Source organism: Malaclemys terrapin, chromosome 6 (genome assembly GCF_027887155.1).
Source record: "Malaclemys terrapin pileata isolate rMalTer1 chromosome 6, rMalTer1.hap1, whole genome shotgun sequence".
Classification (NCBI taxonomy): Eukaryota; Metazoa; Chordata; order Testudines; family Emydidae; genus Malaclemys; species Malaclemys terrapin.
In genome coordinates this window covers 11,522,685-11,594,236 of record NC_071510.1, presented here as the reverse complement: position 1 = coordinate 11,594,236, position 71,552 = coordinate 11,522,685, and the positions used below count along the sequence as shown (strand labels likewise).

The following is a 71,552-nucleotide window of genomic DNA, read 5'->3' as shown; positions in this document are numbered from 1 at the left end:
ACATGCCATTGGTTGCCTACCCCGGACCCATAACTTTGTCCTCTTCTAGGGCTCTCTCATCCCTTCTCTTTCTTCAGAGCTGGAGACACCAGGATGCAAAGGCCCTGATTCAACAGAGTACTAAAGCACATACTTTACTGAAGTGAGTTGGAATGCCCTTAAAGCGAAGTTTTTCTAAAGCAAGGCCCAAATCCTTACCTTTCTTTCTATTTCTCTCAGTAACGCTCCCTCCACAGCCACAGGCTGACACAAATCCCCACCTCCACTGCTCAATAGTCTCTTCACTTTATTTAACACCCTGGAAATATATAGCGGGCAAGAGTTTGAGAAAAATCAATGGGTTGTGTGGTTGCTGAACAGAATCCAATTGCATTAAAACCAGGGCCCAGAGCCCAGACAGTGAGAAGGCGGCTGTGTTTTTATGGGTGAAAGGAGCTGTTTCAAGATGCCAGCACCTGATTTTTGTGGAATTGGTGATGCCGGCACACAGGCTGGTCAACAGCATAGTGAAGAGAGCTGCTTGCTTGATGAAGCCAGCATAAAAGTTGCTGGATGCAACCCAGCTGCGGGAGATAACTTTTTTGCATAATTCATTCTCTCTGTTTAGAAGAGGCTAGAGATGTGCCAAGTTGTTAACATTTGTCTGGCCCATCAAGGAGTAAGAGTAGGTTAAAGGGACATTGTCAGGAGACAGCCTGGATTTTAAAAATATCCTTTCACGTGTTACTAAACCCAGTTTCGAATTGGAAAATGGAAAGAATTAGAAGAGACCGTAGTCAGTCTTTAATATTTTTGGCAGTTTCCCGTGGACAAGTCACTCACTGAGAGCTGGACTGGGCAGTCCATACGTGGGTAAGCACTCACAAGGGATCATATTGCAGGCAAACAGCACGATCCACATGAGCAATGCTTGGAAGGGTGAGCAAGGTTTGTACTTTCTAACTGGCTTGGTCAAAGAATTTCCCTCAAATGTTTTGACAAAAAATGGGGTTTTGACCTAAAAAGAATTTAATGAGACGTGTCTGCTTTCCATGGAAGATTTTGATATTTCACTAAAAAAACAAAACATTTTGGCTAAAAACCCAAGTATTTCGATTCAAGTGGAGCCTCATGGGAGGTGTAGTTTGGAAGCCTTTTGCTCCCATTCTCCTCCGCAGGCTGGGCTCGCTGTCCGGACTACATCGCTCATGATGCATCACAGCCAGGGACTCCTATGATAACTCCTCGTTCCTCACCAAGAGGAGAAATTGATGCATCATGGGAGCTGTAGTCTGGCCAGGGAGCCTGACCCACGGATGACAATAGGAATATAAGACAGCTGAACTACAACTCCCATGAGGCACTGTGGAACCAGTTAGAAAAAGAAACTGGAAGTATTTAAATTCAAAAATATATTTAGCCAAAAAGTCAATTTCTCTACAAATGTCATCAAAAAGTCATCTGTCAAACTGCTTTCTGAACAGGTCTCCTTTCTAAGCCCAGATTTGTTATTTACTCTCATTTGCACTTCGGGTAGGTCTACACAGCCACTGGGAGCATGCCTCCCACTGCAGAGAGACAGGTGCTCGCTAGCAGAGTAGCCAAGGGTAGCCTGGGCAGTGGCTCAGACTATCTGCCCGGGTATGTAGCCACAGGATCCAGGTGGGTTTGTACTCCCGCTGCTAGCCTGAGCCGCTGCCGCCCCTGGCTACATTATTTTTAGCACACTAGCTCCAGGACAGCTAGCACCCACCTGTCTGCCTGTTCTGGGAAACACCCTCACAGCTGCAGTTTCTCTTTTCAGCACAGTTCTGTTGCATTTCCAGCTGTGCAAGGAAACAATTAAAAAAATCAAATGGCTTATTTGCTAAAATTAGAAAGATACACTACCACACTTGTATTCACATTGCTTTTTGTAAAAAATTAAGTTTGGGGCCTAAACTAGTTGATGTTCTCTTTCTGGGAGAAATCAAGAAATAACGCATAAAGGGAAACTGATTGCGCTGATAAAATAGTGTTACGACATTAGTGGAAGAGGAGGGTAGCATTGCAGAGACGTACATTTGGGAAACAATGGTTCTGCTTCATTCTGCAACTGTTCCAGTTTAAAGGGATTATATGATTTGTGAAGAAAATCTGCCACCTCACTTACTAATAGTGTCTCTTCCTCCCCACACACCACCACTGATAGTGACTGCCAGGAACACCATTTGGAGCATCACATGGGATTATTGCTGGGTGCTCTCCATGGTACAATGATTTAGAATGTCATGTCACATTTCCGTACTCTGATGATCACCCACTGGCACCCTCTATGTTAAACTTCCAATTAATGAGGTGGTGTGAAGACTTTAAAATGCTTTTGATTTACGGTTCTTCATGATGAGAGTTATAGCAACTGACAACCAGCAGTCAAAGCACTGTCATCTTCTACTGATCCTCCCAAAACAAATCGCTTCTGGGCTTCACCAATATTGTTTTGAAGCAGGAGTAATCCAGGCAGATGTCATTCTGTGCTGTACAAGTATCAATGAAACTTGTATTTTGCCCACTAAGTGTCATGCTCACCATGGATCTCTGATCCTAAACACTTCACAGTTACAGAAAAAAAAAAAAAAAAAAGGCAGAAAAAGAACAATTCAGCCCTATAGAGACGTGGGCCTGCATCTATCCAACAGCCATATTCTCACAGGGCCAGACTCTAATACTCACATGCAATACTGTTGCACAGGCCTCGCTCTGCTTGTTGCATCGTTTCACCTTAACTGGCCAGAGTTCCTCCCTTTCAAGGGCACTCCCCCAGGCCTGACAATGCAGGAGTAGTAGGTTGGGGCTAACTGGGACCACAGGAGTTCTTCAACCCCTTCTTGACAGGTGATGGGTTTGTCTGCCCTCTGAAGTCCTCCTCTGCAGAGGGGAAGCCATACTCGCAGCAATGGGTAAACTCTGAAGAGTCAACACCCCTTCCCCAGAAACACTGACATGCTCCACAATCTCCTCCCCGCCAGCGTGAGACCACTAGAGAGCCCTCCTTAAGGAGTTCAGGCCCAGATCTTCAAAAGAATGTAGGTGCCTAACTCCCTTTGACACCCCTCTCGTGGATGCCTTTCGATTTCTAAAAGAGAGCCACACGGCTCCAGGGCGAGGGCACTACCCTTAGCACAGCTCTCACGGCAAATGTAAGAATGAAGGAAAAGGAATAAGACAGCCAAGGAGTGGATCTGACTTCACCACCGGAGAATGTTTGAACTTTTCCACTTCACATCTGAAGGGTTTGCAGCTGTTGGCATCTCTTTGTTAGCTTTCCACCAATGTATTATAGGGCTAGACCTTCAGCATCTTCATTTGCTGAGAAGTTGAGGGCCCAGACGGCTTTTCCCCAAAACTGTCTTGTGAAGTTTACGTCTAGCTCCTGGTTCTCCTGGCTACACGGATTGGGACTTTTGCACAGTACTGTCATGGTAGCCATCTTTGTCTCTTCACAAGCCCACATTGCCAGACAGCCTGAGAAAGGACAGGGATGTACCAGGCCAGACCTTAGCCCCTGTCCCGCACTGTTTGTGGTATTGCAAAGACACCGTAATGGCTTACCTGGGGATTCTCCTGACGGGGAAATCCCCGAGTGGCATAAAGCTGGTGCAGCCAGCCTGACCACAGCCCCGCCCCAGACTTTCCTAGCGTAGGGGGCACGGCAGGGAGAAGGGCAGAGTGCCCACGACTCCCTTGCACTGTGGCGACCCTGGCTGCCCTTGGGAGCATTGCAGCTGGTTCAGCTTAGCATTACTCGCACTGAGGCTCAGGATCCGAGCAACGCCTGGTGGTTCACAGCCCGAGGACTCCCACCTTTGCAGCCCCTCCCTGAAGCTGCACCAAGCACCGAAAGGCTGGTCGCCAAGTCCTGCCCCGTGGCCTCTGATTTTATCTCCAGAAGAGGCACAAGGATCTGTACCAAGCCCCTCCCGCTGCCCCTGGGCCTGGCCGGGGAGGAGAGCTGAGCTGAAGCGCGAGCAGCCTCCGAGGAGGAGCTATGTCCCAGGCTGGGATGCAGAGGAGTGCTTGGGGCCTGCAGCAATGCCAGCGCAGGAGAGGGAAGAGGATAGTTTGGAGAAGCAGGTTCCTACACAACTAGGATAACCCAAGGAGTGGATGAGGAAGAAGCTGTCGTCTTAAAGAGTTCCCAGTAGCCCTAGTTTCCAACAGCTCGGAGCAGCAATAATGGCAGTGGCCCAGGGAAGCAGAGGGAAGGAGTTCGCTGGGTCAGTGGCAGGGGTTTTATCTTCAACATTGTGTGTGATCGGAGCCCAGCATTTCCACCGTCACCGCCAGCTGTGCTAAACACAACAGTCAGCAATCGTTAGGAAAGAGCCCGGAACAGCGGCCCAAGGGGAAGCCGTGATGAACCCAGGCTGTTCATGCAACAGCCCAGCTCCATGGTGCTGAAAGATCGTTTCCGAGTGGGGCTCAAGCATGGGCCACTGGAGGAGATAACTGAGAAGAGGGACGAGGCTGAAAAAGTAACAGTGACTCTTTCCATCCCTCTCTATTGGCCATCAAAGGCTATTGCATTGACCAGCTGAGGGACCAGCAGTGCTGTCTGCAATTGAGAGGAGTAACTGCTTTAGATCTGTCCCAAGGCACGAGGCCAGCAACTGCACTGAACGCTCCAGCCACTTAGTTATGAAGCGTGGGTCAGACTTTTAGAGCTTAAAATCCCCTCAAAAGAAACCTTGGGCCATGGACATCTCCACCTGCCACCCGCTTCATGCTGTCTCCTCTCTAGGATCACCTGCTAAAGAATCTCATATGGGTTTCTATATGCTACATCCCTACTGCACCTACAGCTATGAGACAGGAACATCGGCTAAAATCCCAGTTACCCAAAACCCAGCCCCCTTCTTGTACAAGCACATGGAATGGATTCCCCAGTCTCTTCCGGGAGGTTATAAGATGAAATCCTTAGTGAAGAGGAGAGACACGTTTCTGGCCCAAATCCTCAAAAGGTATTAAGGCCCCACCAGAGAGCCCCGCATTCTTGGTTAGTTGCTCAAAAATTTTTATTTGTTAGACAAAAACGTGTAATTCAGTGCAGCTCTCAGTCTGTTTTGTGAGACGATCCTCATAAGAATTCTTACCGCTTCCCTCCTTCAACCTGGCTTCATTTGGGATCTAGGTCTTGTCTGTGCTGGCGGCTAGCTCGGATTTCCTCCATTGTCCCACAGCAACCCTCCAACCCGGGGGAGGAGAGCGGTGATTTGCACTGGTGAAACCTATCCTGGCTTGAAATCCTTTCGCTTTTAAACCGGCTGGGTTCAATTCCCAGTGCCGCCACAGAGCTGGGCAAGTCATTTCATCTCTCTGTGCCTCAGTTCCTTATATGCAAAATAGGGTAGAACTTCCCGGCTTCATAAAGGTTGTGAAGGAAAAGTTGTTAGGTGTATGTGAGAAGTTCAGCTGCTTAGCTGATGGGGCCATGTGACTAGCTAGAGGATGAAATTTGTTCATTCGCCATCCCTGTGGAAATAGCTAAGGCACGTGATCTGCTCTCAAGCAGCAACTGAATTTTAAAAAACTGTGCACAGCTCTTGCCATGGTGTCAGACAGTGACAGACTGCAGCTGCTGGAGGGGGGAAGGCAGGACATTTGACAGCACATACAGCAAGTATGACAGAATTTGGCCGATGTGTTTTTGCAGATGGTCTTATCTGAACATACTCCAGACACCACCAGACATCAGTTCACAATCTTGCCACTGTGTGTATTTGGTTTTGCTTAGAAAGAACAAATGAGCATCCAGTGAAATGACAGAAACAGCTTGATAAGGAAGACCTGCACGTGGGCTTTGCAGAACTGCAAGACACACACTGGAATTAGGTGATTATAGCAAAGTGGTGTCCCTAAAAAGGGACACCACTTCGTTACAGTCACGGGAGAAGGTCCAGATGCAGTGCAAAGTCATGTCTCAAGATGCATTTTGATGGAGAGCAGTAGCTGAACATAGGACTTTTAGAATTTTGTATTAAACCTGATTTCTACGGCATAAAAGAAAGTCTAAAAGCATAAACCTGGATAATTCCAAAACCTAGTTTCCAAAGAGCCCTTTAGAGTAGCATACTTCCCTAGCACATCACTTACAAACACACACACACACACACACACACAAGTAAAATAGGCAAGGAGCTCATAAATCTTCCACCGCCCACACTGCATAGGTCTACACAGCAAAAATGCCAGCAGCGGCAAGTCTCAGAGGCCGGGTCTACAGACTGGCAGGGCTCAAGCGACTGTGCTCGACACAGCTGGGCGCAAGTTGGAGACTAGGCTCTGAAGTCCACCATCCTCCCTGGGCTCCAGAACCCAATCCAGAGCTATTTTTGGTGCTGTGGCAGGAGTCCTACGAGCGCGAGTCTGTTGACCCAAATCCTGTGACTCACTGACATGGGTGTATCTACACACTGCAAAAAAAAAAAAAAACCCATAGGACGTAACACATTATTCTTATCAAATATTAGGAAGTGTCTAATCACAACACACCTTAAAGGTGACCCAAAATAAGCACACTTCTTTCATCGCTCACCTCAAGGTATCATTGCAACACCAAACCCTTAAGAAAACAAAACTGTGAGCCATATCCTCAGCGGGTGTAAATCAGCATACACCAGTTTACACCAGACAAAGATCAGGCCCCAAACAGAATAGATACATTGATTATAACGCCAGAAAAGGACCACTGTGATTAGCTAATCTGACTTCCCGCATAACACAAGCCAGAGACTTCCCTGAATTAATTCCTATTTGATCTAGAGGATTCTATTTTTTTTTTAATCTAATCTAATGCCAGTGATGAAGAATCCACCCCAAACACTTGGTAAGTTGTTCCCGTGGTTACTCACCCAAGGAACTCAGCACACCAAGGTCTCTGTATCCCAAACCCCCCCAAGTCTGGTTTAAAACTATTTAATGGTTTTAACATGAACTGACTCACAGGGCCCATCTATTCCACTGAATTTAACACAGAGCCTCTATCTACTATTGGAATACAAACAATGAAACGTGGGTTTTCATACATCAAAACAAAGAGGTTTCTCTGCTAAAGCCTCCCACAAGTTACCTTTGGAATGCACAAGATTGCCTCATCCCCACTTGTGTAATTCTCATCCTTACTCATCTCTCGACTTTGCTATTAAAGACGGAGCAGTATATTCAGATATATTGAAATAATAAATTAAATGCAGTTTTGACTTGAGGGCAATAAAAGATGCAAATCATAGAAAAAGCAGAACACATTTCTTTGCAGAACCTGACTATTTAATTAACAACATTTATTTCTCCACAATGAATGAAACATAATCGTCACCGTCACAGGACTAGACTTTTCTGGTCTCCGAGCTCCCACCTCAGGGTTTTTGACTGTGGGGACATCTACACAGTAATGTAAGCCAGGCTTGAGCCTAAGTCCCCTTGCATCCACACGCTAGTTGTGCTAACGCATCTGGGGTCCCAGGACCCTGCAGAGCCAGAGGGTCCAAGCCTGCATTAAGCTGGGACCTAGGGCCCAAAGAAACCCTATTGCTTTCCTGTGTGCCTGTGGCCCCGGCTTGGCTCAGGTCCCGGAAGCTCTCCGGATGTATCCCTGAGTTCCCAGCAGCAAAGGAGAAGCGTTGCCACCTCCCTGGCTCCTCCTCACTGCTGCACAGAGCTTGCCCATAGCAGGGAGCAAAGCTGACAGGCGGGAGGTGGCTCCCAGCCGCTGAGATGTTGGGGGAGGGGGGTGTCATCCCTCCCCCAGCGCTGCTGCTCCCCCTCCCTGCAGGGCAGCCACTTGGTCTCCTCTCCACTGTCTGTTGCTCCCGGGCCCCCCTGGAGCTGCGTGTGCAGGGGTGCCCAGGCTGCGTGTACTGTGAGAACAGTTAGTGGGAACCAGCCCTAAAGCTTCCCCACAGCCTCCGGGGGATCCTTTCTCCCTGCCTTATGGGGTGCAGAGCAAGCCTTGGGGATGCACTTCACCACTCTGCAGACAGCAGCAGCCAGGCTGTGTGGTTGGGGGTTTCTTCCTCTGAAACCTCTGTTTTATGTCAGACTTCAAAAACGGACAAAAATTAACAACCAACCAACCAACCACCCCTTCATTGAACAGCCCCTGCTACAAACCAAGAATTGCAGAGTTTCATTTGACTCGTCTGACAGCCCTGGAGACTGGTGTGCACCTGAGCTGGGGATAATCAGCACATGGGCATTTTCCTGCCACGGCGACTCAGCCTGGAGGTGCAGAGCCCAATTCCCAGGTTAGATGGTAGTTCAGAACAAAGCCTTCTCCACCGGCCGCCATTCTGCTGAGACGGCCACCAGAGGAGCTAACCGTGTCGTCTGTGTGCTCCTTATGGGCACCTGAGTCCCATCGACAGCCCCGCCATAGTGAGGAAACAGGGTGGGCGGGAAAGTTTTCCCACCACGTTCCTAGGGCGAGAGTGTAAACATGGGGGAGAGGGGGCATGCACCAGGCACTTTGGAAAGTGTTTACTTTGACTCAGGTCTGCGCACTGCAGTGTGGATGCCAGAGCCCTAGGTTTGAGCATGGGTCAGAAAATTTTTAACCTAGGGTTAAAATGCAGTGTAGACGCTCAGCCAGGGTTCCCTGACATGGGTCAGCTGACTTGAGCCCCACTAACCCGAGGGTTACATTGCTGTGTAGAAGCAACAAAGAGTCCTGTGGCACCTTATAGGCTAACAGATGTATTGGAGCATAAGCTTTCATCAGATGCATGTGTAGACATAACACTCTATATCTACCTGGGGGGGTGGGTAAAACCATCTGCTCCCTCTGGCAGTCTAACACACCCTCCTAGAAGTCAAACATCAATCACATTTTGGGGGAGGAGATCACTAAATCTCACCTCACACCCCCACGTTCCCTACTGTGGTTGTAGCCAGCGAGTCACTCAGACAGAGAGTCCTGGGAAAGAAATGGCTGTGCACCAGGGGTTTTCAGACATGTGGTGCAAGAATTTCTTGTGAGCACCTAGTTATTTTCATAGCTCCAACCTTGCAGAAGAAAGTGAAAGCCTCACAACTCAATGGCTTCAGTGTTAACTTGGGGTTCATGCTGCTTGTCCTAGCATGCATCCTGAGCGGCTGGGACAAGCTTGGGACAGAGACCCAGAGGCACCGCATTAGGGGTGTTTGCTTTTAGCCTAAAGATTCATCTTGAGGTGCAGAGACAAGAAAAACATTTTCCCTGAGCATTATCCCATTGGGCCTCCAGGGAAGCTTAAAGCAGGGCTCAGAATGACTCCGAGGGACTGAATGCAGGAATATTACTGGCTACGCAGGGCACGCTCATGTGATGGACTACAAAGCGCTGTCTCCGGTGAAGCAGTAAAGATGAGCACAACTGATCGTTCCATTAACGCCAACACACGTTTAAGTTCAAAGTCTCTGTTGTGAAATGCAGGCATCTGCTACCACTCTGCCAGTCAATCCCCTCCTGTCTGGAACTGTGGCCCCTCTCGCCACCAGTATAGGCCTGGGAAGCAATTCAGTGGGGCATCTGAAACATCACATGAGATTTAGTTTATGAAATACCTTATCTAGCAACTAATACTGCTTTAGAGGAAGCTGAAATGAGATTAGAATAGGCACCTGCTTGGGAGCGGAGGTCAACAAGATGCAGTATCACTTAGCTAACATGGTTTTCTGCAAAAGGGAAGTTATTAAAGATCCATTACAGAGGCGGTGCACTCTGGATAAGCAGCTGAGATAAAACGAAAGTAGAGCTATCGCAACATTTAAGGTTTTGTCGGCGTTTCCAGGAGAGAGAGTTCTGGTTTCTATTTTCAAAGGTGTGGAAGCAGAGAAAAGAATAAAGGGAATTTGAATGCAGATATCTTAACTTTTAGGAATAAAGTAGGAGTTAGGCTAACACTAGCTCTAATAACGCAAGATTTCAGGCAGGGTCTGGGCAAGTGGAAAGCGAGTGGAACAAAAAACTGCAAGAGATGCTGTTTTTTGACCTTGTGTTAGATAAGAATGGAATACAGACTGTAGCAGGAACTGCTGAGAAAAGTAAGATATCAGAAGGAATATGTATAAACAAGATGCCGTTGTTGATCATTATTGTCTGTAACAATAGGTATAAGTGCTTGCCCTAATTGTTTATCGAACGGAGACCTGCCTGGGACGGGGGGAACCCTTGCCCATGTGTACCCTCCCCTTGCAAGTGTCAGGAAAATAAACTGTCTCTGACTTGTTGCAACCAACCTGAGAGTGAAGACTGTTTTCTTCCACAAAGGTTTGTAACGGAGCGATAAGAATTATTACTGAGTCTATTCCAGTAACACTAAGATGGCATCCGTGACAGCACTTAGGTACCATGATGCTCAGCATTGCAATGCCTAACTTTTAGGATGCTAGAAAATCCCTGGAACAATACTGGGATCCACAAAACTGGGTTAGGTGCCTACGCTCCCTATGCAATGAACGGGGAGAGAGAGATGCCTTAGGCTAGGTCTGCACTAGAAGCGCTTACAGCTGCAGCTTCGCCACTGCTGTGTGGACAAATTGGAGAAAGTCCAGAGAGCAACAAAATGCTGAAAAGTCTAGAAAACGTGACCTCTGAGGGCAGATTGAAAAAAATTGGGTTTGTTTAGTCTGGAGAAGAGGGCGGGGGCGTAACAGTCTTCAAGTGCATCAAAGGTGGTTATAAAGAGGAGGAGAAGGAGACGTTGTTTTCCTTATCCACTGGGGACAGGACAAGAAGCAATGGGCTTAAATTGCAGCAAGGGAGGTTTAGGTTGGACATTAGGAAAAATACTTCCTGACTATCAGAGTGGTTAAGCACTGGAACAAGTTACCTAGGGAACAGGTTAGACAGACACCTTCAGGGATGGCCCAGGTAAGACTTGGCCCAAGTGTCGTGCCAAGGACTGGCCTAGATGACCTATCGAGGTCCCTTCCAAACCGACACTTCTATGCTTCTACAGGGACAGAAGGCTGTTTCTCTCGCTGTAGCTAAGTCGATGGAAGACTTCTTCTGTCAACCTAGCAGTGTCTACACCAGGGCTTGGGTCAGCTTACCTAGTCCTCTCAGGGGTGAGAATTTTTCAAACCTCTGAGCAACACAGCTAGATCAGCCAGCTTTTTACGTGCAGACCAAGCCTTTAGACTGCGATTCACAAAGGGGAGCTGCCTCAGCTAGCCAATGGGAGAGGCCAATGGCAGGGGGGGGGGGGAGATGCTAAGCCGCACCTCCTCAGAGAGAGGGTCCTGAGTCCAGGATGCAAAGAGACGCCTCTCCCTGTTAGCGATCCATGAGCAGGTCCCGCCCCCTGCAGCCAGGCGGCGTAGGCCCCTAAGGCATTGCTTGCAGGAGTGAGTTAGGCAAGCGCCAACTCGACACAAAAGCGCTGGGTGAGGAGGCGACAGCTCCCTCCTTGTAACTTTGAGGCTGGTGAACATCCCACATCCCAGCTGAGCAATTCCCACCTCTGCCATAGGGGGCGAAAGGGTTTGAACAGGGGTCTCCCGTGCCAGGAAGCAGGGAGTTGCACCTGCCTCTCCCACATCCCTAGTAGCCTGGAGGGTTCTGGCAGCAGCAGGGGCTGAGTCAGAGCTTCGGCTGTCTTTTGAATCAGCTGGGAGGGCAGTTTGCATAGCCGCGTGCTGGGTTACTCCCTGGCACTGAGCGGGTTTGGTTCGAATTTTTCTCCTAGTTTTGACCTACGTAAAAGACGTCGCTCAGGGACAGCAAAAGCCAAGGGCGAGTTAGCTTAGGTCTCTACACATCTGTGTTTCACCTGCAGAAAGTTCCTGGCCTCTGCCGTGCAGCAGGTCAGGTTACACGGCCTTGCTAGCCCTAGGATCAGTAACTCCGCAGCTGGATTTGTATTTTCCTTACAAAGAAAAGGCCAGATTCCCAGATCCAGCTAGGCTGTACTTGGTGCAGGACCACGAGTGGGGGCAAAGGGAGCTTCAGGTCACCTTTGTGCTTCCTTGCACCTGGGATCATGGCCCCGGCTAGTCTTTGCTCTAACCCCAGGAGCATTCCAGCAGCCAGGCGTAGCCAGTGGAGTGCTCTCCTGGCCCATCCGCCCAGCCACACCCCACGCCAGGATGGGCTACAAATGCAATAAAGAGTAAAGTATTCAAAAGTTTGTTGTTTTTACATGGGGGGGGGGGGAAGTGCCATTAGCGCCAGCCCTGCCTGCATGGCCACCAGTCTCAGCCTCTGCCTGTAGTTTATTTACACTCCTATTTTCCATTTTGTTGTTTGCAGGTTTTATTTTCGGAGCCATTTTCAGGCAGATGCTCTGGTGACAGTAAGCCCTGGAAGGACCGGCTGTACGCTGTCTGTAGCAGTGACTTCTTGGATAGATTATTCAGTCTCAAATCAGCCTTGCTAACATCGCTGGGAGCTGCTGCTTTGGCTGACCATTTTCAGTCCCTCCCACTGACACACCGGTCTATTAGCAACGGGCCCCTGGCAGCTCGTTTTAAGGAGAGCGTCGTTCGGCACTTGGGAAGGCAAAGCTTCAGTTCCCTACCACTCACCACACGACCAAGAGTGCTCTTCACAATTAAGGTGTGAGGTAGGGAGTATCCATGATATTTAGCCATGTTCTCATTTGGGCCATACGGATCAGGGGAGCGTGTCCTTTGGTCAGGGCCGGCTCCAGGCACCAGCCCAGCAAGCAGGTGCTTGGGGCGGCCAAGGGGAAGGGGCGGCATGTCGGGCTCTACAGCGACAATTCGGCGGTGGGTCCCTCAGTCCCTCTCCGAGGGAAGGACCTGCCGCCGAATTGCCGCCGAATTGCCGCCGAAGAAGAAAGCAGCGCAGTGGAGCTGCCACCAATCACGATCACAGTTTTTGTTTTTGTTTTCTCACCGCTTGGGGCGGCAAAAACCCTGGAGCCGGCCCTGCCTTTGGTTTCATCTCAGGTTTGGGCTACAAACAAGAAAGTCACTGTAAGGTCTGAGGCCTTTTTCTTTAGTAAGCACCAGCCGCCACATTAGGACAAAATGTGATACCGGGCTGGTAAGAAGGCTCCTGTCCTAACAGTACCCACCATGACCAGCTAAAGGAACAGATCTTAAGATCTTTAAAGTAAACTTTACATGACTGTGTTCTGTCTGGCAAGAAACCACTTAACCGTGATGAGTGTGAAATCTATACTTCTATTGTTTTGCCTTTATGTTCCCCACTTCTCTATTGGGTCTGATCCTTTGATTGTTTGTCTGTTGCATAACTAATTTTGCAAGATTTAAATCAACTAAGGTGGTGGGATATGATTGGCTAACGGATTGTTTCATAATAGGCTCGGATGGGTGAAAAATACGGTTTTGTAGAACTTCAGTTTAAAATGACTGGTTACGGCTCAGCTAAGCAGGACCCAAGTTCCACTCACTCTATAAACTGGGGTCCAGAAGGAAGTTCTTTGGAACCAACTCCAGGACACAGCCCAAGACCAGAGCTGCCAGACCTCACTCTGCCAATGGCACGGTACAGAAGCTGGAGGCGCCCCGGACGACCAGATCCTGACTGGCCACCGGGAAAAGTTCATCTGCCGTATTGGGAGTGGTGAGCGTTGTCTGCGTAGCCTGTGCGTTCTGTGTTGGTAACTGTTCATCAATAACTAGAGGTTACGGATATTGCTGGGTAAGGCCCTTTCACTGGTAAAAGGCCCCACAAACCCGCAGGCGATTACACCCTGAGCCCTAGGAACTTGGTATGGATGGAGATGCCTCAATTAACAAGGTTACGCCTTGAGCCCATGCAAGGGTAAAGGTGGCAGACCCTAGTGTGTGCGGGTAACAGTCACAGTGCTGTGGGTCATTTGCCCCTGGTTACTACCTTCCATTCTAGGTACCTCGTTAACAGAGAGGTAGAGACAAAGTGAGGAACATTCAGAGAAGGGCAACAACATGATCCCCAGAGAAAGCTATTGTCCAGCTTGGCTAAGAAGCACCCAGCACTTGAGGTGGGGGGCAGGTAGACATTATAGCCACCTACAAGTGTTGGAAGGTGTAAACACGAATCCAATGAAGGAGGGAGAGGCGTTACTGACGTAGAGTAGCTATCCTGAATTAGCAGGGATGGACTTTTAGCAAGGCATTTTACCCATCTCAGAGTCAGCATCAGAGCTGAAGGGCAAAAGGGCCCACTGGATCATCTGGTCTGACCTCCTGTATCTCACAGGCCACCGACAACACCTCACACCCGCACACTAAGCCCAACAACTGGAATGAGACCAAAGTATTTCAGCCCTCAGGAGACTAGACAGTTGTATGCCACAGGCAGAACACAGGAGGGACCAAGGTGGCCCAGTGTCCAAAGCCCTGCAGTGGAAGGGAATTGTTTTAGTGAGATACCCCAGATCCATGTTCCAAACTGCCAATCTGGCCTGGGTGAAAATTCCTTCCTGAGCCCACATATGGTGATCAATTAGACCCTGAGCATGTGAGCAAGAACCAGCCAGCCGAGCTCCTGAGAGAGAGAGAGAGAGAGAATGCCCAAGAAAGATCTTGGCATCATTGTGGATAGTTCTCTGAAAACATCCATGCAATGTGCAGCAGCAGTCAAAAAAGTGATCAGAATGTTAGGAATCATTAAGAAAGGGATAGATAATAAGACAGAAAATAGCATATTGCCTCTATATAAATCCATGGTACACCCACATCTTGAATACTGTGTGCAGATCTGGTTGCCCCAGCTCAAAAAAGATATATTGGAATTGGAAAAGGTTCAGAGAAGGGCAACAAAAATGATTAAGGGTATGGAACAGCTGCTGTATGAGGAGAGATTAATAAGACTGGGACTTTTCCACTTGGAAAAGAGAGTACTAAGGGGGGATATGATAGAGGTCTATAAAATCATGACTGGTGTGAAGAAAGTAAATAAGGAAGTGTTATTTACTCCTCCTCATAACACAAGAACCAGGGGCCACCACATAAAATTAATAGGCAGCACATTTAAAAAAAAAAAAAGTATTTTTCTCACAATGCACAGTCAACCTGTGGAACTCCTTGCCAGAGATGTTGTGAAGGCCCAGAGTATAACAGGATTCAAAAACTAGATAAGTTCATGGAGGATAGGTCCATGAATGGTTATTAGCCAGGATGGGCAGGGATGGTGTCCCTAGCTGCTGTTTGCCAGAAGCAGGGAATGAGCCACAGGGGATGGATCACTTGACAATTGCCTGTTCTGTTTATTCCCTCTGAAGCACCTGGCACTGGCTACTGTCGGAAGACAGGATCCTGGGCTAGACGGACCTTTGGTCTGACTTAGTATGGCCGTTCTTATGTTCAGGGCCATCTCAGAGCACTGGCCACTCTGTCCAGTGGACTATCTCCAGCCAGAGCCAACCCTAATGCTTCAAAGGAAGGAGACCAGACACACCCCCCCTGCCAAAAAAAATATCCCACCAGAATACATTTGGCGGGGGAGGGGGGATACGGAATTAATCCCTTCCTGACTGCTGTAGGTGACCAGCTGAAGCCTTCAAGCACCAAATTATTAGGAATATAAGACATGAAATGGGAGGGACCAGTGGGGCAACCAAGCCCAGCCCTCTACTGCCACAAGCAGCCCCATCATACAGTTACTCATAAGTTCATCAAGTGCTCTCTTAAAACTGTTTAGGTTGTTTGCCCCCGTGGCTCCCTGTTCTAGAGCCTCACTCCCATGATGGCTAGAAATCTTCACCTCATTTCCACCCTCAATGTAGGATTTCGCCTGCATCCAGCCTGGCCATCTCCTGAAGGAGCCAAAATGCATCCCCTTCGTGCTCCATGTGTGTCTCCTGAGGAGCAACTACGTCACCGTTGAGTAACATAGAATCACAGACTGAAGGGGACTTTGAGAGGTCTTCTAGTCCAGTCCCCTGCACGAACTTCGTCTCCACTCCAACACTTGCAGCCTGCTGGTGCCAAAATCCTGAACACCAGCCATCAGATTCAGACCCAGGTCTGTACCACTAGCACTATGCCCCAGCTATCAACCCAGCGTGGTCTTTATGTCTCTGCCAGGAAGGCAGAGTCATTTCCAGCTTTGGATCAAGGCCTAGAAAAGGTTTTCTGGTTGGGGGATTTGTTTTTAAGTCACTCCATGGAATGGAGATGAACGCTGGCTGCAGGAGCAGGCCCAATGGCCGCAGGGGGTTACTATTCCCTAGGGCAGAGGAGTTTGACCCATGTGCACATGACTAAAAAGTCAGGGCACTTTTCAGAATCTCACTGCACAGCCAAGTGCACATTTACTGAGAGGATTCTTGATGCCACACACAAATGCACCCTCCAAAAGCATTCATTTGTCTGCCAGCCCGGAAAATGGCCCCATTCCGAGCATTACAGACACAACGAGCACAGCAAGACTGGATTGCCCGTGTTTTGAAAGGGAAGAGCACAGAACTGTCTCACCACTCTGTGGTCTGCATTCCCTTGAACACGGAGCATCATCATGCTAATGAACACGTGGCGTAGGATACAGTTTAATAAGTGACAGCCGTCTGAGCATCTGAAGTCAAGCCGGCTTTAAAATGCAACTAGAAGCTCAATTCAACAACAGCTTCTCTGGGCAGCATTGTATGTATTCCCGGGAAACATTTGCAATGAGATGGATATTGTCTCTCCCCCACCCCCATGAAGGATCTGCAATGGCTCTGTCTGAGTCCCCTGGAAGTGACGGATCTGAAAATTAGGTAGGTTTGGGTACTGGGCTCGGGCCGGATCTCACTGACACCAAGGGCCTGTCACATCACTCCAGCAGCACAAAGGGGCCACTGTCATTTCTCCCCACTCATTGACTAGGGCACAACCCTAGGACTTGGCAGTCCCAGGTTCAAGACTCTGCCAAAGACTCGGTGTGTGACCTTGGGCAAGTCATTTGGCCTCTCTGTGCCTCGGGTCCCATCTGTAAAAGGGCCCTGTGTGTAAGGATACATGCAGTGTGGATGGTGAGATCTGCTGAGGACAGTGCTAGATAAGAACCATCCATTATTATTCACACTGCCAGAGGTAGGTAAAATAGCCCCAGGGTAAGTGAGAATCGGGCCTGTTGAGAGCTTCTGTTTACTAAGACCCGCTGGTTTCTCAGAGAGCAATGAGGGTACAGGTATGAAGGCTCCCCGTGAGCACCAGGCCGGTCAGTGTCCATGGGACTGAAGCATAGGCTGATTGAGAAGACTCTCCAGATGGCTGCGATATTGGACCGACCCATCTAGAGACTAGGTGGTGATTTGCTTTTTTGTGATCATGCTATTCAGGAGTAACTCCATCAACTCCACTGGAGTCCCTCCAGATTCCCACAGCTGCCCCTGACCCAGCCACACACAAGTCAGAAGGGTCAGGTTGTCATAAATATCCCCAGCTGCCACCCAACATCCACACCACTTCGGAGCTGGAAAACATGCCAACCAGATCCAAGTTTGAAACGAAGTTGAGACTGCTCAGACAGACAGACAGGGCTAAGAGCCGGTAAAGGACTAATGGACTGAATTTGTGCAGCCAACAAATCCCAGAAATGGGAGTTCGAATTCTGTAGCCCGAGAGAAGGTGACAGCTGGACAGACATCAGTACAGCTTATGCCCCATTTCCTCCCTCTTGTGGAGAAGACACATGGTAAATCAATCATACTTCTTCTGTGCACCAGTTAGCTGTCACTAACAAATGAACCCCAATCTGCAGGCAGATCTGTGCCCTCACACTCAGGTTCTCTCTGACTGTGCTTGGATCCAGGATTTCTGCTCATGTGTTCACACCAAATGCCTTCCACATACCCAGATAACAATCCAGGTTAGGGTATTCTGAGAAATGCCCTATCACACCCTGCCGCACAAAGTAAAGTAACACAGTCAGCCAACAGTGGCCATGACTCACAAACAAATCCTTTTATTAGGACATGGCTAGAGAAAGCATATGGAGTTGTGGAAGAGATTGCACCCTAAATCACAAATCCCAGCCCTGGTTTAAGTCAAGTTGGATTTTAACAAAGCCACTACTGGCAACATACACAAGAACACAACACAACAGGCACAATCTTGGCCCTGAACTAAGCAATAGTGCAGGGGTAGGCAACCTATGGCACACGTGAGCTGATTTTCAGTGGCGCTCACACTGTCCGGGTCCTGACCACCGGTCCGGGGGGCTCTGCATTTTAATTTAGTGTTAAATGAAGCTTCTTACACATTTTAAAAACCTTATTTACTTTACATACAACAATAGTTTAGTTATATATTATAGACTTATAGAAAGAGACCTTCTAAAATTGTTCAAATGTATGACTGGCACGTTAAACCTTAAATCAGAGTGAATAAATGAAGACTTGGCACATCACTTCTGAAAGGTTGCCAACCCCTGCAATGGTGATTCTGGTCCTCCGGGGAAGCGTCTGAAGTGCATACTCCTGTATAACGATGCCACACTAAGGCCTGGCTACAGACATTCCAATTCATGTCCGCTATCCCTGTTTACATGTTGATTTGCTGCATCAAGTACTGGCTTGACTTCCTACCACGAGGGCAGCTATGAACGCCATACGCCTGGGTTATTTCCTGCTTACAGCATTTCCATGTATAAATGTGTTTGAAGCAATGATCCTCGTGCACCAACTCCACTGGGCTGGACATTGTGTGTGGATGCCAGACTCTCACCTCCCAAAACAAGTCCTCTCCTCTCAGCTCACCCATGGTCAGAGAGCCCGTGGTGGTCAGAGGAAACACTACAGAGACACACTGAAAGCCTATCTTAAAAAAAAAATTGATGGGGACATCACAAGCTCGGGTGCCACATTCTCCATCAGGCAGTGGGCTGTTTGCAGGAGACAAATCTTACCCTCACAGCTGAAAAGAGAGAAGGAAGGAAAAAAGAATGAACTTTTGCCCCACGGGCAGCTGACCTGCCAGGAAACAGCTCTATCTACTGCCGGCGGATCTGTGGTTCCAGGGTCAGACTCTTGAATCATCTCAAGACCCCTATGTAAATCTATGGTAGAGATCATCCTCAAATCAAGGGATCACTGATGACGATGATGATGAATAAATGCTGTGTACATTTCATTTAAAAAAACACACCTAAACAAAGATTTTGCCCCGATTAAAAAAAAAAAGGTCTTTTTTAAAAAGTTGAATAGGCAGATGCTAGAAAATATGTAAAACTGGGAACCACAAAGAGCTGAGATCATGTTCAGTCTTAGGTGGAGGGAGTGTTATGCATCATTTATTTTATCTCTTCTGCAAGCTGTTAAGCATGAAAAGCCCTTGAAAAGGATACTGAGTGCACCAGTTGGTAGCTGTGAATGATAGAAGTATTATTGCAATGATGTTGGTGATTACGTGGTGGCTTTGAAATACAGAGACAGTGTGTTGTAATGACCTAAAGGGACACATTCAGTTTAAAAGTCAAACATCAGAAATGTGTTGGGGGTTGTTTGTTTTTAAACCAGTTACTGTTACAACTAGCACCTCAGATCGCTGTTACTGGAAGATGAAAGGAGGGGAAGTGTGTTTCCAGTTTACTTTGGGCAGATGAGTGCATTTTGTGTACAGTCCATTTCACTCATTCCCTGGAATGGTCAGTTTTCATCATTGTGTGACAGACCCACAACAGCAAACAATGCAGAGGAAAACATTGCAAATAAAAAAAATGAATGTGATTGCAAACACCACAAGCTAGCAGGGAGAGACGAGGCAGGTGTAGTATTTGAAGTTACTCTTCATTCGTTTTATTTTTCCAACTAAGTGGAATTCCAGCGGGGTGTCCCTTTGAACTCTAATCATTTCTATGGTACTACACCACCCTGCTGTGTCTGACCCCAGGAAAGGTCAGGGCACTACAGCCACATATCATGCCATGGAGAAGGTTTATTAAGCATTTTACACTAGGTGATGTGCTCATGTGGCAAGTTCTTCCTTGGAGACAGATTTTGTCATGTAAATGAAAGCACCCCAACATTAAACAACGCCATCAAAACGGTAAACTCCCCACAAATAGGTCTTTCTTCATAGGCCTCATCTGCAAGCTTGTAACAAACACAAGTATAACTATAAACGCGGTTCTTTAAAGGATCCTCCAGTGTTGTGTTTTTCTCCTTTTACCTCTTCTAACCAGCAGTCTGACATGAACAAGGGACAGCTGCAGAGTTTCACACCGCTGGTGAGATTCCTCACTTGCTTTACAAGGCTAGTCAAGGGCGTGCGTGGGGGCATTAGACAACATCCTCTCCCAGACTGAAAGTAGGGGTAGGTAATGTATCCTCCGACATGTCCAGATTTCCAGAAAGGGTGCATACCCAATTGCTCCTCATTGTCTGGGCCCTCAACCCATATGAAAAAATAAAATAATAAAAATCCAGCAACTTATTTAGGCACCTAAATATGATCCGTAGGCTCCCTCTTTTCAAAAATCTTGGCCTAACGAGCTAACATTGGGCCAGATCTGCACCAGCAAACTGAACCAGTCAGTCACTGGTAACTTAGCTGGTGCCCTTCTGTGAACAGCAATGCCATAGTGCATACCCACTAGCATTCCCTTTTGGGTGTGGTGGCTCTGTCCTCGAGCCACACACTAGCCAGCGAGTGCACTGCACTGACCTCTTGTACTGATCTCATGCTTCCTGACACAGCAATGGCGGGGGGGGGGGGGGGGGGCTTAAAAGACCTCCTAGGAGTCCTTCGAACCTGTAGGAGAAGGAGTCAGACTCTTAGCTCCTTGAGAAACAGCCATTTCCATGGCAGAGCCTCAAACCAGAGGCCAGCAGGCATGCTTAGAGCAGGCAGACAGTGAGTGGGTTCTGGGAGCTCCTAAAACACAATCTGAGAGTCTCGGGAGGCGGTGATGGAAGGTGCCAGCCAGAGAATAGGCCCAGTAGTGCATGGAATTCATACTGTGAGGCTCACCTCCTCCTGCACCAGCCCTGGTGTAAGGGGCTCCATGCGCTGCTGCTAGATTAAGTTGACTGGTGGGGATCCAGACCCACAACCAAGGGTGCTGGAACGATTTGTATAGTGGGGGTGCTGAGAGCCATTGAACCAAACTGTAAATCCAGTATATAATGGAAACCACTTCAAGCCAGGGGGGGTGCTACAGCACCCCCCCTCGCCACACCTCTAGTTCCAGCACCTGTGCCCACAACCGCAGACGGCTGGGAGAGAGTTGTTCTGGTGACCCGGGCAGGGTGGCCAACGCTGGTTGGACGTAGTCCTGGAGGTGTCAACAAGTGACCATCTTCAATTCCTGGGGACTCCCACAGCTAGCATTGTAATCCCACCGGGAACCACCACTCCACCTCAGCCCGGTTCAGGTGGGGCTGGGAAGGCAGTGGCAGGTGCTGGAGCTGTACATGGCAACGCCGAGTGTTGCAGGGACGAGTGACTGAGGTGGCCAGAGGATCAGGGATCTGCACGCCTTTGCAGGGGTCCAGCAGGATGGAAATTGCCACATCACGACCGTGCAATCAGCAACGTCTGCCTGTTGTGCCCAGTGTCACGCCCAGGGTGACAGGCCAGGTGTCCAGCACACCACACCGCGAGGCGGCTGTAAGGCAGAGCAGCTGACGCGGTGACTGGGTCAGTGCTGCCAGCAGCAGGTGCGGAAACACAGAGGAAGGCAATTTGGGGCCCACTCAAATCCCCTGTAGCTCCACTCCCTCCATGGCTTTGCCTCAGTTTGAGATGGAGAGAGCAGGTGTTATCTGCTAGGGTCTCCCCACTGCTTCCCTCTGCCCAGGCTGGGGTCTCCCTCCCCAGCTAAGCTCCGATTGCCTCGTGGGACGTGCCCTGATGGAGACACCCCAAACTCTCCAAGCCCCTGTCACAGCCAGAGAGCTCAGGCCCGGCTCCTCAAAAGGTACCGAGGCACCTACCTCCCATTGACTTCACAGGGAGCTGGTGTCTCATGCCCAGGAGGAGCTGGACCAGAGCGACAGTTCTTCAAACCTCAGCTTTCAATTGGGACACGGAGGCTGTCATAACTATAAAGGGAAGGGTAACAGCCCTCCTGTGTACAGTACTATAAAATCCCGCCTGGCCAGAGACTCCCAAAATCCTTTTACCTGTAAAGGGTTAAGAAGCTCAGGTAACCTGGCTGACACCTGACCCAAAGGACCAATAAGGGGACAAGATACTTTCAAATCTTGGTGGGGGGGGAAGGTTTGTGTTTGTGCTCTTTGTTGGGGGTTGTTCACTCTTGGGACTAAGAGGGACCAGACATCAATCCAGGCTCTCCAAATCTTTCTGAACAAGTCTCTCCTATTTCAAACTTGTAGTAAACAGCCAGGCAAGGCGTGTTAGGTTTATCTTTGTTTTCTCACCTTGTAAATGTACCTTTTAATAGGGTGTTTACCTCTGTTTGTTATAACTTTGAACCTAAGGCTAGAGGGGATTCCTCTGGGCTCTTTAAGTTTGATTACCCTGTAAAGTTATTTTCCATCCTGATTTTACAGAGATGATTTTTACCTTTCTTTAATTAAAAGCCTTCTTTTTAAGAACCTGATTGATTTTTTCCTTGTTTTAAGATCCAAGGGGTTTGGATCTTGATCCACCAGGAGTTGGTGAAGAGTCTCTCAAGGCTTCCCAGGGAAGGGAATTAGCACATTGGGAATGGTGGCAGCGGACCAGAGCTAAGCTGGTAATTAAGCTTAGAAGTGTTCATGCAGGCCCCCCACATCTGTACCCTAAAGTTCAGAGTGGGGAAGGAGCCTTGACAGAGGCCCTCCCCCAATCCCTTCTCCCCTGCGCGAGCTCGAGCAAAGAGGGGCTGTCCATCTGACTTCAGAGTCAGGGCCCCAGTGAAAACCCCAATTGTTCGTTCAGATATAGGCCTGATGGGCTTTGCCCTCCCACGTCTCCCAGCTCCTCCCCCCCCACCCCACCCCAGAGCACCAGCCCCAGGATGGCACACTAGTGGATGGTCAGCACGGCATCCCTTCGTCCAGTGCCCCCTTGGCCAGCATGAGCAGCAACATGGGATAGCGACCAAGGGGAGTTAAGTCTCTCAATCCCTTTAAGAATCTGGGCCAAAGCATCTGAAAACAGACTTCTCCTCCCCTCCCCCTTGAGGGCCAATTTGAAACCAAAAAGTCACTCCAGCACCAAGTGTGTTCTGGAGAACACTGCTTCCTTCCTGCCTTCTCCAAGGGCCTGACCCAGAGCCTCCCACTGACCTCCCACTAACATGAAACCCAAACACATGGAGCCAGGGCACAGGCCCACACCGTCGCAGCACCATGTTCATTTGCCAGCAGGAGGGATGTGTTTGACAGGCAAGCTAAGTCCCGACACGAAGTCCAGCCTGCTGTCCCTTCCGAGGGATTCTCTTCCCCGCCTGATTTGCCATCACTGCTCTAGATCACAGTTCAGAAGGTTATTGGTACCTTTGCATTTGTTCCAGTCTCTCCTATTGCAAAGGAGCCAGAGGGCTGGTTGCTGTATGCTCCCTTTTATATTTGGCGGCAAAAGAGCCCTCAAAAATATGGCAGTGGCAAGTAAAAAGTACACTGATTTAAGGACAGGCTACAAGGAGGAGGGACATTCCAAACCATAGCTCAGCTGGAGGTTAAAAACTGTCACAGAAGAGACCTGTAATGGAAACTGTTGGTATACGTTAGGCTGTGTCTATACTAGCACTTGTCCATAAAGTGTTCCATGGTCGTGGTGTGAAAAAAACACCCTCCTGACCAACAGAAGTTACACTGACCTTAGCACTGGTGTGGACAGTGCTGTGTTGGTGGGAGAGTTTCTCCTACCGCCTCTTGCGGAAGCAGGAGTTAAGCCAACAGGAGAGTCAGCTAGAGTGTCTCCACCACAAGCCCTGCAGTGGCACAGCTCTAGTGCGGTCGTGTAGATGTAGCCTCAGAAAGTTCCTCCTGAACCTGTATCAGAGGGGTAGCTGTGTTAGTCTGAATCTGTAAAAAGCAAGAGGGTCCTGTGGCACCTTTAAGACTAACAGAAGTATTGGGAGCATAAGCTTTCGTGGGTAAGAACCTCTGGCATCTGAAGGAGTGAGGTTCTTACGCACGAAAGCTTATGCTCCCAATACTTCTGTTAGTCTTAAAGGTGCCACAGGACCCTCTGTTGCTTTCTCCTGAACCTGGACTCACTCCTGTAGGAATGCGGCACTCTGAGCCCAACCCAGCAGAGTTTTTAACCTGGGTGCTTAGCTTTAAACAGGCGAGTTCCCATTGAGCTTAATAGGCACAGTCAGGTGAGCGCACTTTTGCAAGTCACACCCATGCCTGAAGACATATTAAAGAGCCTAAGCTCTGGCACTGGTTTATGAAAACCATGATCAGTATTATTTATTCATCACCAAAAGGTTCGATTCCCTGTTTTAATTGTACCACTCAGCGCAGCCTCAACGATGGAACGGCGCCTTCATGAGAGGCTGCCTCAGTTTGAAAGTTCAAGTTTCCACCGTGTTTCTGTGAATGGATTCATACCATCCTAGATAAGTAGGCTTGACAGGATCAGATTAATAAGAGTCAATAAATGTTGATTTCACCTAACACACAAACAGACAAAAGTATTTCCATTGAAAAGTGACTGAAATTTACAGACAGGCAGAAAAAGAAACGCTGCTTGGAAACGTATTACAGCCTGATTTAAGGATCTTTACTTTGTGTCCATTGACAGTTTGCGTTTAACCGTTATAAAGCTTTAACTTTCCGAATCTCAACATCTCCTGCCTTGAAAAACTGTCTGACCCACATCATTTCCCACAACTGGGAAAATTTACATTGATAAAAATTAAAATAAAATGCTTAAAAGCCGAACATTGATAGTATCTCTCAAAAAGAAAACACTGAATTCTGCCAACCTTTATGTAAGGCTATTAGCTGTGTATACACACACACACCTAAATACCATGCTGCCCTCTAGTGGTCATTGTGGGGAAAATCGCTTAATCCTTGCTAAATTAAAGGACGTGAACAAAAAAAAGTCACTTCTGAAAAGCATTTCACTGCTATAGCTGTAACATCAGAGTGACAGATCTGGAGTCAGTATCTTCCCCCTGTTTTCACTTTGTTTATTTTGCACATGTGGCTGCATTTCGTGTACAGATTTTCAAAGGGGATTTGGATAACTAAGCATAATATTTTCAGGGGCAGCCAAGGTCCAACTGCTCCATAGTACCTAAAACCCCAACTCCCACGATTTCAGCACCTCAGAGGATCTGGGCCTATGTGACTTAGAAGCCTAATCCCTTTGGATTTAGGATTACACTCCAGCTGCTAAGTGCCTAAATCACTTTTGAAAAGGAGACTTGGGAGCCTAAATCACATAGGTGCTTTTGAAAAAAATATCCTAACTTCCTTAGTCTCCTTTGAAAATCCCAACCTTTGCCAAAGCCAGTTGCACTTTTCCCCAAATCAGGCACCTTGCACCACTGAAGGCAATCAGATGGTTGCCATAGACATCAGTGGCTGCAGATCCAGGCCTATCCATTAGATTCTGCCCACGTGGATCTTTCACACAAACAGCAACAGAGAAGAATTTCATAGTATAGGAAGATGATCATCAACTTATACTGGGGGGGGGGGTGCACGCAGCACCAGGACAGCACCCGAGCCTCATTTGTTTTAAATGTGAGAGAGACAAGGGAGCTGAGGTAGTATCTTATTGGACCACCTTCTGCTGGCGAGAGAGAGACGAGCTTTCACACTACTGAGCTCTTCATCAGGTCCGACTCTTAAAACTCTTCCACATGTGGAAGAGTTGACAGTGCCACTTCAGAGCCAAAGGCCATATTCTGGAATCCACCCCAGAGGGCTTGCAGCAGTAAACGCACCTCGCTCCCCCCTTAAAGCTTTCTATCAGCAGATCGCAAAGCACTTTACAAAGGCAGTCAGTAGCATTATCCCCATTTTACAGATGGGGAAACTGAGGCACAACGAGGGGAAGCAATTTACCCAAGGTCACACAACTGGTCACGAGCTGAGTCAGGAATGGACCCCAGACCTCAAGAGTCTCAGTCCAGTGCTTTATCTGCTAGGCCGCACTGCTTCTCACCTCTGCTAAAGCAGCTATCTGCTCCAAGATATTCCTATTCTCCCCAAGGAAGAAGAGCAGTGCCCGTCTAGTCTTTGCTCAGACACCTCCAAGCAGGGGCCTAGCTCCCCAGCCTCTAGCCCATAGGCGCTGACTTAGGGGTGCTCCGGGGCTGGCGCACCCAAGGGAAAAAAGAAAGGTTGGTTCTGAGCACCCACTGGCAACCCACCAATCAGCTCCTCCCCCTCCCCCAGCACCTCCCACCCACAGCGATCTGCTGTTCCATGGCGTGCAGGAGGTGCTGAAGGGAAGGGGGGGGGGAAGAGCGAGGCCAGGGCATGCTTAGGGGAGGGGGCGGAGCAGGGCAGGAAGAGGTGGGGCAGGAAGAGGCAGGGCCTTAGGGGAAAGGGTGGAGTGGGGGCGGGGCCTGGGGCAGAGCAGGGGTCACACACACACACACACACACAGGTGCCTCTGATCTGGGCAATTCCAGACCCGCACATCAGTTGCTCAAATAATTATATTGAACAGTAGCATTGCCATGGCCCCTTTCCTGGGTGCAAGGTATTTTGTAAAGGCTCAACTTCTGGAACAAACAGTGCTGTGCAGGGGCCTCTTTGGACAGCCTGAGAGATCCCTGCTGAACGGTTTTCAGCTCAGAGACACCAGTGCCAACTCCACACAGTGGAGCAGCCTGTGGATTTGTACAGCCCTTACAGCCAGGAAGAGACACTGGTAGGAATGAGCGAGACCGCTCCCAGACAGACGGAGTACACAGTTTTCTACACTGTGACAAACGTCGTATTGCTTTCATTCCTCGCATTGATCTACTGGAGCATTACATGGGCAGACAACAGGGTGGAAGTCACTGGCACCGACATGTGGGGACCTGACGTGTCTGTGACATGTCCTTCTGAAGTCAAAGGCGTGCCACGTGCTGGTCAGCCCGTGGCACAGCCAAACAGGCAGCTGGCAGTGAGTCTTCAGTGTCCCTGAGTGTTACAGCACATGCCAAGAAACACTGCAGGCCTTCCTGCAGAATTTTGCAAGCTCTGTAACTGGAGATTTCAAAGCAGTCTCTTATTATGTGCATGTACAGCCCCAAGCACAAGGGGTCCTGACCTCAGCTGGAGCCTCTGGGTGTCACTGCAGTACAAATACTAAACAGCCTTTCCTTCTCACAACACTTCCGAGAGGTACCGAAGATGTGTCCCCATTTTACAGATGGGCAAGCTGAGTCACCAAACACATCCACGGTCCTCTTTTCTGCCATCCTGCTGCTTTAAGGCTCTACCAGTCAGGAAACAACTCCCAAAGTTATACTATGGAGTGAACTGCTGCCGTGCAAGTTAGCAGGCAGATTTCCTGTGGGGTATTAAATAACAGTGTTTACAGTGCCTGGCTGAGGTTACAACTTAAGCCTGGATGTGTAACAAATATGCCAAGTAACTCCTGTGCACCAAGTAACCCAAGCTGGGCATTAGTGGGTTACTCCTAAGCAAAACCCGACCCTATTAGAGCAGCTGCTAGGAATCTCTGCTCTCCAGTGGACTATAAACCTGAGCCTTGGAAAGATAAAGAACTCTTCCCCTAAGAGCCTCCTCACGGGAGGCAAAACGGGACACTGCAACCAGGTCCTCAGCTGGTCTCAGTCAGCATAACTCCACTGCACTCAGACAGAGCCGAACACCCAACATTGACCCAAGTGTTCCAGCAGATTCTAGATCTTTCCGTGGACCCGGATGTTTGGGGGAGGTTTGACACCAGAGGAGGAAGTTCCCTTCTAGGACTAGAATTTTCAGTGCACCAAATGGAAACTCATCCCTCCACCCTCTTCGGCCCCGGGCCCCAGCAAATCTAAGCCAGCCCTAGTGACCGTAATAAAACAGGGTCGCGACCCACAGTTTGAGAACCGCTGAAGACTATTGGGAAGGATGGGCCACTATGACATTCCATGGGAATGGGGCGTTTCTCTCCTGATCAGTAATTCGGTGGAGTCCGGTTTTGATGGGCACATGAGGAGTCTGTGTCAGTTTTAACATGGTAATCACTGAGGGGAAAAGGGCCCCAGTCCCGAGAGGCCCTTGAGCACATGCAAGTGTTATGTGCTAGGCTGGAGCAGGGCTCCTTTGAACTGGATTTTTAAAAGCCCTAGAGCAGCACTGGCCAAGAAGCTGTACCAGCCAGTGTCACAGGTGATAGATTCCCACTGCCGGGAACGGAGGTGGTTAGGTTCAGAGACGATTGGAGCCGACATACCAGATCTGACAGACACTGATGGAGTCAGCCGTGCCCTCCACAGCCACAGAGTTACTACACAGAGCGCTCCGGTCTCTCCTCCCCTGGACAGACTCAACCTTAAAAATGGGTCACGCTTGTCCTGTTTTTTTTTTTTTTTTTTAAATGGAGATATCCTATCTCCTAGAACTGGAACAGACCTTGAAAGGTCATCAAGTCCAGCCCCCTGCCTTCACTAGCAGGACCAAGTACTGATTTTGCCCTAGATCCCTAATTGTCCCTTCAAGGATTGAACTCACAACCCTGGCTTTAGCAGGCCAATGCTCAAACCACTGAGCTATCCCTCCCCCTGTTGAGGGTCTCCAGAGCAGCCCAAATTAATTAGCCTGGGCCACGTTCTCTGCTGGCCTCGCTACGGCCATTAGAGACCTCGGCAGCACGTGTCAGTGGCAGCTCTCGCCTCGGTCAGCTTTTCACGTAAAATGGAAAAATGCTACTGTCCCGGGGCAGCACCCTCGTCCCCCTCCCTTATGGCGGCCCTACAGGCCCTCCTAGGTAACTCTGCACAGTCCAAACAGCATGAGACAGAAGTCCCCCCTTGGGGTCTACCTTATGTAACCCCTTTGGGGTTTAGAGAGTATGGCCCTTTAAATCTTTTTCCTAAGGGGGCGGGAGAGAGTAAGAAAAAAAGAAGGGAAACTCCAGGGGGCAAGGCTGGCGCTCCAAGGAGAGGGGGAGGCAGCCCCTGGAAAAGTGAAGCAGGAGAGAACCTGCCTGAAGCCTGGTAAGGACAAGGAGGCCGATGGGGGACACCCCAAGACAGGAGCCAGGAGGAGCACTGTGCCAGGGAGGACTCGCCCGAGAAGGACAGGCCTAGGGTTACCATACGTCCGGATTTTCCCGGACATGTCCGGCTTTTGGGGGCTCAAATCCCCGTCCGGGGGGGAATCCCCAAAAGCCGGGCATGTCCGGGAAAATCGGGAGGCTCGGCCGGGGCCTCTTTGTGCGGGGCCGGGGGCATGGTGCCGGGCCGGGCCCGCGGGCCGGGGAGCCGGGAGCCGCCAGCCCGCGGGGCGGGGAGCCGGGCCGGGGTCGGGGAGCCGGGAGCCGGCCCGCGGGGCTGGGAGCCGGGCCGGGCCCGCGGGGCGGGGAGCCGGGCCGGGCCCGCGGGGCGGGGAGCCGGGCCGGGGAGCTGGGAGCCGGGCCGGGGAGCTGGGAGCCGGGCCGGGGAGCTGGGAGCCGGGAGCCGGCCCGCGGGGCTGGGAGCCGGGCCGGGCCCGCGGGGCGGGGAGCCGGGAGCCGCCGGCCCGCGGGGCGGGGAGCCGGGCCGGGGTCGGGGAGCCGGGAGCCGGCCCGCGGCGCTGGAAGCCGGGAGCCGGCCCGCGGTTGGGGAGCCGGCCCGCGGGGCTGGGAGCCGGGCCGGGGTCGGGGAGCTGGGAGCCGGGCCGGGGTCGGGGAGCCGGGAGCCGGGAGCCGGGCCGGGGTCGGGGAGCTGGGAGCCGGCCCGCGGCGCTGGGAGCCGGGAGCCGGGCCGGGGTCGGGGAGCCGGGAGCCGGCCCGCGGGGCTGGGAGCCGGGCCGGGGTCGGGGAGCTGGGAGCCGGCCCGCGGCGCTGGGAGCCGGGCCGGGGTCGGGGAGCCGGGAGCCGGCCCGCGGCGCTGGAAGCCGGGAGCCGGCCCGCGGTTGGGGAGCCGGCCCGCGGGGCTGGGAGCCGGGCCGGGGTCGGGGAGCCGGGAGCCGGGAGCCGGCCCGCGGGGCTGGGAGCCGGGCCGGGGTCGGGGAGCTGGGAGCCGGCCCGCGGCGCTGGGAGCCGGGCCGGGGTCGGGGAGCTGGGAGCCAGGAGCCGGCCCGGGAGGCTGGGAGCCGGGGGTGGTCGGCCAGGGCCCGAGCCGACCCAGGCTGGAGCCGCCGGGGGCCAGCCTGGGCCGCGCCTCCTCCCCCCCACACTCCCCCTTACCTGCTTCAGGCTTCAAGCAGGGGAGGGGGCGGAGACTTTGGGAGGGGGCGGAGTTGGGGCGGGGGCGGGGGCGGGGTTGGGGGCGGGGCCGGGGCCCCCGGGAGTGTCCTCCATTAGGAGGCACAAAATATGGTAACCCTAGACAGGCCGGAGCTGGACCCAGTATCACGGCTGCCCAGAGCTGCATGGGGCTGTGAGTACTGGGGCTTGGGACTCTGCATTGGGGACAAGGAGGGAGGCTGTAGCTAGTTAAGTGGGGAGGTGGTCTCTCTGTGTGGCTTTGCAGAGAGTGGCAGAAGGGGGCACCGGAGGGGTTTGTTGGGGGAAAGTTCACTGGCACCAAAGACAACCAGGAGCACCCAAGACTCACCCCTGGACTGGAACTTTGCTCAGGACTCCTGAACTCTGTGTGCAGACACATTGCTCAGTGTCTGCCCTTACAGACTGTGCTACCACTGGGCCCGTGGGGCCTTGGCTTGGATGCAACCCTGTTCTACTGCTCCCCCTATATTTCCCCTTGTTGTTTTTCTCCTCTCATCTCTCTGTAAATAAATATTTCCCTAGTTATATCCATTGTACTTTTCCTGTGGGTGTGTGTGTTCACTCTGGGGGGTTTGAAACAGGTGTCCCTGGGGTGGAAGGGATTTCTCCTGCTGCGTTCCTGCGCACGCCTTCTCTTGGCCAGAGTTGCCTGCAGAGCAGACTCCATCTTGGCCACGAGGGTGCTAAAGTTACACTTATTTGAGCCCAAATAAACTAAAACCCAACAAGTCTGTTCCTGCTCTCTTCCCCAGCCTCTTGGGGTCACTCAAGCTGCTCGTTTTACTTGAGTGCAGAGTCCTCAGCCAGCCGCCACCACCTGGATTAGGTGCAACCTCTGCCTTTATTCTCTGTAATACTCACCTGCAACTGCTGCTGTCCTCTCTGGGAGCTCCTCCCACCAGGAGCACACCTCCTACAGTCCTTGGTCTGGGGAGCATTTCTCCTCAGGAATTTCCTGCCTCTAGAATCTCCTTCAGCTGAGCCCAGAGAACCCTTTATCAGGCTCATTAACTAATTAGCTGCCAATCAGCCACCTACAAATTTAATTACTTCCATATGGGTTTGAGTTGGCTCATTCTCCCTCCCAGGAGCCTGTCACAGGTAGGCTGGTCCCTGACCCCTATTAAAGGGCCAGCCCATACATTCTGTCACAACCAGTAACAGCAGTATAGCGTTGTGTGGCAAGCACTGAAAGAGGCAGAAGATTGAGAGTCTTTTCTCAGATGAGGAAGAGAATACACGGAGGACAGAGATGGAGGTTAGCATCATGCAGGCAAAGGGGATGAAAGTCAAGCTTGGCTCTGAGAAAGAATGAAAGACACCAGCCATGAGCGTTGCAAACCTGCCCAGTTCTGCAGCAGAACAATCACACTGCTTGTTGATTGCAGCTGACTGGGGAAAAGAAAGTTACAAATGTCATGAAACCATTGGACATTTTGAACGTATTTCTACTTTCTAGAGTCCATTTTTGGTCCATCCCCTCCCCCCCACCCCCCCTCACACACAGAGTTTTGGGGGGAATAGAATTAGGGTGACCAGATAGCAACTGTGAAAAAATGGGACAAGGGGTGGAGGGGTAATAGGCGCCTATATAAGAAAAAGTCCCCAAAAGCAGGACTGTCCTGTTAAAAAATGGGACATCTGGTCACCCTAAATAAAATGAACAACATCCAGGAGGGCTGGGCTCCCCATGACTCCCAACCCATTATTTTTCCTTTTTCCACTCGGGCACTTTTCCAAAGTTGGAGATGTTGTGAAAAGCGACAGAGTGGAAAAAGGAGAAAGGAAGGAAAAGGAAAGAGTGAAGAAAAAGAACGAACCTAGACCCCATTCTGTTGGGCTCAGCGGCATTCCAATGAAAGCAGGGAGGAACGGAGCAGCCGGAGCAGTAAAAGCAAAAATCCAACACTGCAAACAGCATTCGTTTTTAGAAATTCTCCCTTCATTTTTCTATTGGAAACGAAACAATATCACCATTTTGAAATGTCCCCACAACAAACATAAGAAAAGTGACATTTCCATGTGAAAATGTTTAGTTTCAACTAAACTCCATTTTTTGGGCAGAAAAACTATTTCAGGTGAATAATTTCAACCAGCTCTGGTGACCACTCTCCGAGTCTGGTTACAGACACCTTCCCTGGGCTCACCAGGAACAAGGAACTGCCTGAGTCTCACCATAAGCAGTAGGTCTACAGATGTTCTGGGCTACTAGGGAACAATGAAATGAGGGGAGGGATAACTCAATGGTTTGAGCATTGGCCTGCTAAACCCAGGGTTGAGAGTTCAATCTTTAAGGGGGCCATTTAGGGAACTGGGGTAAAAATCTGTCTGGGGATTTATCCTGCTTTGAGCAGGGGGGTGGACTAGATGATTTCCTGAGGTCCCTTCCAACCCTGATATTCTATGAGTCATTACAAGAAGTTTTGGTGTGGTAAAGGAGGGTTACAAACCTGGGATATGAGTGCCATCTAGTGGAATTGCCTTTTAAAAATTGAACTTTGCCCACACACAAAAATGCAGTGATGACAATGGACTTACACAAATTTTGAGTTACGCAAGGCTTTCCAGCGCAGAACAATTGCGTAAGTTGGGGGGCGTCTGTACATTGTGTCAGTTCTAGCTGCACCAGAAGGCCTGACGCTGCATTCCTGATTGGGAATTTTAGATGAATAAGGAATTCAGCATTGCGTGCCCTAAGGTAGGCGAGGAGGAGCTCTTACAAGACACATTGCTCACTGAAACTACAATTAACGGCAGACATGCCAACACCAGAGCCAGGACGTTAAGAATAAGCACAGATGAATAGCTCTGGCTCTGCAGATCCGTGGCTGGATACCTTTGTTTGGCCCAGGGTACCATGCCCATCACATTAGAAGTACAAGGTGAAAATATTAATCCCAGCCCAGCTGCTAGTGGTGGGAATCTTCTGGCTAATACAGCACAATGCAAGCTGCTGAATCCTAGAAGCCATAGAATCATAGAACTGGAAAGGAGCTAGAGAGGTCCTCTAGTCCAGTCCCCTGCACTCATGGCAGGACTAAGTGTTATCTAGGCCATCCCTGGCAGGTGTTTGTCCAACCTGCTCTTAAAAAGCTCCAATGATGGAGATTCTACAACTTCCCTGGGCAATTTATTCCAGTGCTTAACCACCCTGATAGTTAGGAAGTTTTTCCTAATGTCCAACCTAAACCTCCTTTGCTGCAATGTAAGCCCATTGCGTCTTGTCCTATCCTCAAAGGTTAAGAAGAACAATTTTTCTTCCTCCTCCTCGTAACAGCCTTTTGCATACTTGAAACTGTTATGTCCCCCCTCAGTCTTCTCTTTTCCAGACCCAATTTTTTCAATCTTCACTCAGAGGTCATGTTTTCTAGACATGTAATCATTTTTGTTGCTCTTCTCTGGACTCTCTCCAATTTGTCCACATTCTTCCTGAAATGTGCTGCCCAAAACTGGACACAATGCTCCATTAAGGCCTAATCAGTGTGGAGTAGAGCAGAAGAATTACTTCTCGTGTCTTGCTTAGAACACTCCTGGTAATACATCCCAGAAGGATGTTCGCTTTTTTTGCAACAGCGTTACACTGTTGACTCATATTTAGCTTGTGATCCACTATGACCCCCAGATCCCTTTCCACAATACTCCTTCCTAGGCAGTCATTTCCCATTTTGTATGTGTGCAACTGATTGTTCCTTCCTAAATGGAGTACTTTGAATTTGTCCTTATTGAATTTCATCCTATTTACTTCACACCATTTCTCCAGTTTGTCCAGATCATTTTGAATTATAATCCTGTCCTCCAAAGCACTTGCAACCCCTCCCAGCTTGGTATCATCCGCAAACGTTATAAGTGTACTCTCTATGCCATTATCTAAATCATTGATGAAGATATTGAACAGAACCAGACCCTGAACTGATCCCTGCGGGACCCCACTCATTATGCCGTTCAACCATGACTGAACCACTGAGAACTACTCTCTGGGAACGGTTTTCCAACCAGTTTTGTAGCCACCTTATAGTAGTTCCATCTAGGTTGCAGTTCTCCGGTTTGTTTATGAAAAGGTCATGCGAGACATCTCACATGACCCATCTTGCATAAAACACATCTTAGTTATGCCATAATTATATCATAACCATCTCTCTCTGAAGAACATGGGGCGTAGTGTCACATGGGGTATTTGTCTTGTAACACATTCTTTTTTCTGCAAGTACAGCCGGCCATGCCGGACTGTTTTTCTGGCTCAGTTGAAGTGTCCCAGGCTGCCTGTTTTGTCAGTTCAAATGGTAGCAGCGGATGTTTTCAGTCCAGGGCTACCAGTCTGGGCTGTGCAGAAATGCAGGGTGATTGTAAAGAATGTGTCTCCATCCTACATCTGCACCTTATTGACTTGTGTCTCGAGTTTCTGGCTGGTGATGCATGTGAACTTCTCCTGGGATAGGAACTCTAGATGGTCAGTTAAATTCCAGGGCAGGGCATACTGATTATGTCTGCCTCTCTAGCCCACGATCCCCCTGCATAGAGAGATGTGCTGGTCAGTCACCAGAAACCAAAAAGTCTCCTGAGCACAGGTGGATGGCTCTCCTCCACTAGACTGGAACAGACGTTCTTATTCCCACTTAGGTACCCTGCAGATAACAATGCTTCCAGAGCTTGTCCTGCCTGAAGGGACTGTAAAGCCAAAGTTAGTAAGAGGGGCCCTCATAGGAATGGCACCTGGGGGGAAAATGAGATTGATGAATTATGATAAAACTGACATACCCAAATTAAAATGATGTGTCTTGGCTTGCTTGAGCTTCTGAAGAGGCCAGTGAATAACGTCTGAATAAAATAAAACCAAATCATAAAAAGTATCATCCTGTGACCTTGAAGAGAGACAGCCCCTGGAAAAGGAGAGAAATCCTTTTTCCTCCTGGTCCGACAAGGACCACGGTAGGCCCACCCCCCTCTGCCGGGCTGAGACAGGAGCCGGGGGGAGTGGACTGTCACCCAGCGTGGGAGAAGGGAGAGAATCAGGGCCGAAATGATGCAGGGCGTTTTGGCCAAGGCTAAGGAGGAGATGTCAGAGAGCCAAGGAGCCACCCCAGCAGGAGGTGCCGTTCCTGGGGCAGACGGCAGGTTGAGGGAGGAGGACAGAGTCCAGCAGAAGTAGGTAGCTCTCATGCACACCAGGCTCCAGCTCCACGGGCTGCGTCCCCGCCATGCTACCATGTCCGGCAGCAGGGGCTCCCCCAGAAGGATTTCTCAGGGTACGCCCCTTGGCTCCCTGCCACCCTTCTCCCAGCCAGCTTGCTGCAGCTCCCTGTACTTCCAGCTGTTGCTGAGCGAGTCCTGGTGTGGCAGAGCAGAGGAGAGACCGGCTGCTGGAAGTGGGTGAGGCCAGGCAGAGGGGCTGCAAGGCTGAAGCTGTGTGGGCCGCGCTGCTGCTCCTGGCCACGGCTGTGAGGAGGGCCCAGTGCTGATGACTTGGCGCCCGCCCTGCTATAGTTCACATCATGTGTAATGTGCACAGCTGCAGGTGCCACCGTGCTGCAGCTTATGCAGCCCTTGGACTGCAGATGGACTCCATGGCCCACGCAACGAATGGTACGCGGAACAAGCAAACTCACGTTCTTCTGAACCCCTGAGGACAGGACAAGAAGCAATGGGCTTAATTGCAGCAAGGGAGGTTTAGGTTGGACATTAGGAAAAATTTCCCGTCAGGGTGGTTAAGCACTGGAATAAATTGCCTAGGGAGGTTGTGGAATGTCCATCACTGGGGATTTTGAAGAGTCGGTTGGACAAACATCTGTCAGGGATGGTCTAGATCAGGGGTCAGCAACCTTTCAGAAGTGGTGTGCCGAATCTTCATCTATTCACTCTAATTTAAGGTTTCGCGTGCCAGTAATACATTTTAATGTTTTTAGAAGATCTTTCTATAAGTCTATAATATATAACTAAACTATTGTATGTAAAGTAAATAAGGTTTTAAAATGTTTAAGAAACTTCATTTAAAATTAAAATGCAGAGCCCCCCGGACCAGTGGCCAGGACCCGGGCAGCGTGAGTGCCACTGAAAATTAGTTCGCGTGCTACCTTCGGCACGCATGCCATAGGTTGCCTACCCCTGGTCTAGATAATACTTAGTCCTGCCATGAGTGCAGGGGACTGGACTAGGTGACCTCTCGAGGTCCCTTCCAGTTCTATGATTCTATGTACCCTGTACATCAGTCCACACCTGCTCAACCACAGCCCTGGCTGTGAAGTGCAGAGGGGCCAAGGAGAACAGGAAGACAGGGAACACCCACAAACACATGGGGTGGGCTGTCCCTGTCCGGGGTGGGGGGGCCATGGGCTGGGCTGTGGGGGGAAGAGGGGGCTGGGCTGTCCCCCAGCTGTCCCAGCCAGGGTGGGGGAAGCAGGGGGCTGGGCTGTAGGGGGAACAGGGGGTGGGGGCTGTCCCAGCCAGGGTGGGGGGAGCAGGGGGCGGGCTGTGGGGGGGAGCAGGGGGCGGGGGCTGTCCCAGCCGGGGTGGGGGGAGCAGGGGGCTGGGCTGTGGGGTGGGCAGGGGCTGTCCCAGCCGGGGTGGGGGGAGCAGGGGGCGGGCTGTCTCAGCCGAGGGGGCGGGGGCTGTCCCAGCCGGGGTGGGGGGAGCAGGGGGCTGGGCTGTGGGGTGGGCAGGGGCTGTCCCAGCCGGGGTTGGGGGAGCAGGGGGCGGGGCTGGGCTGGGCTGTGGGGGGAGCAGGGGGCGGGCTGTCTCAGCCGAGGGGGCGGGGGCTGTCCCAGCCGGGGTGGGGGGAGCAGGGGGCTGGGCTGTGGGGTGGGCAGGGGCTGTCCCAGCCGGGGTGGGGGGAGCAGGGGGCGGGCTGTCTCAGCCGAGGGGGCGGGGGCTGTCCCAGCCGGGGTGGGGGGAGCAGGGGCTGGGCTGTGGGGTGGGCAGGGGCTGTCCCAGCCAGGGTTGGGGGAGCAGGGGGCGGGGCTGGGCTGGGCTGTGGGGGGAGCAGGGGGCGGGCTGTGGGGGGGAGCAGGGGGAGGGGGCTGTCCCAGCCGGGGTGGGGGGAGCAGGGGGCTGGGCTGTGGGGGGGAGCAGTGGGAGGGGGCTGTCCCAGCCGGGGTGGGGGGAGCAGGGGGCGGGCTGTCCCAGCCGAGGGGGCGGGGGCTGTCCCAGCCGGGGTGGGGGGAGCAGGGGCTGGGCTGTGGGGTGGGCAGGGGCTGTCCCAGCCGGGGTGGGGGGAGCAGGGGGCGGGGCTGGGCTGCGCTGTGGGGGGAGCAGGGGGCGGGCTGTCTCAGCCGAGGGGTCTGTCTGAGCCGTGGTGGGGCGCCCCCGGCTCTGTCTGGCGGCGCTGTCCAGCGGCTGCAGCCCGGTGCCTGCGCTCCCTGCCCAGCGCCCAGCCCGCGCCATGGCCCGGCCCGTCGGGCGGCTGCTGCTGCTGCTGCTGGCGCTGGCGGCGCGGCGGGGCGCGGGCGGCGGGTGCGGGCTCTGCCGGCCCGAGCGCTGCCCCCCGGCGCGCTGCCCGGCGCCCGAGCTGGCGGCGCGGGACGAGTGCGGCTGCTGCGAGCGCTGCCTGGGCGCCGAGGGCGAGCGCTGCGGCGGGCGGGGCGCCGGGGGCTCGCGGGGGCCCCGCTGCGGCCCGGGGCTGGTGTGCGTGAGCCAGGCGCGGGGCGCGGGGGCGCCCGAGGGCACCGGCCGCTGCGTGTGCAAGGAGGACGGGGCGGTGTGCGGCTCGGACGGGCGCTCCTACCCCAGCGCCTGCGCCCTGCACCTGCTCGCCGGGCCCCGGCGCGTCCGCAAGGCGCACGACGGCGAGTGCCGGCTGGGTGAGACGGGGCCGGGCGCGGGGGGCGGGCTGGGTCCAGCGGGACACCCGCTCTCCCCACCCCGGGGATCCCGGCGCGCTGGAGCCGCCGGGCGGGACGGACGGACCCGGGGACCGCTGCGCTCAGAGCCGGGTCTCGCTGCCTGTGGCTAGCGGCGCCGCAGGTGCAGGGCATGGGGCGGGCGTGGGCGCCTCGGGGTGGGGATCCAATCCGCCGCTGCTCAGGCCTTTGTGCCCTGCTCCCCGCCTGGACAGTGCTTGGAAACCCTCGGGCTCAGGGGTGTCTTTCAGTCCTTGGGCAGGCCCCGGCTCCCTTTGTGCTTCTAACGAGAACAGGGACATTGTCAGCACCGATCTCAAGGCACTTGGCAAAGGAAGGTTCATTCCCGTGGCTGTTTGTTTAATGTTGGAATGGTTTCCGTATTATTTAGTGTGGGTTTAAAGCGGACTGTCCTTTGAGGTACCAATTCAGTCCCAGCCTCCACTTGTGTGTGCCCTGGAGGTACAGACAACTGCACGTGCATTTGAACAAGTCTAAGATTCGTGTGCAGATTTGCACCCACAAAAACCTAGTTGGACAAGGGAGTTTTGCAGATACACTTTCAGCCCCTGTGTGAGGGGTCGAAGTGTTGTCGTGAGCGCGGGCACATGTGTGTGAGCCCAATCTTGTACGGGAGACCAGGAGGAGGCTGGGGGGAGAATTTGGCCATGTTTGTGCGGTCTCTTGTCAAGGTGAGCTGGGCAGGATGCCTCACATGTACTAATGTGTTCTTAAGAATTGACTGTCACCGTTGTGATGCCCCACTGCAACACAGCATGGTGTGAGCATTACAGTAGCTGGCCTGCTCACTCCTTGTCCCCATCACATGCACTTCTGGCCCCCAATGTGAGCTGTGTGTGAGGGCCAGACTACTCTGGTGCTGTGGCTTTGTCTGACGCCGTGGAGGTTGCAGGTTCCAGTCTCCCTTGAAGGAGTTGTTTTAATTGTCCTTGAGCTCTGTGGGTGGTGGCACAGATTGGCCCTGCAGCATGCTAGGGGGAGCGGGACAAGAGCTGCAGGCTGTGGATGGGTTTGGTGGGTCAGCAAGGGGGCTGCACTTCTCTCCTCAAAATACCCATGGGGGAGCGAGCAGGAGAAGCCTTCCTCCCCGGGGAGTAATAGCTAGGGGAGATTGAGGTGGGCAGATTGAGGCTGGATGGGCCAGGGAGCGCTGTGACAATGCTCCACGGGGCTAGTGGTGGGAGAAGTGGTTATGGATACAGTCTTATGAACTGATGGGCAGGGGGCTTGATTCACCCTGTGGCTTCAGGGAGTGCATTGTGTTTTCCCCTGTGTCCCAGGGCCTCTGAGGTCCTGCCAGAGGGGAGCAGCTTTAAATCCCGCCATAATGCTCTGTGAAGCATTGGGATCCTACTGCCCCTCCCAGGCCAGAGCCCCTGCTAGTCAGCCGCTCTCACTGCCCAGGCTGTGCCAGCCCGCTCTGGGTCTCCCGCAGTGGAGTGAGAGTTACAGATGGCGCACCCCAGAGCAGCCTCTGCTCTGGAAGGCGTTTCCAGCACTGGGAGCCCAGAGCAGGAATTCTGCATTGGTGAACGGAGCCCATTCACCCTTTGTGTTTTTATCCCCCCCCTGCCTTCCCAGAGCCATTAACGGAGAGAAAGGCAGCACTGCCCTTCTGAACTGGCCAGAGACATTTATCAAAAAAATAGTAATGTACTTGTCAATTCAGTGTTCTGGGTTAGATCCTGCAAGGTGCTGAGCACTCATGGCCCGATCCAGCAATGCACTTCACCACGTGCTTAACTTTAAGCACATAAAATGGGATTTACTCATGTACTCAAAGCTAAGCATATGCGGAAGTGCTTTTCTGAATCAGGGCCAGCTGAGACTACATCATCTTGAAGTATCAGTTATATGGTCTGGCAATGAGTGAGTTAAGATGAGGTGCTGGTTCATTCTGTGACAATGTCATAATCCAAAAGTTTGAAGTTCTGTACCTGTAGTGCTAATTCTCTGGTCTGTCTGGCAAGCGGCATTCCTAAAAAGTAATTTTCTGGGTTTCTTTTTGAAATGGTTCACTGGAGGGATATAAGCACATTGCTCAAAATCCTTTTCTCCAAATGCGCATGCAGGATTATTCTGTTCCTTGACTGTAACTTATTCTTCAAATAAACTAATAATACAACGAATGCCTCCGAAAGGCAAAGGTTGGGTTTTGAGCCTTTAAGTGATGAGAATTGTAGAGACATTACCTAGAGCATTAGAGAATGGAATTCCAGATTAGACATGCTGGCTTTTAATATATTTTTTTTTAAAATGGCTCTCTGCCTTCATATAATCAGCTTGTTTGGACAGTTAATTCTGTTAATGTTTCGGTAATTAACCTGAATTTTCAGAGTTGATAACTTGGTAATAAAAATTGACTTGGAACTGGAATTTGGCATACAAATTCTTGGCATGCTAAAAACAAAATAATTGCCATGGATTTAAAAGAAAAACAGAACCATTTTGGCCACTTCAAAGTTCCTTTAGTGTTTTAAGAAAAAACAATAGACGTTTACCAGGTTTAGAGACTTTTTTTGCACTTGAGTTACCGGAAATTTTGATTAAAATGAACTGTGGTTGGTTACTAATCTTATGAAGCTCTAATCACGTTCGGTATTTCAAAAAGGAGTTTAGATTGACCAGGAGATTTCAGTCCTTAAAACTTGACACAAGGGAATCTTTTCTTAGCAGATTTTTAATGTACAGTTAAATATGTATATACTCAAAACGTAAAACTTTCCATGAAAGTAATGCCTAGGATAATTTTCCCTTCCTCTCCCAGAAAACTAAATACACCCCAGTGAGTCAAATCCTAAACCCTGCACAAAGCCAAAAGCACAGGGGACCTCTGCCAGAAATGCACTCTGCTCTCCCCCCACAGGCCCCCAAAAAACTGCTCCCCACCTGCTCCTGCAGCCTCAGTGTTGCACTAACCTCAGAGCCAAGTGCAATTCCCCTATATGGTGTAGTTGCAGACTCACTGGGCGCGCCCCATTCTGCCTCCCAAACACCCCTGCCCATTGCTGGCGATGGAGCCCTTTGGATTCTGCACCCAGCAGCTACAGAACTCCCTTTGCAGGCTCCCTACATGTCATCCTGCTGCGTATTGAGCTTTCTGCCCTGCAGACAGATAGAGGATGGGACGAGATGCAGGATTTACTCCTATCCACATAATAAAATTAAGGCCCTGAAAGGTTGTGCGTGGCCCGTGTGGAGTTGAAGGGGCCGGCCTGCCTGCCAGGATCCAACTGCAGGATCAGGGCCTTAATGTTGTTGTAGTTTAGGGGCAAACCTTAAGCAAGGTCACCTCATGGGCGCCAGAGTCTGTCTGTCTGCGGATCTGATTGCAGGACCAGGGGTGCTGAAACAATTGGTGTAGTACAGACGCTGAGAGCCATTGCACCAAACTGTAAAACCTGTATATGATGGAAACCCCTTGAAGCCAGGGGGTGCAGCAGCCCCCCCCCCAGCCCCTATGGGAGGACAAAAGCCAAGCAATTCTGAGCATCCCATACACTATGCCAGTCTTCCTATCCACAACAGTGTGACCTGAGGACTGTCAGCCTTTGCAGTTCCTGCCACTGGCAGATTTGTGTCACAACCACATCGTTACTGAATGGCGGCTGTTAGCATCGGGCAACATTTTGTTACATCTTCCTCTTTCTGTTTCCATACTGATGAAAATGCAACAAGGAGGGGGCATTTCTGTATAAGTGAGCACCTCGTTATAGTATGACCCTAGGGCACTAATTTATTCAGCTGTAATCAGAGGGATAATTTTTAACAGTTCCCCCTGGGAGATGGCTTGTATGCAGACTGGGTAAGCCTGGGTACCAGCTGCTTCCTTTCCTATTTGTAATCAAACCATCCCTGTGAGTTTGTTTAGTTTTTAATGAGCGTCCCTGAAGCCCAGAGAGGGAAAGGGCTCCTAAATTAAATGTGATTTTGATTCTCCTTGTGTAGCTGGAACATTTCTGAGACAGAATGGTGTGCACGGAGATCGGTTTAAAATTCACTTCCCACTCTGGCTTTTAAACATCCTGAATTGTAGCAGGGAACACCGGGTTATTGAAGGTTTGGACCCCCGGGTGTACACTAACGGTGCTCCCTTAGCTCCGCGGCCTGCCTTTTCATCAACGCTTTAGTTGGGAACAAATACATTGATTAAAAGGCTTTACCCCCTTTTCCAGAGACAAGCCCAGGTTCTTGTACTACCCTGCGGAGGAGCCTGCACTTTTACAGCAAGGAATCTCCTGTCAGATGGAACAGTCCTAAGAAGCCTTAGAGTCACTGTGACCCAGAGCATTCTTTACAATACTCTGAATATATCAAGAATAAATGCCTGATCTCCTTTAATCTCTTCCAGCGCTTTTCATACTCCCTTTAATCCTCTCGCTGACTCAGCCAGTGAGAGATTAGGCAAAAGCTCTGCTAAATTCAGTGCCAATGTGAGCACAATTTGATATTCATAAATTAGTCTTGTCCCGGTAGATCCCAGTGAGCTTGGCTTTGTCTCTACAATCTTCTTTCCTCGTGATCTGTTTTAGTACTGGAATATGCAAGAACAGGTGCAGGTCACACTCGCCGGAGCTAAGGTTGCAAATCAGATTCCATTAAAACTTTGTTACTTAAACTTTTACAAAATAGTCAACTTTGGGGCAGATGTTTTTCATGGTAGGTCTGTGCCTGAAAGTGAGTATTTTACTTGTGTGTTTTAGAAGTATTTGAGAAAAATCCCTCTGGTTATTTTTGAGGGATAGCTCAGTGGTTTGAGCATTGGCCTGCTAAACCCAGGGTTGGGAGTTCAATCCTTGAGGGGGCCACTTAGGGATCTGGGGCAAAAATTGGTCCTGCTGTGAAGGCAGGGGACTGGACTCAATGACTTTTCAAGGTCCCTTCCAGTTTTATGAGATAGGTGTAGCTCCATATTTTAATATATATATTTTTTTAATAAAGGTGGGGAGGGGATTGCATGGTTGTTCAGTGCAAACATTGAAATGGGCCCTGCCCATTTTTCCCCCACAAAGGCTGAAATGCTTTGAGCAGGCTATATTCCTCCACCAGGCTTTGCAGGTCAGAGTCAGTACAACTTGTGCATCTAACCTGATGGAGCAATATAACTTGATCGGAGCATTTCAGCTTTCTTGACTTGTGGAAGTTTGTTATATGGGAAGGTGCTGTCAGTTGCGACTACAGCATGAGTTATTTGCCTGTCAATTTTGTGTGAGAATTTGAGTTGGCCTTACGCTAAGGATGTTAATGAGGCCCTTGGCTTGTCCTTGTCAGCACAGATGAGCATTTTAAGGATGAAACTTCTTAGTAGAAAATCTGTAAACTCGGAAATGCCACTAAATACTTAGGAATCTAAAGAAACAAGTACAAGCATCCACTTCAGCAATGTAAGACCACAAAAGGGAAGAAAGCAAAGAACTAGCAAGCTGTAAACAAAACCAATCATTAGGCCCTGAGTTTTAATCTCACCTCAACTGCTGACTGACCTTAATGCCTTGGACTTCTACAGCATTGTACAGTCCTTATTTCGGCCTCCCGCCCCAGATACAGTTATTTGCCCCCAGTTACCAGATGGGTAACAGAGGCAGAGAGTTGAAAGTTGGTGTGTCAGTTTTTGTGACACGGCGATTCACCTGGATATCACGAAGGATGAACAAGCAAAGGTGGTTGCAGGAAAAATTCCTTCTGCCCACACTATTACCATCCCCCCCCCCCCGCAAGTGAATCCATATTCCTTGCCATGATGCTCCAGTGCTCTTCTTCCCCCCTGCCCACTAAGGCATCTCTGAGGAAAGGGAAATCTCTGGGCATCAAGGAGGAGCATGGAAGGATGAACTCCCTCTAGACCAGGGCCGGTCCAGCTTTTTTGCCACCCCAAGCAGCGAAGCGGAGAAAAAAAAGAAGATAAAGCCACGATCGGCGGCACTTCGGTAGCAGCTCTACCGCGCCACTTCATTTTTCGGTGGCAATTCGGCGGCAGGTCCTTCGCTCCGAGAAGGACTGAGGGACCCACCGCTGAATTGCCACCGAAAACACCGGTCGTGCCGCCCCTTTCCATTGGTCGCCCCAAGCACCTGCTTCCTTTGCTGGTGCCTGGAGCCGGCCCTGCTCTGGACCCAGGCCCAGACCACTCCTGTCTCCGCATCCAACATCACTGCATACAGGAGAACAAACATTCCACTCTCTAGCCTAGCCCTGCAGCCACAGAGCGTGGAGGTGGCATGGGACACACACAGGGTATATCAGCTAACATACTGTGGGAGGTAGGGGTGGGTTGGTAGAGGCATCTCCTGGGGGAAGAGCAGGTACCCAGAGCAGCATACACCAGGCTTGGTTTAGGAATGGCCAGGCAGGGGTGGTTTAGAGATCTAAGCATCACCTTTGGTGTTTAGTCTCCTTGGCTCTCAGGATCACATCCAGGGAGGGTGGGCTCAGCCACGCGTCTCCAGGAGAGAGAAACAGCTCCATTCGGTTTTTCACGCAAGCCCTTCAGATGGGAAGCTCTGCGTGTCCTGTGTGGGTAAGCTGGGGAGCAGGGCTCCTTGGAGGGCTTTACAAAGCGGGCTTTGAAAGTGTGTGACATGGCAAAGTTCTAGCCTCTCAACCTTGGGTTCGAGAGGGGCCAAGCCAGATACTTAGTAGTTGGGAATGGTCAAGCTCCATTTGCACTTTTCCCTTAAAAATAAAATAATCAGACTAGGTAATTCCATGCCAAAATCGGATGTGAGTCAGATATTGAAGTTGTCTAGCCCAGCCCTCAGCGCTAGGGATTGGAGAGCTCAGATTGAAAGGGGCCAGGGAGCATTTTGGCTTTATCTAGTAGCATGAACTTCGACCAGGGATGCCCTGGGATTCTCATGCCATCAGGAGGCAGAGCATGGAATGCAGCTCTACAAAAACAAGCAACTTCCATGACATTCGCCCCAAATGGTAGCAAATGACAGTGAAATCCTGGGGTGCTTCTGCTCACGCATCACCCTTACTGAGCCGCTGTGCACAAGTGTGAACCCAAGGAAAAGGGGGCGGGAGCCCTGGCAAAGCAGGTGTGATAGCAGAATCCAGGCGAACATGGCAAGGTCTGGCCAGCAAGCCACGCCTAGCTCCGAACAAAAGGACTCTGCAAACCAAAGCAACTAGAGGCTGCTTTAAAGTGCTTGGCTCAGTGCTAGGACCGAGCGAGCACGTGGAAAGGAAGCAGCCACTGCCCGTGATAGCCAAAGATAGTTGTTTTTGCTTGGCTGCTATTCCTGATCCCTCTGCCACCACCGATGTGGGTCACCTAGACATGGAGAGGCTGATCTGGTGCAGTGAAGGTTAATCCAGGGCCCTGGGCTCTGAAATGCGCTTAGAATTTGCTGGTGGTTCGTGGCATGACGCTTCCCCCTCACCTGGGAGATTTCCCTTAGGAAATCCATGCTGGAGTTAATACTCCTAAAGGCAGTGTCAGTACCCTTCCATGCCCTGTACTCCCCTGGGCAATGGGAGGGGAAGGGAAGGCCCACGCAGGGAATGGGGAGCCAATGACGTCTGGAGGGAGAAGCCCTGTTAGCATATACAGCTCCCCACACCTCAGTTCCAGGGTATGTGGCAGCACAGAATGGTTTCCCATGGAGCCTCACCCTGGTGAGAATTCTGAGCCACAGCCCATGTGCTCCTCCCCACAGGCAAGGTCTGAAACTCCTCCTTCAGGGTGGAGAATGGGGGTAACCCCTGGGGTGAATCTCAGTGTTTACAGCAGGAATTTCCTTGTGGGATGGGGTGATGGGATCCTTTTGGCATCATTGGGAGCTGTGGGGGCTCATTGCCTCTGACAATAAATCAAGTGTGGGCGCCTTTCTAAAAGAGACTCTAGCTCCAGCACCAGCTATGGGCTCGAACCAGGAATCACTAGGTGAGGTTCTCTGGCCTGGGCTAAGCAGGAGGTCAGGCTAGATGGTCAGAATGGTCCCCTCTGGCTTTAAACTATGAAATCAGGCCATGTATTCAGGATCCTAAATATGGAAACTTATGCCCAGATCTTCCAAACTATTGAGATGCCCATTGATTTCAATTGGAATTAGGTGCCCAAATACTTTTGAGAGTTTGGCCCTTGGTGCCTAACTTCCAGGCGTGGAATATTGGTCTTTGGTTTAGTAAACCTGGCCCTAAATGTAGAGTTATCAGGCGTGCTGAACAAGCCAGCTCCAGGGAAGTCAGTAGGAACTGCAGGTGCCCAGTGCTTTTGCAGATCAGGATTTCCTGACTCTCTCGTATTTTTTTAAAGGTTGGAAGTGGATTAGATGCTAGTGTTCGAAACGTAACGGCTGTCACACAGCATTACTCGGCTGCCGCATTAAGGTCTTTCAGGATTTATAATTTCTCAGCTATTTGTGAGTGTTTCTTTAAACTCTTATTCTAAAGTCTTTATTAGATCAGTGTGTTGGCTGCTGAGTTTACTAGACAAGAGCGTTTTGTTATGCTAAGCGCTCCGTGGCAATTCAGCCTATGAAAATCTACAGAAATTCTTTCATACCTCGGCATCTGCATGTAAAGCTTCTTGAATGTGTCATATAAAGCAGAGAGAACAATGCGCCCGGGGAGCTTGAGAACTGCCCTCCCCCACACACACCCCCAAAATCCCAGCATTCATAGCATGGAAATTAAGGAAGGGATTGTTGTGGATGTGAGCATGGGCTCACATTCACCCAGGAGCAGTTATAATAATCCCTGCTTAGTAGAGGCAGCTCAACAATGCTTTAATAACATTATTCATAGCCACTTTTGGTATTGCATGTGTATCCTTAAAGAGACACCGCTATCCAAAATAGTCAACATTTTCCACCTGCCCCGGAACACACTGCTAGCTGGAATCGGTGCCATGGTCACAACTGGGAGTAAACATTTGACAGTCGCTAGTAAAAATAGCCTATGGGGCAGATTTGTTCCTTACGTAGGTTTGATCTGCTGGGAGTTGGCAGAAATCAAGAGTGCCTTTGTCACTCAGTAACATAGTGCATTGTTATAGGACTTGCATTTCTTTGGGTATAATTCTTTATAACCTAGCCCTTTTATTAAGGGGAATCAAAGTAATGGGAAAAGAATACTATGGAATCCAGCGCTGATTTTCACAGCTTACTTGTGACTATGCATCACATAGAACATCTGCAGCTGAGGTTGTGCCGGGTTTCCATTATACCATCCTAGTTTTAGAGTGTGTCAGTTCCCATGGAATGACTCCAGGCCAAGCTCTGGCATGCTAGCTCGTGTTTGGGAACGACATCCACTCTCCAGAGCTCAAAAGAATCGATTGAACTCACTGCCCGCAATCCTTCATTTCTCCACTGCACACAGATATGGCTGTGGTCTGCGATGAGTGAGTGACCTTAATTTCCACGTGTCCTGCGAGGCACACCGGATGAGTTAAGGATGGAGTTTTAACCTGATTTTGAGTTGGTTGGTTTGAATTTTGATTGGTTTGGGCTTTTCACAGCTAACAGGTCCCACAGAAGACGTGTGTAACAGAGCTTGTTTTCGCGTTAAAGCAGAGCACTGTTCTGCACATCTCCTGTAGGACTTGTGAACTGTTAAATGCTGTCGTTTCCATAAATACACCGGGAATGGTTCATGGTTCTATTTTTAAGCAGAGTAGCTGTAGCTTACTGTGTGTAAAATCTGATATTTCCGTTGGCATTAAGTTGGGAATGTGACATTGAACTGTTGTGTCCTCTTAGCTCTCCAACCTGAGATGCCTTTTCATAGAATCATAGAATCTCAGGGTTGGAAGGGACCTCAGAAGGTCATCTAGTCCAACCCCCTGCTCGAAGCAGGACCGACCCCAACTAAATCATCCCTTTTGCACTGCTTTACTGGGGAACAGCAACCCCTCCAGGCTCTGCTCACTCACAGCCACTAGCATGTAAAGTCACTCCCAGCTGAGTACATCAGTGCTATGAATAGATACAGGGTGACACCCGCATATCCCTCAGTGCCAGCCTTGCCTCTTCCAGAAATGTGTGTCTTGTACTGCTCAGTAGCCCACTGGACAGTACAAGCTCATAGTTAGGTCATCATTCCAGCACTGGGTAATGATTGTGCATCAGCCCTGTTGCCCTAAGCAGAGATTCCCAAACTCTTCAGCCAAAACACACTGGTTTACATAAAACAATAAAACAAGTGTATTAATTAGAGAAAGATAGATTTTAAGTGATTACAAGTATAGATGCATACAAGTCCGGACTGGTTACAAAAGAAATAAAAGGATAAACACGCAAGCTAATTCCTAAACTTTACCAAGGCTAATAGATTTAAAAGCAAAAAAAGCATAAGAGTAGTTAAGTAAGGTTAGTTGCAACTACACCCTGTGACCTAATGCAAACGTCTGCATTAAAGACAGAACTCTAGTGGTGTAATTAGGGTGACTAGATATCCTGATTTTATAGGGGCAGTCCCGATTTTGGGGTCTTTTTCTTATATAGGCTCCTATTATCCCCCACCCCCTATCCCGATTTTTCACATGTGCTGTCAGGTCACCCTAGGTGTAATAGAGGGAATGCTATTGTAAGATACAAGCAAACTGGCATTGGTGTTGAAATGTTTTTAGAAATACGGGATTTTGTTTCTTTCTGTATCCCTCTTTATTCTGAGAGTGAGCATCGGGGTTCACATTCTGCCTGTTTAACTTGCTTAAACAAAGTCAAGGTATTCCCACCAGGCTGTGAAGTCTTCACAAATGTTTCATAATTGCAATACCTCAACTGAAGACTTGTCATTGGGGCTTGTCTACACTATTGGCTGGATCGTGGGGCTTGTCTACACTATTGGCTGGATCGATGGGCAGCGGTCGATCCAGCGGGAGTTGATTTATTGTGTCTAGTATAGATGCAATAAATCAACTGCCGATCGCTCTAGCGTCAACTCCAGTACTCCACCTCAATGAAAAGCGCAAGGGGAATCGACGAGAGAGCATCTCCCGTTGACACACCACAGTGAAGACACCATGGTAAGTAGATCTAAATACGTCAACTTCAGCTACGTTATTCACGTAGCTGAAGTTGCATAACTTAGGGCATGGCTACACTTGCCGATGTAGAGCGCTTTGAGTTAAACCAGCCTTCGTAGAGTGCAGTAGGGAAATGCTGCAATCTGTCCACACTGACAGCTGCAAGTGCACTGGCGTGGCCACATTAGCAGCTCTTGCAATGGCCACAGAGAGCAGTGCATTGTGGTAGCTATCCCAGCATGCAAGTGGCTGCAATGTGCTTTTCAAATGGAGGGGGTTGGGTGGAGTGTGACAGGGAGTGTGTTGTGTGTATGTGGGGGGGGGGAGAGAGTGGGTTTTTGGGGGGCTGAGAGCGTGTCAGCATGCTGTCTTGTAAGTTCAGACAGCAGCAGACCCCCCTCACCCCTCCGCCTCTCTCTCTCACACACAGCATTCCACAGTAATGGTTGCTTTGTCTCGGAGCAGATAAGCAGCCAGCTATCAGAAACGGAGCTTTCAAAGGGCATATCCGCATTCCTGCAGCAATTACAAAACAATGACATGAGTGGCCACTTGACTTAAGGGGATTATGGGACGTTTCCGGAGGCTGATCAGAGCGCAGTAATGCAACACCCCGTTCACACTGACGCCCGGGCGTTTCAGCCAATGCACACCAACCGTTAATCTTCTTGCCGAGGTGGAGTACCAGGAGCGCTCTAGCCCTGGAATCAGAGTGCTCTACGTGCCTTGTCAGTGTGGACGGGGAGTGAGCTACGGCACTCGGGGCTGCTTTAATGCACTGTAACTCACAAGTGTAGCCAAGCCCTTAGATCGACACCTCCCCCGCCCCGTAGTGTAAACCAGCCCTGAGTCACAGTGATGCGGGGAAAGCAGCCCAATTCACCATAACCTCCTGGCAGTTTTGCACCACTCTGGCAATGCAAAGCAGCTGTCAATCTAGCTTTGGGGTGGTTGAAATTCCAATCCAACTGCAATCCTGAAGAGCCAGTTTGTCAAATGCAGCCACAGAATAATCGCAGAGTAAGGTCCTGATGTGTGATTGTGTCAGTGCGTTGCGTTGCACCAGTAACGATGTGAGTCATGGGACTCCACCTTCGCACTGCAAAGATGACCGTGCACTCTGAAGTTGTTGGCACTCAGTTATTTGGTGTCGGTCCAGTTAGAATTGTAATGGACTAAACAGTGATGGTGCAGTTTGGAAATAAGTGAGACGTGCAGGGTGTGTCGGAGTGTCTGAGGAAAGTGCATGTGCTTTTTAATGCAAAGGCCCTGTCAGCCAAACAGGGGAAATGAATATTATGCATGCCCTCCAGCAAAAAATTACACGAAGGGGGAAAGGATCATTGGGAACGTGAATAAAGAGGAATCTGGGTTAGAAAGAAAACACAAGTGAGGACTAAAACCATGTGCAGAATGAAGAGTATAAATGCTTTACTGGAAGAACACAAGTGTGGAATGGAAGGACTTGACCCCAGAGGTTAAATAAATATATATTTTAAGGTACGGGTAACAGGTAAAAGAGCTAGTGTAAAACATGAAACACATTCCGTGACTTGGTGCTCTGTGGTCCAGGGAGGTTGCTATCATTCTAATGTCATGACCTAGTTGAGTTAACAGAACTATGCCTGTCTGAGGATCTGGGCTGCTGGATGCAAAGGATACAACCAAACCTAAATTCCCCCTTGCTAGACAGGAGAAATATTAGAGGGGATCTGGATAATACTAGAGCAAATGATCAAGAAACTGGAACCATAGGGGGGGGGAACATTAAAGGCCGGAGGAGGTTAAATCTCCCCCTAATGCAGGCCATGTCCCCACCCACACTCCGCCCAGAGGCCCCGCCCTTGCTCCCCCTCTCCCTTGAAGCCGGCAGGAGCTCAGCTCCAGCTAGCGGCCTGGAGCTCGGGGCTCAGGCTGACAGCCAGGGGCTGGGTTGGGCCAGTAGCAGCCTGGGGCGCATGGCTGGGACGGGCCAGCTGGGTCTCCTCAGCCAGGGGACGGGGGTTTGGGCCTCCGGCAGGCAGGGGAGCAGGGCCTCAGGTGGAAGGGGCAGGTCCGGGGCGGCTAGATTCCCTGAACGGGGGGGTTTCATCTGCCACCCATGACTGGAACATATGAAGACTGACGACTGGCACTGAGGAAGTGAAAAAGAACTGGAGCCTTTAGCAAGTTTAATTAAAGCTTCTCTGGAAATGGAAAAGGAGAGAACTATCAACTGGAGAGAAAATAATGAAACTCTTCCATCGAGGAACAGAGAGGAAATCTAGGTCACTGGAGACTGGTAGCTGCAAACTACATTCTGCCAAAGGAAGAGATAACTGAAGTAGTTGGATCTTCACTAGAGCTGAGCAAATACTTGACAGTTTGGTTCAGTAGCCAGACTGAAAAATGTCCCCCCTCCCGGCCCCCAGTGTGGTTTGTTTCAAAGCAAAACTGAATTTTTCTTGCTGAAACAAAAACCCAAAACCCAAAAGGTTATTCAAGTCAAATGAAATGTTTGGAACGTCATTTTGAAACGAAATGTTGATTCGAAATGCAATGTCAGAATGGACTGACATTTCAAAAGATAGGGGTTTTCCAAGTTATTTTGGCTGAAAATGTTCCTGAATTCACAGAGTTTTGATGCCCTGAAAAATGCATTATTTAGCAAATGTCCTATTTACTGAAATGTTTTTGCCCAGTTCTGTTCATCTCTCATGGGCGATGGGGCCCAGGTGGGTTAGTAGCTTGTAGCACAGTCTTATAAAATACTAGTGGAGTGCCACAAGAACTGGCACCGAGACTCAACTGTGCTGGCTTCAAATATCCGTGCTGGCAAGAAGGGTCATGCAACAAGATGCCAGAATTAGCAGCTAGCACTCTGCCTGGAAACTGCTTGGAGTCTCAAGCAGAGACTGGTGTTTAGGAGCACGGAAAGATGGTGACACCTCAGACTCTGCCTCTCCTCCTTCCACACATGCCTGACTTGGCTGACCTTGATTAACCCCTGCTGTGCCGCACAGATGCACCCAGCTTTGTACTGCTTGTGTACATTGGAGTCTCCCATTAATCTCCATTGCGGAGATCTAACCGATGGAGAGTGGCTAGTCGGAGAAATCAGGGTGCTGCACCAATTGATGGCCTAGGGCTGCCTCCCATCCTCCTGTATGCCAAGGAAAGTGTCCTGCTGGCCCCTGGTGACTGTGAAGTTCAGGGCCTGTGGTAGGAGACAGTCACCACTGCCGTCTGAAATACAAAACGTGTGTTACATCAACCTCTTTTGCTTGAAGGCCTTTTATATAGGCCCTGCCCAGTTCCCACAGTTTGAGAAGTGAGAGGATCACAGGCCATGGTGATATTTATTTATTTAATTATATCCGGCGTACCTAACTAAGACACCAGCCATCTATAAAGAACACCAGAAATATCACACACAGAGTTCAATCTGACAACACTGGACTTTTCTCAAGCCCTGAAAATAAGTGTCATCGTCAGTTCAACCCCAATCACACACCTCCTCCTAGAGAAACAGACAGTTTTTTTGCATCGGACACCTGGAGAAATAGCTGGTTTTTGCATTGTGTCATGAAGGCCACAGAGCAGGTCAGAAAACGGGCAGGGGTGCGTCTTCATTACCCATTGTTGGAATGACTAACTAACTATGAGTTTGTACGCTCCAGGGGGCTGCTGAACAGTACAAGATGCACATTTCTGGGGAGCCAGGCTGGGACTGAGGGATATGCGGGTGTCTCCCCGAATATAGTTCATGGATGGCTGGGCATAGCGTTCATGTATTCAGCGAGGGGCTGCATGTGAGCAGAATCTGGAGAGGTTTGCTGTTCCCAGCAAAGCTGTATAAAAGACATCCCCAGGCTGGTGGCTTAAGGAGATACTGCTGTTCAACGGTCCAGATTGTACCCTGGGGAATGTCACAGTAGGTCGATACCATCACCTAGAATTGTTTGCAGCACTGCATTCAGGACTGGCTGTGACACACCATTAAATATGCGGGGAGGGATAGCTCAGTGGTTTGAGCATTGGCCTGCTAAACTCAGGGTTAGGAGTTTAATCCTTGAGGGGGCCATTTAGGGATCTGGGGCAAAAATCTGTCTGGGGATTGGCCTGCTTTGAGCAGGGGGTTAGATTAGATGACCTCCTGAGGTCCCTTCCAACCCTGATATTCTATGATATGCTCCTTGAGAGAGGCACTGCTCAATAAGCCACCAAAAGACTCCATTCTGTACTCACTGAAGTTTCTGAGTGGTTCAGGTGTAGCTCCAAATATACTGCATTGAAGTAATTCAGTCTGGACATGAGAGAAGTTTAGATAAGCATAGCAAGGTTCACATCCACCAGGAATGGCCCCAGCCTGCTAGCCAAGCACAGAATGATGAAAGTACCATTGCTGTCGGGATGTCTGGAAGCAGCTGAGGAAGCAACAAGACCCTCAAGGTGTGTAACACAAGTTGAGCAGCCCCCCTTGGGGAAAGGAAGCCTGTATTGCAAACTTCATCTCCATTGTCTGCTCAAAACAATGGCTCTTTCTGGCATGAAAATAGGAGTTAGAAATGGAAGTGCCAGCTCATCCGTAATTAAGTAGTTGCTACTGAGATGGGATAGTACTGATGGTGCTAAACAGTTTCCAGATGTTCATTTACCAGACGTGCAGAGGGGTTAGGGAGAGTCAGAATGATTTGAAATAATCTGTTTCAGGCAAGGATCGGATAGGAAATATTGTTATCCAAGAATTTTAATGTTGCCTTTAAAGAAGCTGTTTGAATTTGAACTGGAAATACCTTTTGGGTTTGTGTGTCTTTTTCTCTTCTTTTCTGTTCTGAACTGCTGAGATTCTGTGTTGCAAGGGATCATGGGACATGCCACATTGCTTTATTTTGATTGAAAATATTTAGAGGTTCATCCTCAAGGCCCAAATAACCTTTGGGTTTTAGTGTAGCTTGTAGTATGGGAGTATTTCTGCATTAAGCTGCTCTTTCCAGAACAGATCTCAGTCCATCTCTCTCTTAGACGGTTTTGCACTTGCACCCGTCAGAACAGTGTCGGCATCCCTCACACTTTAATTATGTTGACAAAGTGGAATTCCTGGAGTCTTCTGCCTGTCTGCCTTTGTTTATGTGGGCATTGTTTGGGGTTGTGTTGCATTGTGCATGTCATTCTGGTTATGGTGTGAAGGCTTTATCAAAGGGGAAGGCCTGGCAGCTTTTCCTGAAGATGGCCAGACTCTGCATTGAGCGAATCTCTTTTGAAGTTGGTGTCACAGCTAGATCCTCTCAGCTGTGAACCCCCTATCTCTGGCTCTCACGTGCTTCATCCTGGGTTCTCTGATCCACGTTTTCCCAGAGGAGCGGCGGTGTCTTGGCATTTCACAGATGGAAATGCAGCCTTGATAATGAAGCTGGGACCTGGTCCACTAATGACTCCGCCATTCAGGACATGCTGGTAGTGGAAACGACGTGGGTCCACAGAGACACTTTAGGGCTCATGATAGCCTAGCCCATGCAGGAGCTGGACAGCTGCATTGTTTTAATTTGCTGGAGCCTTTGCATTGCTTTCATCTTCAGCATCAGATACAGCAAATTACAGGCATCCAGCGTGGCCAGCGATGGATCGCTGTGGGCGGGTCCTTGTCTGGCAGGAAGAGGTGATGTTTCCTAGCAAGCTGGAGATGGAAGAAGGCATTTTTAGTCATAGATGCTCTCTGATCACATGGGCTCACTGACGAGTTATATAGGACCCCAAGCCCTCACACTGCGTTGACCGTGGTCTGTCTGCATTCAGTGGGAGAGGAGAACAGTATCTTGGCTACTTCTTGAAAGTGTTTCCCTCTTTCCAACCAGCACGTCTGCAGTTGTGCCCAGGCTGAGTTAAGCCAGATGCTTGTCCTCTGGGACCCGCTTCTTGGGGGCATTGTGACAATAAGGTGTTAGCTCCTGACAGGTTAATGTCCTGTATGGTTACATTCTTCCAGCCAGCTTGTCTCTGCAGCGACTCTCTGAAGTAATCCTAAGGGAAGGATAAGTGAGATTTAAATAGACTGTAGTAAATGTCTAAGAGAGTCTTGTTTGGCAAACTCAGTGACGGTACTGGGCCAAACAAAATTACCAAGTGTTTGGGATTCCAAACTGACTGAACCTGAAGGCTGCCCCAAGACACTCCGTCAGCAATGAAGCCTTTCAGCTCGGGTTTTGTTACTGCAGAAGTTTAAGTAACAAGGGGATAAAAGAGACAAAGAGAAAGCCTTCATGCATGAGAGCAATTCAAATGCTATTCAGTTTCAAATGCAGCACTGCAGTTAGCTGAATTAAGTTACTTCATGTTTGGCATTAGAACTGTAATTTCAATACTGATTAGCATAGATCATTAGCATTTGCCTTTTTATTCATGTGTCTGATTATGTCCAAATCTGTTTATTTTTCCAGATTGTATATATTCCAGGTTAACAATATCTTGAACTTAACAAAACTCTGAGGTTTCCCGTGATTTTTTTTTTTTAATGTTTCGTGATAAAACCATCATCGCCATATCAGGAGATTATAGCTCTTAACACAAAAATCCCCTCCTCGTAGACTTAAAGGCCAGAAGAGACCATCATGATCATCTAGTCTGACCTCCTGCACATTGCAGGCCACAGAACCTCACGCACTCACTCCTGTAACAGACCCTGACCTCTGGCTGAGTTACTAAAGTCCTCAAATCTTGATTTAAAGACTTCAAGTGACAGAAAATCCACCATTTACTCTAGTTCACACCAGCAAGTGACCCCTGCCCTATGCAGAGGAAGGTGAACCCCCCCCCCCACCCCCGGATGTCTGCCAATCTGACCTGGGGGGAAATTTCTTCCCGACCCCCAATATGGCAATCAGTTGGACCCTGAGTATGTGGGCAAGACACACCATCCAGACACTTGGCAAAGAATTCTCTGTAGTAACTTGGAGTTCTCCCAGGTTAGTGTCCCATCTCCAGCCTTTGGAGATATTTGCTAAAAGCATTCACAGATGGGCCATATGCCATTGTACCATCCCCTCCGTACACTTATCAAGTTCAGTCTTGTAACTTTTTTGCCCCCACCCCTGGGGAAGGCTGTTCCAGAATTTCACTCCTCTGCTGGTTAGAAATTTTCATCTGATTTCAAGCCTGAACATGTTCAAGACCAGTTTACATCCATTTGATCTAGTGCCAACATTGGCCTTTAACTTAAATAACTCCTCCCTGCCTGATATTTATCCCTGTGATGTATTTATAGAGAGCAATTATATCTCCCCTCAGCCTTCTTTTGGTTAGGCTAAACAAGCCAAGCTCCTTAAATCTCTTCTTGTAAGGCAGGTTCTCCATTCCTCTGATCATCCTTGTAGCCCTTCTCAGCAACCTGTTTTGGTCCAGTTTGAAATCATCTTTCTTAAACATGGGAGACCAGAACTGCACACAGTATGCCAGATGAGATCTCACCTCTGCCATGTACAATGGTACTAACACTTCCCTTTCTCTACTGGAAATACCTCGCCTGATGCGTCCTAGGTCCGCATTAGCCTTTTTCACGGCCACATTATATTGGCGGCTCATAGTCATCCTGTGATCGACTAATACTCCCAGGTCTTTCTCCTCCTCTGTCGCTTCCAACTGATATGTCCCCAGCTTACCGCAAAAATTGTTGTTGTTAGTCCCTGAGCGCATGACCTTGCACTTTGCTCTGTTCAATTTCATCCCAGTTCTATCACTCCATTTTTCAAGATTTTCCAAATCGTCTTGTATAATATTCCAGTCCGCCTCCATATTGGCAATACCAATATGGGTCATTCACAGATTTTATTAGCACATTCCCACTTTTTGTGCCAAGGACATGAATGAAAATATGAAATAAGATTGGTCCCAAGACCGATCCCAGAGGAACTCCACTGGTAACCTTCCCACCCCCACCCCCCCCCAAGCTGGACAGTTCACCTTTCAGAATGACCCACTGTGGTCTCCCCTTTAACCAGTTCCTTATTCACTTTTTGATTCTCATATTAATCCCCATCTTCTCCAATTTAACTAATAATTTCCCATGTGGAACTGTATAAAATGCCTTCCTGAAATCCAGGCAGATTAGAGTTGCTGCTTTTTCTGTGTCTAGAAAATTGGTCATCTTCTCTCAAGTTGGTCTGGAACGATCTACCTTTTGTTGTATTTTATCCCAATTTACCTCTATGTCTTTAATTAGTCTCTCTTTCAAAATTTGTTCTGACCTTGCATACAATTGAGGTCAAATTAATGAGGCTGTAGTTTCCCGGATCACTTTTTTCCCCTTCCTTAACTATAGGTACTGTGCTATATTTGCAATTCTCCAGGCATAGGATAGACCCCTGAGTTTATGGATTCATTAAAAACCCTTGCTATTGGGCTTGCCATTTCCCTATTAAAACATCTGCCAAAAGCTTTGCCCAACAAGCAACTCTCGGATATGCTCAAAGACAGCACCATTTTTTAATATTTTTCATTCCATCTCTCAAAGAATTGAGTGTCTGAGCAAACAAACTGTATTCAGTATTCTCCTCCCAGTCCCATGAAAAGCTTTTCTCTGCTATCATCTGATGGCTTTATTCTACGCTCAGGTGCATGTGCTGAACTGCCATTGGTGTTTAACGTTGTATAGGACTTTCCATGGTGCTCATTTCTATATCTGAGAACCTGGGGTACTTTGTGAATACCCCATAGCAGAGGGGAATTCTTCCTTGCTTTTTACAGCTGGGGATGGAGGCAGAAAGACAGAGAGTATCTTTACTCTGCAGTCAGACGTGTGACTGCCCACCTGTAGACACATACCCCAGCTACCTTTGATCTGGCTAGCACAAATAACAATAGGTGTGAAGCTGTGGCAGCATGGGGAGCCACTCGAGTACATAGCCAGGGCCCTGTAAGGAGCCAAACACATCCCTGGTCTTACACCAACGTGCATACTTAAATCCTGCCCAACGTGGCAGTGTGCCCCAGGTGACCTCTTGAAGTCCCTTCCAGCCCTGCATTTCCATGATTCAGTGAGTCTGGGTCTGTCTTCTTTTGTTTAAATAAAGGCACAGGATACAACAGCATGTCCTAAATATATATTCATTGCCATGTTTTTAGAATATTGGATCATAATTTGCATGTGATTTAGTGGCTACTTTTTGGTTAGTTTTTTCTTGCTGTGCCTTTACACCCCATATTCTTCATAGAAATATGCTTATGATATGAATGTGGCATAACTAAGATATGTTTGATACCAGGGTCGGCTTTAGGCCGATTCCCCTGATTCCAGTGAATCGGGCCCCGCGCCTCAGAGGGCCCCAGAGTGTCCGGAAGAGGGGCCCCGCAAAGTAAGGCCACGGAAGACAACTGCTGCCGAGGAGGGACCCTCCGCCGAAGTGCTGCCGGAAACAGCGGCAACCAATTGAGCTGCCACCGAATTGCCTCCGATATCTTCGGTGTCAGCAAAATCGCTGCCGCTGTCTTCAGCAGCATTTCTGCAGCAGCTCTTTCAAATTGGGCTCTGCACGTCCTAAAGCCGGCCCTGTTTGATACAACATGGGTCATGTGAGATATCATTGGAAAGGTTATGATTTACTGAATGTGATTATCCAATTTGTAGGCCTGTATCATTTCTGTATCGAAAGTTAGGAATATTGGCTATGTAACAATTACAACTGTGCGTATACTTGGGAAACACCCCCCAGACAGCAGGCCATCAGCCTGGATGGGCCATTAGGAAGAAAGAGTAGAGCCCAGGCTGGAAAAGGGTTCTGGTCTGTGAATATGGTGTCTGAAGATTTAAGCTGCAAGCAGGGTAGCTAACCTTCAAGAATTTTTACATCCTGCCCAAAAGCAACATTTAGGGTGAGAAATTACTTTTTGAAACCAGTCTCTTTAAGATCTTAAGCTTAGTATGCATGTTTTGTTTTATTTGCTTAGTAATCTGCTTTGTTCTGTTTGCTATCCCTTATAAACACTTAAAATCTGCCTTTTGTAGTTAATAAACTTGTTTTTGATTATTATAAAACCCAGCTTGTGCCATTTATAATTGGGGGTGGGGGGGCAAGAAGTTGTGCATATCTTCCTCCACATTGAGGGAGGGGGCGAATTTATGAGCTTAGCTGGTATAGATTTCTCTACACCGCAGGACAATATTATTTTGGGTATATACCCCAAAGGAGGTGTGTGCTGGGTGAATCCCCGAGCTGATTCTTCCCACACAGCTGATCTCAGTGTCTCTGTGTCCATTTGCAGCTGGGTGTGTCCCTGCCTGTGCGTGTGCCGGAGAAGGCTTGAGGGCCTGGCACAGCTAAAACAGGGTGAGGAAACCCAGGCTGGTGGAACAGGCGGAACCAGTGAGACCCTAGCACATCAGGTGGCATCCTGAATGGGGGGTCCAACCCGTCACAGGCATGTTTTTAGAATATTGGATCATAATTTGCACATGATTTAGTGCCTACTTTTTGGTGATTTTTTTCTTGCCTACATGAGGTATAGATAAGAACTCATTAGTTGTTTCTTTATCAAAGTGTTGCACTGAGACGGATTTTCAAACCGTAACCTTTCCTGCCTTGACACTGGCATACTGAAAATCTTTTATAAACAGTGGTGAACTAAAAGCAGGCATTAGGTGCAGTACATCAGCTATGCGATGGACTGCTGGCAATTCATCCTGAAAGCCCCAGTGTATCAGAAATCACTTATCATAATACTCCCGATTCAGTTCTGCAATCTGTCATAATGTGCAACTTTTCTCCCCCAAAGCTTCAATTTACATCCAAGGATAACAGTATCTTAAAGCAGATGTGTGCCATTAAGTTATTAGAGCATCAGAACGCTTGGAAGCAGAAGGGACTCAGCAGGTATTAATCTTTGAATCCAAAGGGAATTACTCCACATTCTGTATAGGATGCTTTATCTTCTTACAGACTCAATTAAGTAGCATTACTGCATAGATTCATTTGTCAATGGTAATTTTAAAGATGGGGTACCTTGTAACAGATGGTCTTTTTTCCTTTTCTTTTCTTTTCCAAAGAGTGATGTGTCCTATGCCAGCTGCCAAAGGGAAAAAATAGTCTATGTTCATACCAGCTGAGTTCATACAGTATTCAATATTCTGCATGCGTCCACGGACTGAATAGAGATCAAAAGTCGTATCAGGTGCCAAGCGTGATGGGTCCGCACAATGGGATCCCATGGTGTGAATCCTGGAGATCTGAGCTTTAATTTGGCAGGCAATAGTAGAAATCATAACTGGAGTGACAATGCATTCCTGGATATTGACAGAGCTCAAAGATTTCCTCCTGGGCTAATTGTCTTCTGAGGAGGAGGAGTGCTCCCGGTGGGGAATCCAGGGTGACTGTTTCTAAATTACCTTTCTTTGTAGCGGCAGTAAATGCTAGTGGAAAATTGGCTTAATTTGGCAAGGGTGCACCCTCTGAGGAAGACTGCTAGTATTCATAAATGTTGCTATAGATACTGATAACAAAGCTGAAAGAAAAATGGGAAATATGGTGAAACTAAAGCACCTGAACCTCACTAAGGCCTTGTGTTGTAAGTCCCTTTCTCTCTTCTCTCAACAGATGCAAATCTTTGTTCTTTGTTCCATTGGCCATTCAAGAGAATTGTTAGATAGCTTTAATTAGAAATGTAGTCCTGAAATACTATGGTTTATATTGCACATTTGTTGGCATTACGATATTTTGTCAATGGCTTTTGTTTAAGATGCTGCTACCCGTGATAAGAGACTTGTCATGACTGTGTGTTTTAAAAAGCCAAATAAATAAGTTTGTAATCATAATGGCTGTACAGCCCTTAGGTCATAATCCTGCATGCATATTTAATTTTACACAGGTGTAAGCCCATTAGTTTCAATGGGCCTACTCACTTGTGTAAAATTAAGCTTATGTCTTTGCAGGGTCAAAGTACAGTGTTAGGTAACTCAGAGCTCTGAACGCCAGTTTCACCGACCATGATCTCTTTCAGCATCAGTGATACAGTCCACAACAACAATTCATGAAACAGCTTCTTTTTTCAAATGCCCCCTCTGTGAGCATTGTCCTGTGTGAGGAATGTCTATAGGCCTATAGCACTATCTGAAATGTGGCGCTGTATGAGCACTGCTGTGCTCGGGAAAACATGGACCAAATTCTCCTGCGAGATGGCTTTGACTTTGAACAGGAATATTTTGAAAACCGAAGTCAATTTGGATTATGTCGCATATAGAACCCTGTAATCCTAAATTTACCAAAATCTATTAGATTCTTCTAGCCTGCTTTAATCATACAATCTGCAAACAAGATGGGTGAGGTAATTCTCTCTCTCTCACCAACAGAAGTTGGTCCAATAAAAGATATTACCACACCCACCTTGTCTCTCTAGTATCCTGGGACTGCCATGGCTACAACTGCACTGCATACAATCTGCAAACAAGTTGGTTGCTCCAATTAAAGGGGTAGAAAATGGGCTAATAACAGAAATCTGGATGTCAAGTATCAGGGGGTAGCCGTGTTAGTCTGTATCTACAAAAACAGCAAAGAGTCTGGTGGCGCCTTAAAGACTAACAGATTTATTTGGGCATAAGCTTTCGTGGGTAAAAACCTCACTTGCATCTGAAGCAGTGAGGTTTTTACCCACGAAAGCTTATGCCCAAATAAATCTGTTAGTCTTTAAGGTGCCCCCAGACTCTTTGTTGTTTTTGTAGAAATCTGGATGCAGCCTTAACTGTGCCATCTCCAGGATAACCTAACATCAGAAATGCATTCTTTCCATTTCCAAATTACGTGTCACTGAGTTTCAGGGTTTGGTGTAGTTAGTCTCACAGTGTACTTCCTTCATAGGAATACAGTAGCTGTTCAGGGGTCACAACTAGGCATTTACAGTCCTGATCCTGCAACGAGGTGCATGTCCCATTGACTTCCGCTCACATACACCTCACTGCAGGACTGGAACATAAACTAGGGAAATACAACCTAGATGGAGTTACTGTACGGTGGGTGCAAAACTGGTTGGAAAACCATTCCCAGAGAGTAGTTACCAGTGGTTCACAGTCATGCTGGAAGGGCATAACGAGTGGGGTCCCGCAGGGATCAGTTCTGGGTCCGGTTCTGTGCAATACCTTCATCGGTGATTTAGCTAATGGTATAGAGAGGACACGTATAAAGTTTGTGGACGATACCAAACTGGGAGGGGTTGCAAGTGCTTTGGAGGATAGGATTAAAATTCAAAATAATCTGGACAAACGGTCTGAAGTAAATAGGATGAAATTCAATAAGGACAAATGCAAAGTGCTCCACTTAGGAATTCCTGTGAGTCTCCCATTAAGGTTCCATGTTTGTCACACAGGTCAAGGATTCCGTGACTTTCTGTGACTTCTGCGGCGGCTGGTGTGTCTGCCCCAGGGGCTGCCTGAGCAGCTCGGGCAGCCCCCGGGCCAGGTGCACCAGCTGCTGCTGGGGCAGTCTCGGGCCCCCCCCAGCCCCTAGTAGCAGGAGTTTGGGAGTGTGGGGTGGGAGCTCAGGGCTAGGGATTTGGGTGCCTGGTGGCGCTTACCTGGAGAGGGCCTCCCCTCCCTCAGCCCCTAGCTCCATGTGCTGCCACTGCCAGCAGGCACCACGGTTCCCAGCCAATGGGAGCTGCAGAACCAGGGGTGGGGACGGAGTGAAGACAGCACATGGAGCTCAGGAGCTGGGTAGGGAACCTGCCCCAACCCCACCAACCCTCCTCCCCAGCACCCGTGATGCCCCCCTGCCCCACCCGAGCACCCATGGCGGCCCCTCCCCTAGCACCCGCGGCGCCGCCCCCAGGCTGCGCCCCCCAGGCCACCCCCCCGCCCCCACCTGCACCTGCGGCGTCCCCAGTCAGTCCCCCGAGTTCCCCCACCACAACACACAAGTTTTAGTCAGGGGTACATAGCAAAAGTCATGAACACGTCACGGGCCGTGAATTTTTGTTGATTGCCCATGACCTGTCCGTGACTTTTACTAAAAATACCCATGACTAAAACGTAGCCTTATCTATGATTCTACGTAGCTAAAAGGAATGGGCTAAATTCCATCTCTGTTTGAGTTTATCTGGTGGCAGATGGAGTAAGACAACAGTGCCCTGATTTCTATAATGAAGCCAAGCTTCCCAGGTAGAAGGGCTAAAAGCTTTTTAAAATAAAAGCTCATAACCATTTCTGTTGCCTCCGGTTTAGAGACAGATCCAAACCTTTGCCACTGAATCATCTCTGGCTGGCTGGGGGAATCTGTATGTTTGTTACATTTAAAATTGGCACATAACATTGAGAACTATTAGTAGTCCCATGTAAAGGCACTAAAACGAAGTGTTCTTGTTATTTCCAGCTCCTGTGATTGTGGTGCCACCAAAAAAGATTCATAATCTAACTGGTGCCCAAGTGTACCTGTCCTGTGAAGTGAAGGCAGTTCCCACTCCCATCATCACATGGAGAAAGGTATGCCAACAGTGGATTACATTTTAGCCAAGAGGTTACGCAGAATCTGATGTGTGTAAGACAGAGAAACTGACATGGGGCCAAATCCGCTGTTAATGTAAACTGCCATTGGAACCAGTGTTCACCTGGAGAGAATTTGGCCCATTTCTTTTGCTGTGTTGCCATACCTGATTTCAGATTGTTATATTCATAAATAAAACGGCATTACTTAAAAATGAGACTAGAGGGCAGTAATTCCCTCAACACGTTAGCATGCCCCGTCCGCAAACAGGGGCTATGAACGCCTGCCTCCCCGAGGGGCTTTAAGAATTGAAGTGTTGGTCTCACCAGTTTTGACCAGCACTGAGGTCAGGAGAGCATCTCTGACTTACAGCAGCCCGGGGCCTGGCCTCAGTACATCCCTGCAGGGGAGGAAGGGAATTAATAACCCAAACCCCACTCAGTGCTCAGGTTGAATATTGGACTGGCTTGGCTGGGGGTGATTCTGGGCTGACAGCGAGACTGATGACATCTGTATAAGGAGTCCTTTGAGCAGCACCAGGGGCAGAAAGGAAGAACCTCTGCCTAGGGACTCTGGTTGTGGGAAGGAAATCTCTCTTCCCCCACCTCTAAGGAGCCAGCTCTGGGGCTACAAGGGGGGTGGTCAGAGAGCTAGGGCTTTGGGGATGGCCAGAGGAGTGGGATGCTACGCTCCTGGGAGCTAGGGACAGACCTTGAACAAAGGCAGCTAGGCACTTGTGCCAAAACATTCGAACTAGGGTGCCTAAAGTTAGGCACCGAAACAGAAGGGGCGTAGCGCACCCAGCGATTCCCAAGGGCCCCGCTGGGAGAATGGGGAAGCTAGCCCTCATCCTGCACACCCACCAGTTCCTTAAGGATCCAGATGGAAGGGGCCAGAGGAGCCCCACGCTGCGACACTGGCTGGATGTGTGCAAAGAGAAAAGTCAGAATCTGCCTGCAGCAAGCTGGGGCGAGCAGGGCTACAACCAGCTGCATACCACCGGGTAAGAGGGAGGCACTGCCTCGCGTTGGCTGCTGGTCCTTGACTAGGATCTGCCTCTCGCTCCTCGCAGTAGCTGCAAGAGGTTCTGCTCCATACTCCTTCCCCTCAGTGAGAGCCTCACTCTGAGATGCTGAGGGGAAAGATAATGGCATGTGTTCTTCTGTGACAGGCATCTCTCTGTGGAGCACTGGTGCACATTGCAGAAGCTAGTTGTGACGGGTTGGATCACAGAAACCCCCTTCGGAACTGCCAACTGATGTGCCTAGACTACTTCTGCCCCTGCTTTCCCTGCCATCTTGAGACTCCAACACCCTGTCTTGTTGAGCCAGACACTCCCATCTGCTCCAACCCAGACCCAGGGTCTGAACCACGTGCCCCAAAGCTGCAGACTTAACTGAAAGCAGCTCACAGACGTGTTCCTGTCTTTAACACACAGATGCCCAACTCCCAATGGGGTCCAAACCCCAAATAAATCAGTTTTACCCTGTATAAAGCTTTTCCAGGGTAAACTCAAATTGTTCGCCCTCTATAACACTGATAGAGAGAGATGCACAGCTGTTTGCCCTCCCAGGTATTAATACATACTCTGGGTTAATTAATAAATAAAAAGTGATTTTATTCAATATAAAAATTAGGATTTAAGTGGTTCCAAATAATAGCAGAGAGAACAAAGTGAATTACCAAGTAAAATAAAACACAAATCTAAGGCTAATACAGTAATAAAACTGAATACAGATAAAATCTCACCCTCAGAGATGTTTCAATAAGTTTCTTTCACAGACTGGACGCCTAGTCTGGGCACAGTCCTTTCCCCTGGTACAGCCCTTGTTCCAGCTCAGGTGGCAGCTAGGAGATTTCTCATGATGGTTGCCCCACTTTGTTCTGTTCCACCCACTTGTATATCTTTTGCATAAGGAGGGAATCCTTTGACCCTCTGGGTTCCCACCCCGTCCTTCTCAATGGAAAAGCACCAGGTTAAAGATGGATTCCAGTTCAGCTGACATGATCACATGTCACTGTAAGACTTCATTACCCACTTGCCAGCACACATGTATACAGGAAGACTTACCAGTAAAACAGCCATCTACAGACAATTGTCCTGGTTAATGGGAGCCATCAAGATTCCAAACCACCATTAATGGCCCACACTTTGCATAACTACAATAGGACCTCAGAATTATGTTTCATTTTTCTAGTTTCAGATACAAGAGTGATACATTTATACAAATAGGATGACCACACTCAGTAGATTATAAGCTTTGTACTGATACCTTACAAGAGACCTTTTGCATGAAGCATATTCCAGTTACATAAGATTCACACTCATTAGCATATTTTTATAAAATCATATAGAGTGCGTCACACTAGTAGAGGCAGCAACATGTTGAGCTCAGACCTGCCAAATGCAGAGGCAACACACCGATGAGCATGATGCTTTTAAAGTATTCCATATCTACGTTAACAGTATGCCAATGTCATAAAATCCCACAGGTCACAGAGTCACCCAAGGGAGTTAAACTCCTGGAAGAATTGCCTGGAGACAGAGTAAACATGGCAGTCCAAGTTCGTGGTGGTCCTTCTAAACATGAGAGCACAGGGTGGGTTTTGGTAAGTCCAACAAAGCAAATTGTACTGAGGGCAGAGGTGGAGAAAGAGAGGGGCAGGCTGATTTTGGAAGTTTTTCCGTACAGAAAATACAGTACATTGCAAGTTCCTAGGGGAGACATTTTAAGAGAAGAAACTCAGAAGAGTGATGGAGCAGAGTTTAAAATAGAATGGAAGTTCCTACAATCTATCAGACCTAATTTAAACCTGACATTTTAGTCCTTGTTTTGAAAGAGGAAATCTAAAATCCTTCAGATTTTTCATTCTTATCAAGAATAGATTTATGGCTTCCCTTTTGTGCGTACTGTTCACTTGTTGATAGTGTGATGTTCTCCCCTTTCGTTTTGCCAGATTAACCCGCTGATGAAGGAAGATGAGGGCGTTTACCAATGTCATGCTACCAACATGGTTGGAGAAACACAGGCAGAAGGGAATATTAAAGTCACTGAGCAAAGTAAAAGTAAGAGGACTAACTTCCTAGAATCAGATGACATGATATAGCAGGGTAAGTTCAACGTTACAAATCCACTTCAGTACCGCAGAAGCCTGTTGCCTTTTTTTGCATTCACCTACTCTTGTTGGTCGAAAGATACAGATGTAGAGGAAGCATGGCCTAGAAACAGGGAATCTGGAGGAGCCTGGAGATGGTTAAAGGTTCAAGAATTGGCTCAGGACTATCTTGAATAAGTCATTTTCTTCTGTCTACCTTACTAAACCCATGCTGAAGTGTAGGAAGATAAAAGAAGGGCATTGCAAATTGCTAAATACCTTAGCTTTTTAAAAGCAGATACTGCTGCACTGAATATTTCTGGGTCGATAAGCTTATAAATATCATTGCTGTTTTTAATTCAGCATTTAATGACTGCAGTGTAAATACATACCGTACATGATCAGAATGCTTGACATCTTCAGACCAAAAACCAGCATTTGGTACCATATTCTAAAGATGATGCTAATGTCACATGCTAAGGAGACAGAGCAGACCTCCCTCATCTATGACCAGTCATCTCCTCTCCCCTGTAATATCTTCTCATGTAAATGGATGCAATTCACCCCAGGGCAGAGGGCCAGCACAATACCTGTGCTACACTTTCATCCTTGCGCTGACCCTTTGCACCCTCAGGTGAATCTCACCCAGAGAAAGGAGAGCAGACCCCAAGCAGATAAACAAGTGTGTGACCGTGATTTAAATAAAACAACCAAAAATGTCCTTCTGCTGATAGCTTCATCGTTCCCAGAAGTTTTAGTATAATTCCCCACTGCATTACTCCAATTCTAAACTGGTGCGACTCCATCGATTTCAGTGAACCTTTTGAATAACTGGAGTAACATAGTGGTGGTGAATTGTGCCCAATACGTGACTCTAGCAAGGCGAGGCTGTGAAGCAAAGAGGGTGAACAGTGATCAGTGTCTTGTTGTGCAGAATTTGGCCTGGAAATGCAGCTCTGTGCATGAAAATTAATGCTTATTTCTGGGAGAGATACCCTATGTTTTAGCTGAAAGAGTGGCTTTTATGAAAAAAGATACATCCAGTTTAGCAAATATATTATTCAAAGGTATATATTTTGTGCTAGTTGCAGCCATGGCCACATCTCCATCACAGTTCAGTTTTCTATACAAGTTACTACAAATCCCTGGATAATAATCTCTCAAACTGTGCTTTTTTTCCCTTCTAGGGAGAAGTGATTCAGTCTTCGCTCCAGGGAAACAAAGATTGTCGAGCACAGGCTAAAAACAAGTCAATTAGTGGCTTCCTTGGCTATCTTACATTATAGAATTAGGAAACTGCATTAATATTCTTGTTACGTGGTTAATGACATGTTTTTTGTACATTTTCCTATTTAGATCAATTAGATTATTAAAAATCTGTCGTTTATAACTGGAAAAAATAAGCAATAAAACACTTTTTTTTTTAATCATTTTAAAAATACATACTGTCTTGGGGTTGCTTTTTATTGGCACTCTCAACTGTAACAGTAGGGGGCAGCAATTATGGAAGAGACCATTTAGTGTAATTTCTGCACGTCAGTCTTGGCCTGAAAGACAAATCACAGCAATATAACAATTGTCTTTAAAGCAAGCCACTTCTTAAGAAAAAAAAGCGGAGCATTTAATGGAGCTTTGGCAATTGTTGCTTTTGGGTGCATCCAGTCACTAGAACATGACTAACTAGAACACCGTGTTTTGAAGAGGTTTCTAGTCAGAAATGGATAGCTTCCAATGTCTAAAACAGATATGGGTAGCCCTGATTATATGAGCCCAGTACTCAGTCTACTGAGAAGGGTGCCACAGTGATTCATTAGATTCCAAGGCCAGACGTGGCAGCCGTGTTAGTCTGTATCCACAAAAACAACAAGGATTCCGGTGGCACCTTAAAGACTAACAGATTTATTTGGGCATAAGATTTCGTGGGTAAAAAACCCACATCTTCAGATGCATGGAGACAGAAAAGACCACTGTGATTCTCTAGACTGCCAAGGGTAGCAGAAATAATGTGACTTCACTGCACTTCTGAGCAAAGCAGAGATTCTGAGCAAATGGACTCCACCCCAACATACTGTGGTATAAGAGAGCAGAGATAGGTTCCTATGCAACAGCCACATCCCCTGACCCTTTTCAGATAACCCTTGTGTGTTCTCTGTCTCACACGAGTCATTCAATAATTAACACTAGGTGGCCCAGTCACTAGTGAGTGACACTGGCCCTCTGCAGCGGTTCTGCACTTGAGTAATGCACCACGTGAGACTTATGTGATGCATGAAATCCATGCTGTACATCAGTAAAGTCCAGTATGAGTGATGCACAGGCTGCATGCCGAGTCTCTGCACGAGGACAGAAGTCACTCTGGTCTGCGTTAGCCAGGGTTTTAAAAATCCTCTAATACAGCACATACAGCAGTAGGTTTTTGTGGCTACAGACTAACACGGCTACCCCCGATACGTTAGTAGCACACTGTCATTATCCTGTTCTGGACCAGAACCACTTTTTAACACCAAAAAATCCCAAAACAGTCGGTTCCAAAGTGGCGCACACAATGAGATGTGTGCACATGGCTTATTGCCTTAATATTTTAGCAATGAAAACCGATCCGCTAGCCTGTTTCAGCTCAGAACCACTTTTTGAGACCAATAAGGATTCAGAACACCAGGTTCTGAAGTGCATCAGGATTAAATTTGCACCTATACTCCAATACCTTGTGGATAATACTTAAATAATGAGAACTGATTAGTAGCACACTATCATTAACCTGACCCAGATCCACTTCTTAACACAAGTAAGGACCTAGGACTGTCGGTTCTGAAGTGGCTAAGGGTGACCAAAATGATTCACATAATACACATGAGAATAACGGTATACTTTCAAGTGCCCCTTGTGACGGTGCTGCCCGTGGGAGCCAGCTGAGGTCACTCAATCAGGGTGAACTGCAAACAAAACGGGGCAGACAAACCCCAAACGCTGGTGGTTATTCCAATACTTAGATTTATCAACCAGCACAAAACAGCTTCTATAGTACCTCACTGGTTACTCAGAAGTCCAAACAACGCAGCCTCAGGTACCCAGCCTCAGGCCTCCGTCCAGACACACCTGTCAGATATGATGATGATTACTGAAAATCTGACTTCATCATATAAAAGAAAAGGTTCTTCCAATCCTAAAGGATCAGCCACATACCCAAGATACACACTATAGTCAATTCTTATTAACTAAGCTAAAATTTATTAAAAAAGAAAAGAGAGTGTTGGTTAAAAGATCAATATACAGACAGACTTGAATTCAATTCTTGAGGTTCAGATACATAGCAGAGGTGAGCTTGTAGTTGCCAAAAGTCCTTTTAGAAATAGTCCATAGGTTATAGTCCAATGTCCATATTCAGGGTGGCTCCAGTCAATGACTGGGGATCTCAATCCTTGTGGCTTAAGGTTTCCCCCTCTTGAAACCCAAAGCAGATGTGAGATGCAGCAGGATTGTGTCCCAGGGTTCTTATACGTTTCCAGCAGCCTTTCGGCCTGAGAAAACAATAGGCTTAATTCTCCTTCCAAATATCCTGGCAATTAGCACAGGGTAATTTATCCATTAAACAGTTCAGATACAGGTTACCACAACCTTCAAAGAGGCATATAGACAATAATACTATTTCACTCAAGTATCATCATAAATGTTAATATTCCTTTTTGATCTTCGAATTAAAGTTACAGCAATAGACAAGACTTGTTTGCTTACATCACAAGACCTGAGCAAACATCTACCCTTGAGATCTCTAACAATGCAGACTTGCACTTCAAAGCTCTATTCATTTGCATATCTTCCTAACCAGTTCCTACAATTCACCCATGGGTCAGGTCAGTCTGAGTTAATTAACTCTTTCTGGCCCTGTCATCTTTCAGTGAAATATTATTTTACACTCAAAACATCACACCCCTTATAGGAAATAATACCTTTATGAATAGAAGTGCGTGGGACATTCTGTTCCAAGATAGCACAGGGGACCAGAATGATACACATAATACAACCAACTGAGAATAATGCTATAGTATGGAAATCCTCTTCTGAATGCACCTTCAAATGGCGATTCTGTGTAATTAATTCCCTTTATGAACAGAACCACCCAGAACACTTAGGCCTTGGCTACACTTACCAGCTAGTTCGACGGCTGGAAATCGAAGTTCTGGGTTCGACTTATCGCGTCTAGTCTGGACGCGATAAGTCGAACCCGGAAGTGCTCGCCGTCGACTGCGGTACTCCAGCTCGGCGAGAGGAGTACCGCGGAGTCGACGGGGGAGCCTGCCTGCCGCGTGTGGACCGAGGTAAGATCGAACTAAGGTACTTCGAACTTCAGCTACGTTATTCACGTAGCTGAAGTTGCGTACCTTAGTCCGAATTGGGGGGGGTAGTGTAGACCAAGCCTGAGTTCCAAAGCAGCACAAGGAACCAAAAGGACGGACGTAATACAACTAACTAAGAATGGCATAATATTGCTGGAAAAAATGCCCAAATCGACCTTTCTTTACACATTCCAGTCAATAAAGTGACGGATTATTGATTCAAAACATCTGGACCTGTATATAGCTGAAGTGAAGGGAGAATAAAAAGAACGCATAGGTCTATAGAATACAGAGCCAAGTTAGAAACATGTAACCCTTGAAAAACTCAGCTAAAACCGACGTTTAATGCCGTACCACCTTCTGTGAAATGAAATGCTGCAGATTATTTGCAATTTGTAGAAGTATTAGCCTATTGTTTTTGTCGTGATTCCTATTGTTGGTAGTAGTAAGAGTAGTAGTTTATACGGTATTTCCATATAGTCTAAAAAAGTGGGGCTAAAAAGGCTTTACCCTAGGTCTTGGTCTAAATACGAAATATTTTCCTGATGGACGCATTTCACACATATATTTTTGTTTTGTTGGTATAGGGAACCGTATTATATAGGTTCTATGCAACAATCTAATTGGGTTTTTTTAAATCAAAACAAGTTTTTAATACTGTTTTCCCTTTTCTTAA

At 48.8% G+C, this 71,552-nt stretch overlaps 1 protein-coding gene across 1 annotated transcript; it reads left to right on the top strand.

The window, feature by feature from the left end:
• The first annotated feature begins 37,480 nt into the window (after positions 1-37,480).
• IGFBPL1 (insulin like growth factor binding protein like 1) lies at positions 37,481-67,983 on the top strand. The gene is made up of 5 exons (XM_054031228.1): positions 37,481-37,976; positions 63,336-63,445; positions 65,940-66,056; positions 66,405-66,558; positions 67,730-67,983. Exons 1-4 carry the CDS (start codon positions 37,559-37,561, stop codon positions 66,552-66,554), a joined length of 795 nt encoding a protein of 264 aa, XP_053887203.1. The 5' UTR covers positions 37,481-37,558; the 3' UTR covers positions 66,555-66,558; positions 67,730-67,983.
• The last annotated feature ends 3,569 nt before the right edge of the window (positions 67,984-71,552 follow it).

Coding starts and splice junctions, on each gene's coding strand:
- IGFBPL1 (XM_054031228.1), top strand. CDS start 37,559: ATGGCCCGGCCCGTCGGGCGGCTGCTGCTGCTGCTGCTGGCGCTGGCG. Junction 63,446..65,939: donor CCATCATCACATGGAGAAAG/GTATGCCAACAG, acceptor AAAATCCCACAG/GTCACAGAGTCACCCAAGGG. Junction 66,057..66,404: donor AGAGCACAGGGTGGGTTTTG/GTAAGTCCAACA, acceptor TCGTTTTGCCAG/ATTAACCCGCTGATGAAGGA.